This window comes from Sarcophilus harrisii, chromosome 2 (assembly GCF_902635505.1).
Source record: "Sarcophilus harrisii chromosome 2, mSarHar1.11, whole genome shotgun sequence".
Taxonomy (NCBI): domain Eukaryota; kingdom Metazoa; phylum Chordata; class Mammalia; order Dasyuromorphia; family Dasyuridae; genus Sarcophilus; species Sarcophilus harrisii.
This window is the reverse complement of record NC_045427.1, coordinates 523,207,326-523,279,414: the sequence shown is the minus strand read 5'-3', so window position 1 is coordinate 523,279,414 and position 72,089 is coordinate 523,207,326.

Genomic DNA, 72,089 nt, shown 5'->3' with positions numbered 1-72,089 from the left:
GTATTAGAACCTATGGATTATCATAAAGATATATTTGAAAGTATAGGAGAAAAAAATAAATCAAGAATATCTAAGCATTCAAAGGCCTTATTTCACAGAGCTGAAAACCCTTCTTTCATAAAGGAATTCCCAGTGCAAAGTAGTTTGTAGCTGGGGGTAAAAGGAGGAGAAGAAATGTCGAGCTGTTAATCTGTTTCCCTGTTAGAATGTGGATTGACATGTCATAAACGCAAGGATGTAAATGATTCTCAAGTTTATTCACTGATTGCCTAATATTATTTGACATCATCTAGGGATCTTTAAAGTTACTGACCTGAGCTTTCTCCGATCCCCAGGTCTCCTGATATATAAGCAGCCAAGGAAGAAATACTTGGACTTCAGTGCTAAGTGCCATTCTAAAATAAGCTATCTCAAATTTTATTTGAAGGGGATCTGGAAATAGAAAGCCAGCATAGTCAGCAGTCCAGCCCAGAGGTGAAACACTGATGACCTGGGACTCCTTTGCATGCTGTACAGGCTCTTTTCCTAACACCTCTTAGGGTAGGTGATGATTGGGCCTGTCTTGGCTGTGTTGGAATCAGCAAACAATTTCCAAGATAATTGCCACCTTCTGACAGCTTATGGTATAGGCTCCCAGCTCTATAAGGTTTTTGCAAAAGGACTTTATTTTCCCTCTAATCTGCCAATTTTTATATACTGCAAAAAATGGCCCACATTTCCTCTATTTGTGGTAAACTGCCAAGAAATGATAATTTTCTGTCAAACAGGGAGGGAGATCATTGCTAGGAAGTTCATGGGATTGTAAATCAAGGGGTAAATGGAACCTCCAAGATCATCAAACCCAATCCCTTCATTTGAAGGGAGAAAACTGAGACCTAGAGACCTGAAGCAGAAGAGCTCAGTTCGAACTTGAGTTCAAGACACCATGTTTATTGCTCACTGCATTTTACCTTTGCTTCCCTCTATAGATGAGGTGCTGACAGGGAAAGGGAAGAAGCAAACAAGCATCTATTAAGGATTAACTACATGCCAGACACTGTGCTAAATGCTGGAGATTCAAATACAAACAAAAGGAAATATAGCTCTTTCCTTTGAAAAACTTATATACTAACAGAGGAAGGGAAAACAGAAAAGGAGTGAAAGGTAGGGGGTAATAAAGATAAAAACCAGAGTCGTGGTTTTGAAATCCAAAGAAAGTACAGAATTTAGAGGGAAATTACAGCGCACTGGCCTGGGACCCTCTGCAAAATGGAAGTTGCATGAGGAATTCACTCATGGAACAAGAGGGGAAGGCCTTGCTAAGGAATATCGCATAGTGAGTGGAGTGGGGTTGGTAAGTTATTTCATAGCAAGGAAGCCAAGGAGCTAAGGAAAGTTCTAAGATGAGCCTGTAATTAAGGGGGCCCGGGTTTGAGGTCCTGAGAGTCAGAAACAGGGCCAGGAGAGGAATGAGGGCTTCATTCGAAGCTTAGACAAAGCCTCCAATTTTACCATTAAAGAAATGTCTCTGTATTTCTACCATGCTTAACATACATTGAATTACCATCTATGAGAGGATGTAGGAGGAGGGGGAAATTGAAACACAAGGTTTTGAAGGTTAAAGTTGAAGAATTATCCATGCAAATGTTTTGAAAAATTAAAAGCTTTAATAAAAAAAAAAAAAAGAAATGTCTCATTATTGAGACCTACCCTCTAGGAAGTCAACATATAAGTGAAAAATGTTTTAAAAATCAATCAGATTGGCTGTTTGGTGTCCAAGAAAATCCCTGGTGCTTTCACTGCATTTAGTTTTTAATTATTAAATTCAGTTAGATCAATGTGTGTGTGTGTGTGTGTGTGTGTGTGTGTGTGTCTCCTGTGTATAGATATATCCTGAAAACACTTAAACTATAGTTAGGTCAACCACAGTCCCCAGAAGCTGACTCTAGTGACAGATGGGCTTTGGCTTCTGCTCTACTTTGGGGTACTTTGTGTCTCTGTGTTCCAACACTACCCTAGTAGCTAAATTTTTCTATTGCCTATTTTTCCTACTATTACAGTTTATTTTACATCAGAAAATCATGGTTGTTTTGATTCTTTGGGCTTTCAGCAGCCTACCTGTCTCTATCCCAAATTCTTTTTCCTATTCTAAAATTAGGAAGTCAAGTCATGAAAAATCCTGACCCTTAGGTCAGTTAAGAGGTAATCTTTGTGATTCTGCTCTCCATCCTCTCTTTACCCAATCCCATCATTTTCCTAGGATTTGAACATCAGGGGCTAACTTATATGGGGTTGCCATTAGGACAATAGAGTATTGTATGCTCTGCACATAGTAGGCATGTGTAATTTCTTTAGGATAGTGAGTGAAAACAAAAGAATCATAGATTCAGACTTCCAATCTGGAAAGAATCTTAGACTTCCAATCTGTCTACCCTCTTTATTTTATACAAGAGGAATCTAAAAATCCTCTGACTCCAAATACTGCCCTCTTTCCATATACTATATTGCTTCTTTTTGGAACTTGTCCAAGTTGAGAAATATTCTTTATCAGTGAAGGTCACTTCATCTGTTCTTTCATGAGCTTGCTGTCCCCAATCCTTTCTGTTCATCTAAATCTTACCTAATTTCTAAGGAGCAGCTTGAGTCCCACCTTCTTTCTCCAAGAGCTTTCCCAATGACCCTAGACCACATAAGATCCCTTTTCTAAACAAATAGAGCAATCAGGGCCATTGCAATCCAGTTGGACTCTTGTTTGAGCCCAATTTTGTGCGGTCCTTTAATTGTTTTATGTGGATAAATCTCCTCCCTTCAACTAGGTTACAAGCTTCTCTAAGGACAAGATCTATGCTGTCTACTTCCCATAAATGTCCCAACAAAGTCAGCACATTGCGGGTGCATGATTAGGGCTCAATGAGTATCTGTTGACTGAGTTTGATATGAAAGGAGCTGACATGAAACATGAACCATCTTTTGCTCCTTTCCATTTTCATCTGAGAATCACAGGAGAAGTAAAACATATTTAAAATGAAGGCTTTGATAGCCAAAAATCAAAACAATGTAATATGTTGCGAGCCATGGAGTCTTTCATGATATTTTTGTGGACAAAGTGAAGAGATTTGAGTGGGATTTTAATAGTTAGGTGTGCTCAAAGCTGACATAATGATCATGCCTGAAACACTGATTAAATCAAACTTCAAGTAAAGGATCTAGTATGTCAGGTTGCAGAGCTCTTTTTATGGCCCATCCTATTTAATAATTTTATCAGTAAGTTGAAAGAAGTCATAGAAGACATGCTTATTACATATATATATGGCATCCACCCATTAATATATTGGAACTAGTTCTAATGGGCTTATGAGAGTCATTTGTTAAATTTTCATTATGAGTACTTATACCTTGGAAATTGACAAATGATACAAATCATGACTTTAAAAATTTTTTTTTGTTGATTTATAGACTTAAGAAAATGATAGAGAAGTGGTTAATACAGATTAAACTTGAGCGTTATCATGCATTTTTTTCAGATATCTGCTTAACATTTACCAAAATGTCACTGTATATTTCATGCCTTAAATGACAAAATCAACATCAAAAAAAGTTTACTTCCCTTCAATAAGTATTTTAAAAGACCTATTGTGTGTCATTCACTTTCCTACACATATATGTGTATATACATTTTTACATACATAGGTATATATCTATACCTATCTGTGTGGGTATGTGTATGTACAAATATACGTGTAGTATTTTGTTGATGGGAAGAGAAAAACACTAAAAATAGGCAGGACTGATAGGACTAAGCTAAAAATAAATTTAGATAAATTTAGAATCCACCACTTGGGTTCCACAAATCACCTAAAAAGTAGAGGATATGAGAAACTTAGCTCAGCCATTAAAGATTGAAATGGGGAAGGGGGGTTGGAGAAGAGCTTTTGGGTTTTTTGTTATTGTTGATTATGAGCTCAATGTGATTCAAGAGTGAAAAAAGATTACTCAGAAAGCTGATTCAATCTAGGACAGAGGTAATAGAAATCTAGCACCAAGAGCAAAGGTAATAACTTATTGAACTTTGTGGGAATTAGGCTACATCCAATGTATGGTGTTTACTTCTGGCCACCATATTTTTAAAGGAATACTGGCAAACAGTCTCTTTGAGGGGAAGACAACCAGGATGCTGAGAGGATTCAAAGCCACATTCTGTGAAGAGCTAAGTGAAGGAATTGGGAATGTTTAGTATGAAAACAAAAGGGAGACAAAGAGTTACCTCCAAATATTGAAAGCTATCACACTGAAAAAAAGAGTATAATTTTCTATTGTGTTCCAAAATCTAGAATTAACAGGTGAAAATCCTAAAGGGAACAAATTTCACCTAAACACTAGAAAAAACAAAAAAACAACTTTTAACAATTAGAGTTGTGAGGCAACAGAATGAACTGCCCATAAAGTAGTGAAATCCATGTGTAAAGCTGTAAAGGAATTGTGAAATTGTGAAATTGTGAAATTGTGTAAAGGAAATCCCGTGCTCAGATCCTACCTTTGACACTTATTTGCTGTATGACTGTGAAAGAGCCATGTCATCTTTCTAAGATTGTTTCTTCACTATAAAATAGGGATAATACCTGTACTATCTACTCCATACAAGCTTGCTGTAAGGATGAAATGAGATCGATTAACAAATATTTATTAGGTACCAATTATGTGCTGGCTATTGAAGATAGACATTTTAAGCATTATATAAATACAGCATGCTGTTAGAGATAACTGGTCTTAGAACCAGGAAAAAGGCTTTTCCCAACTATGTGGCTAGCAGACCTTGACCAGTTCCAGAATGTCTGCATAATTTGGCTATCTGTACAAGGTACATCCATTTCATATCATCATAACTCCTCAGCCTCCTCCAAGTGGATATATGGCTCTAAAAATGCCCATGTACCTGAGCCAGAGCCTATTACACAAATAAATAACAGGGAAGAGAAGGGAGAGTGAAATGATAACTGGAGACATCATGGATAGTTTCTCTTAGGAGGGAACACCTAAGTTTCTATTCTTAGTGCATGATATATAGGGTGGGAAAGTCTTATTGGTATCTCTCCAGACTAATTTACAACCTTAGGGCAGACCTGAGAGATACCTATTATTCTAAACAAATCTGCAAGGCAGTTCTGTGTTTACTAACATAGAAAAGAAGCCTTTCCCTATCAGGACCCTTCATCTGGAACTTTCCATCAGGCAGGAGCTTTTCCATCATTTCTCTTTTTGGGGAAAAAAATTCCTCATAGTTGCTAGAAAACAGACACTCCCCCTGGAGCTTATAGCAAAGTATCCCAGATTATTTCACAAAAAAGGATTGATAAAACAAACAAACAAACAAAAATAAATAAATAAATTTTAAAAGGAACTGAATAAGTATGCTCTAGGGAAATGAAAGAATTGTTATATTAACTCCACCTGAAAAGCCAGTACCCACCTGGAATCTTCCAAGGTGGTTTATTTGCAAATAAATGCCTGAAGCATCAGAGAAGTTCTCTCTCCTCAAATTAGGGAAATGGAATTTGCAGAATTGAAAGCAAAATCATTTGGAATTGCATTGATGGGCTTATCCTTGAATTATCATTGATCCCAAAGTGAAGGGTCCCATAAAATTAATAGGTCACAAAGAAATTACAACTGAAGACAAAGATGTGACTAAGAAGTCCCTACAAGGATTGTCAGCTATATATCACTGAATATTTGAGCTTGAACAGATCTCAAATATTACCCAATACCCTCCTTTGTTATTTTCCAAATTAAGTAACTAGACTGAGAAAGCTAAAGTGACTTTTCCAAAGTCATGAAGATAATGTGAGGTACAGCTAATGACTGCAACCCATGACTCACCTCAGTTTTCTGATCTGGAAAATGGGGAGGTTGGACTTAGTGACCTCGGAAATCTCTTTTAGTTTTGCCACTTGAATCCTTTGAACTCCCAATTCATATTCTAATAGCAAAAATATTAATGGTGGTTTGCCACTTTTCACTCCTTCCCTTTACATTAATTTAAATTCTGAAAAAGAAGAGGATCATCAAAGTATCTTTTTTTAAGTGGAAAGAACAGAACAAAAAGAAACACAAACAAGCAGAATAGCTCTGATTTTAGATTGAAGATAGGTCGACTTAAAAGCCATAGGTTGATCTTATTATTCAGAGTGTCCCAAAAGTGTTAGGTCAGTTTTTTAAAGCTTTAATAACTTAAATTCTAGATTTTTCAAAAAGAAAAGATAGCAGTATATGATATAAATCTGAAATTTTTATAGTTCTCTTTTTTTTGTCCTACCACATATATACAAATACTCATTCTATTTGATCTTTAAGTTCAGAACAAAAATGAAAATTAATTTTAAAAAATATATTAAGTTCTGGTGTACTTATTTCTTGCATTTATCTGCCAATAATACCTTGATGTGTTTCTCAATCTACTAATGGTCTTTAGTTACTGATTCCTAATTAAACTATTTCTCCAAATTATCCTTCATTAATGAAGCTTGAACTCTTGAATCTCTTGGAGTACAATAAATGGTGAGGTGTTAAGGGTTGTAGTATATGAGTGACAAAAGTGTCTTCCATTTTATGTAAATCTAAGTATTCTAACACTATGCTCTCTCTAGCAAGACCTACATATTTAAAACAAAGGACAAAACAAGACAGTACAAGTATGCCTTGAATAAATTTGCATCCAGCCAATATTATTGCTTCACAATAGTATCATTCATATCTTTGTAACCTGAGTGTTAAGGGCTCTACTCTTGGCAGTCAGACAAGATCCACCCTTGGAAACTTATCAGTAATAACATCTCTATTTGGCTAATGCTTTGCCTCTATCCAGACATACTTGAGAACAATTGGATTTGGCTCATTTTTACAGTATTAAAGACAGTTCATCTAAAAGTAACCAAGGCTTTCATTCAATTTTTAAATACAAAATATCTGGGATAGAATTGTGGGTTTTTTTTTTTAATTTAAATTGTATTTTATTTTTTCAAATATATGCAAAAGTAGTTTTAAACATTCACTTTTGCAAAACTTTGGGTTTTGCTCCCTCCCTTATCTCCCCTCTCCGTAAAACAGCAAACAATCTGATATAGGTTAAAATTGTGTAATTCTTCTAAACGTATTTCCATGCTCACCATGCTGTGCTAGAAAAATCAGTTTGCAAGAGAAAAAAAACACCATAAAACAACAACAACAACAAACAAACAACAAAGTAAATACCATAGTATTTCATGTAAATTCATGTAAATTCAGTTTCCATAGTTCTCTCTCTGGATGCGAATGACATCGAAGAAAGAAAGAGCTAACAGGTAGCCCAATACCCTTAGCAAAATGGATGAAAGAAATAGTTATCTCCTATTTTTTGGTAAATGCAATTTCCTGCTCCCTCCTCCCCTTCCCAGATTAATTATATTTAAGTCACAGCTAAAGATTTACAATACCAATTGGGAAAGTCTGATAGAAGTCCCAATAACAAGGGGCACCAAGGAACAAAGGTCTAGACTCTAAGAGCAAGTCCAAGTTCTTTATCTCCACCCATCTTCTGGAGTCTTAGATCCAGTCATCATCAGTTGACAAAATTTCTATTTCCACATCTTTCACAAATGTCCCCTTCCTCTTCACTCACATAGATGCCAACTTAGTTCAGTCTCTTATCACTTCTGGCCTGAGAGAAGGTGCTTATTACGTGCCAGTCATGAGTGCTAAACAAAACGACAATGCTTACTTTCAAAGGACTTACATTCTAATGGGGGAACAAAGATTAAAAGGGAGCTGGAAAGGGTAGGGAAGAAACTAGTTTGGAACCAGAGTAGATCTGAGATATAAACAGAAACTCACTAATGGAAAAAAAAAAAAAAATATTAGAATATACCAGAAATAGCTTCTTTTTAGTCTCCTTGCCAAAAAGCTACTCCTCCGTTCCATCCATCCTTCATCCTGCTGCTGTAATGATTTTTTCTAAAATATAGGTCTGAGCCTATCAATTCTCCCTCTCCCCACAAATCAGTAAAGTCCAGCATCTCTCTTCTCTTCCTTGTAGTCCTGATTAGCTTTGTCATCCTCATTCTCCTCCTCCCCCCCATCCCCCTTCTCTCCCTCCTTTCCCTCCTCTTCTTCCTTCTTTTTCTTCTTCTCTCCTTCCTTCTTCCCCTCCTTTTCCTCCTCCTCCTCCTTCTTCTTTTTCTTCTTCTCCTTCTCCTCCTCCCCTTCTTCCTCCTGTTGCTGTTGCTGCTTCTGCTTCTCCTTCTTTTCTTCCTTTTTCTCCTCCTTCTCTTCCTCCTTCTTTCTCTCTGTCTCTCTCTGTCTTGGTTTGTCTCTGTCTCTCTCATCCTCTAGGATCAATTATAAATTCTGCTGTTTGACATTTGTCTTTTTACAACCTGGCCCCTTCCTGACTTTCTAGTCTTCTTGCACATTACTCACTTTTCAACACACTTTTCAACCATATGATACCAGCCTACTCAATAATCTGTCCCATCTTCCTTCTCCATGTCCCTGCAATGACTGTCTTCCTGTGTCTACAATGCACTTCCATCTCACTTTGGAGTATCATAATCTCTACTTTCATTCAAGAGCTGGTTCAAGTACCATCTTCTTCATGAAATCTTTCCTGATACCTCCAACTGCTATGGCCCTCCCTCCCCCAAATTACTTTGTATTCACTTTCTATGTATTATATATATATACTTATATGTTTACATTTTGTCTCCCATATTTGTTTTGTGTGCTGGGATTATTTCACTTTTTTGAATCCCTCAAATTTAACACAGAGCCTAGCATACAGGAAACATTTAATAAATGCTTATTTATGAATTAATTGATCCTTGTCTGTTCCCTGAAGATCCCATCTTAACTTTGGAGCTATTGCCTTTGCCCCACTTCTGGAGGACAGGGACCACCACTGCCTAGTACCATGATCTTCCTGGAAAGCTTCCTTTTTTTTCTTCCTTCATGATTATTTTTTCTTTTAACTGCCTCTACTAGGTACTTTTCACCATGGATGTAACCCACAGAATTTTGGAAAGTCTCTTCCTATCATTCTCCCATATAGCTACACATTATAATCAAACCTATCCAAAATAGCAAAATTCCATTGTAACATCAGTTATCTATCACCCATCCATAACATTGTTCTCATAGAACTAATTGCTCCCCAACATGTTATTTTGCCTGTTTTCCTCATGGACACTAAATGGAGTCTACCATATAAAAATAAATGTAATTAAGCATTAAAATACATTGTATAGATAGTAAGTACTATAGAATGCGAGGAAAAGGGGAAATTATTTTTGTCTGGGATTACTAAGAAAGATTTCTAGGAGGAGGTAAAAATGGAAAAGGATCTTTAAGGATGGGTAGGGTTTAGAAAGAGAAGAAGAGATCATTTAACTTCTTGGGACATCCATTAGATCCCTCATTTGTACAATGAGAGAGTTGCAGTTAGATGATGCAATGGCTAGATCCAAATTCAAATCTGATCTCAGACACATACAAGTCATATGACACGGGGCAAATTGTTTAACTGTGGTCTGCTTCAATTTCCTCATTTATAAAATGGGGATAACGATATTTCCTACTTTTCAGGGTGTTATGAGGATAATAGTTATAAAACCTTAAATGCTGTTATAATTATTATGTGATTTCTAATTTTATTGAACAAAAACATAGTCATGAGAATGCATGTGGTTATGTGGCACATTCTGGGAATAAAGAAAAGGACCACTTACTGTGTATATCAGGTTACATCTTCTCTCCAAGCCTCAGTTTACTCATCTGTAAATTATAGACTATAAAATGAAGGAAGAAGACTAGATCTATGTTTCTTAACCAAAGGGACCAACAATGCCTATGGAGCCACAGAGTTATTGCAATGGGTCTTTGAATCCATATGCACCCCAAGAATTATCATTTGATTTTTATTTAGCAAGTACAACATCTACAGACGGAATTAATAGTGTGACTTAGAATGTAAACAATGCTATTTCAAATGTGTCTAATGCAATGTAGATATTGTGTTTCAAATGTATCTAGATGTATCTAGGTGGTACAGTGGATAAAGCATTGGGGTCTCAAGTCAGGGAGATTCATCTGTTTGAGTTCCAATCTGGTTTCCAGGGCAAGTCACTTAACCCTCTTTGCCTAAGTTTCCTCATTTGTCAAATAAACTAGAGAAAGAAGCAATGAACCATTCCCAATGTCTCAGTCAAGAAAACTCCAAATGGGATCACGAAGAATGAGGAAAGACTGAAAAGACTGCACAACAACTGTTAGATTCACTAGAAAAATGATTTAAAGCATCACTGAAATCAGAGAGACATTTTTGTTTCTTTCTCAATGAATTCTAGGAGTCCAGCTACTGTCAGAAAGGTCTCTGAAATTCTTTGGAAATTTTTGATATTTCCTTATACACAAAAAATGGATATCTAAGATCCTTTCCAGTTCCAACATTCCTTAAGTATACCACCATTGGACTGGTGGTAGCAAAGATTGATTGTCACAGAGTATTGGAAGATAGTCAAGTGGTTAAATTAGGTCTACATTATGAAGAGTCCTCTCAATGTTGGTAACAATGCTTCATATTTATATTATAATTTAGTATTTATAAAAGCTACTTCCCCTCAACTATCCTATGAGGGCAACACAGTGCCATGAAAAGAATACTGGATTTGGAACTAACAGACCCAAATTTGAATCCCAGTTTTTTTGCTTATTACCTTTGTAACCTTAGGGAAGTCATTTTTACCCTCTGTGGGGATCAGGATCTTCACATGCAAAATAAGTAATGTGGACTCAATGACTAGATCTCTTCCACTATAGAATCTATGATCCTATTATTCAATTGCTTCTAGTTCTTTTTGGTCATATCACTCAAATTTGAACCCTAGATCTTCTTATTATTACCTTCATGTTTGGGGGCAAGTCAGTTCCCTTCTCTGGGGATCAGGGTCTTCACAGGCAAAATGAATAAGTTCGACTCATTGAATATATCTCTTCCACTGTAGAATCTATGATTCTATTATTCTATGCTTCCAGTTCTTTTTAGTTGTGTCAGATATCATATAAGCCCCAGACAGCCTGGCTTTCCACAATTTGGATTATTGCCAGAGTACTAGTATTGGATGATTTTCATCTCTACTGTCTATTGACAATTCCCTCTTTTCCTCCTCTTCCTCCTCACTTTCTTCTTTTGCTCTCACCTTGGAATGATATAAACAAAGGGTTGTAAGAAATTGACAGCATTCGGGGACTGTTCTCTGACTGATAGAGCACCCCAACAAAAGGCTTTCTGTGCTTCTTTAACTTGCCACTGGGATATTCTCTATTCAAGTTCAGGATCACCCTCCCTTCCTGCTTCCTGCCCCTTCTCCTGAATTTGTCGATGTTACAAAAGCCATTATTCTGACATTTGGTTCCCTGAAACAATCAGCCCATTTAACTTCTGCTACTCTCTGGCTCTTTGCATTTTGCATATTTTTATATGTCTTTTTTTTTTTCTTATTAAATTCTTTGTACTGCATTTCTATCCAAGGGTCATTGGCATGTGCATAGAAATATAGGCCAGTTATCCTTGCACACTGTGAGACCTCATTCTCATTTATCTTTCCCCTGAGGATTTATATCTTTGATAGAAACAAAAGATACTCAATTCTCCATCCTGAAAAACCAGTGCCATTAATTTCCAAAGCTCTCTAGACCAGGCACATAGAATCCAGTCTACCTGTGCAGAAGGTAAAAAGAGATCCATGATTGCCAGCTATCATCTGGGGGAAGAGCCAAGTGGGATCTAGGCCTTGAAGGCAAGGAGATCTGTCTTCAGGTCTCCAAGAGAGATATTATGCTAAAATTATAGTTATCTTCTACCCCCTCAAATATCTCTTATCTAGGTATGCAAGTGTAGTTTCAAAATGAAAATCACTTCCCTGATCCTATCAAGGAGGAGGATACCCCCTAATTAATGCTCACCACCTTAAATTAACCTTTCCCACCAAATTCTGGTTACACACAAAAAAGATAAGAACTTTTTTATCAAAGAAAGCAGGCAATAGACAGCAGAATTCTACAGATTCAAACATACCCTAAAAACATATGAGTAAACGAATTCTTATGCTTGGAGAAAGAGTGGTTTTATTTATGGAGAGAATTTTTCCAATACTCTCCAGGGCTATAGATGTGATGGAGGTAAGATCTCCCATATGTCTGCAGCTCCAGGACTCCAGCCCACGATTTAAAATTCTACTCCTAACTTCTTCATCAACTTGGCTTTTTCAAGGACCTCTTGAAATGTGCATCCAACAAAAAGAGTCCTTTCATTTGTTGGAATCAATGTTCCCTCAATCAATCCAGAGTCACATTTCCCTTAAAGATTTACAGCTTGGGTCACAGAGCAGTCCCTAGGAATACTGTCCCAAACTTGTGTATAAACAGGGTTGCATATTTAAAGTTCTGTATAATACCTATTAATCTCTAATAGCATGGAGAGAGATTACAGATATTTTCATTTTAAGAAGAGTTGAAAGAGGGCAAAGCTTAAGACAAATTAATCTAAAGAATGGATTTCTATTGTACAAAACACATTCTATGAGATATTTAGGGCTTGTATCTGGGGAACCTTCCCACTCAAATCACAGCACATTGGTAAACACTGATTAAAATTACAAATAAGAACAGTAACGGCTACTGAGCCTGATTATAGCTCAGTTGATCTTATCTCTAAGAAAAGGGAATGGGTTAATAAGTGTCCAGCTTTTCTTTTGTAGTTGGTGACCAATCATGTTCAATGATTGTTCATGTTCATGACCTCATTTAGGATTTTCTTTGGCAAAGATGCTAGAATGGTTTGCTATTTCTTTTTCCTGCTCATTTTAGAGATAAGGAAACTGAGGTAAACAGGGTTAAGTGATTTGCTCAGGGTCACCCATCTAGTAAGTATTGAAGCCAGATTTGAACTCAGAAAGATGAGACTCCAGTCTGGCACTCTATTGACTGTACCACCAAGCTGCCCATAGCTTTTCTTTTAACAGCTTTAAAATTCTCCAGATCTCAAGTTTGTATAAACCATTTGCTTTTCTCTTCTCCCCCTCTATTTTCTTATTCTTCCTCTGTCCTTTGCTTCCCTCTTTACTGACCTTCCTCCTCCTTTTTTTCTTTTTCTCTTTTCCTTCTTTCTTCAAAATTCAATTCAACAGAAAGGAAGATCATAAATTGGAAGTATTAACATGGGAAAGGCCAGTGGTGGTGGCAGGAAGTTTTCTGATCCCATTCTTCAACCTTTTCAGCTTCATAATGAATTTATTTTCAATTTGGAAGGATGTTCTTTTTGAAATTCCTTTTGAAATTTTTTTTTTCTTTCTTCCCTTCTCTTTTCACTTTTTTCCTTTATGGCTTGTTGCTTGGTTTCTAATTGAGGAAGTAGTAGGGCAGACGATGGAACAGAAATCCCATTTTGCTCTTTTGCTAAATAATGGGACATTAAAAAAAAAAAAAAGATTTTGATCCACACAGAATGCTTTATCCATTTCATTGGCATCAGTTTGATTTCCGGAGAAATAGATTTTTGTCTTTCCACCCTGAATTTGGAAATATCCAAATATGCCCCAAGTTGCACATAAGGCTCCTACTTCACCCTATTTTCTGGAAAAGTCAAAAAATATTTCCTTTATGATGCCATCAATAAAAGTGTGTGTGTGTGTGTTGATAAATTTATTACTTCAGCAGAAAGAATTCTCAGTCTGAAATGACCTGAACTCAGTCTGAGTTCTCCTTCTTCCAACTTTATGGCCTTACAAAGTTCCTCTTAGAGAGCATAACAATGGGGGAAAAGGACCCACGGGTGTAAAAATGTTTGCAGCCCTTTTTATAGTGGCAAGGAACTGGAAACTGAGTGAATGACCATCAGTTGGGGAATGGCTGAATAAGTTATGGTATATGAAAGCTATGGAATATTATTGTTTTATAAGAAATGATGAACAGGCTGATTTTAGAAAGGCCTGAAGAGATTTACAGGAGCTCATGCCAAGTGAAGCAAGTAGAACCAAGAGAACATTGTATATGGCAACAAGAAGATTATATGATGATAAATTCTGATGGACATGGCTCTTTTCGACAGTGAAGTGATTCAGGCCAGTTCCAATGGTTTTGTAATGCAGAGAGCCATCCACATCCAGAGAGAAAACTATGGAAACTGAATGTGGATCAAAGCAGAGTATTTTCATCTTTTTTTGTAATGATGTTTTTTTTTTCTTTTTTGTGGTTTTTTTTCCCTTTTGATCTGATTTTTTTTGTGCAGCATGACGAATATGAAAATATATTTAGAAGAATTGCACAAGTTTAACCTATAATGGATTGTTTGCTGACTAGAGGAAGGGGGAGGGCAGAGAGGGAAAAAAAATTGGAACACAAGATTTTGCAAAGGTCAATGTTGCAAACTATCTTTGCATGTATTTGGGAAAATAAAAAGCTATTATTTTAAAAAATCACTCTTGGATCTTCAGTTTTCTCATCTCTAAACTGAAGGCCTGGGACTAGAAGATGATCTTTAAGATCTTCTCAAAATTCTGTGAGCCTATGCATTCCTATTCAAGTACACACTGAACTAAATGTCTGTTTTTTCTTTTGGAAAGGAAAAAAAAAATTGGGTCCACCCCTATACTTATTAACAATAAGATAAAGTTTAGGTTCTTGGCTATCCCTCAGCTTTAATCTTGTTCTTTTGTATGAAGAAGTGGTCTTTCTCCTTGCCAAGGGAAGCCTTTCTACATCACAAATGATCCCATTTCCATCATGTCTTCTCCAGGATATTGCCGTTTCCATCTTCTCAAGTCTCTCACTAATATTCAAACTATTTCTTTCTATTGCTTGCTTCCCTAATGCCTGCCAATTTCAATGAAAAGACCATCTACAATAGGTGCTTCCATTTTATTTCTTCTCACTGTCTTCTTAATTTTCTACAGCTAACCACCTCAATCAACCAAAACTGCTCCTTCCAAAATAATTCAAAATCTCTTAATGTCCAAATCTAATTCTATTTTCTCAATCTTTCTTTCTTGACTTCTTTGCACTCTTAATACAGTTGATCACCTTTTTCCTTCTTGATATTATCTTTTCTTAAGATTTATTTGACATTGCTATCTCCTGATTATTCTCCTACCTGACTATTTTTTCCCTGTCTTGTTTGCCAGATCTTCATTCAGGTCTTACCCACTAATAATGAATGTTGCTTAAGGTTCTATACTGGGCCTTCTTCTCTTCTCCTTCTCTACTATTTCCCTTGATTTTATCAGTTCCCATGGATTTAAATATAATCTCTAAGTATATGATTCTCAAATATATTTATCCAGGCCCAACTTTATTTCTTACCTTCAGCATCTCCAACTGTTTTTTGGACATTTCACACCAGATGTCTCATAGGCATCTTGAACTCATCATATCCAAAACATATCCTATTACTGTTGAGAATATTATCATCTAATTATGGAAATATGTATAGAAGAATTGCACATGTTTAATATATATCGAATTACTTGCCATCTGGGGAAGGGGTGGAGGGAAGGGAGGTAAAAAAAATTTGGAACACAAGGTTTTGCAAAGGTGAATGTTGAAAATTATTCATGCATATGTTTTGAAAATCAAAAGCTTTAATTTTTTTTAAAAGAGAGAATATTATCAGCCTTCCAGTTATTCAAATTCAAAAACTAGGTGTTATACTAAGCTCCTCACTCTCTTTAATCCTAATATCCAAGCAAATGTTAAGTCCTTGACATTTCTACTTTCATAATTTCTCTCCTATATAGTTGTTTTTCCCCTCTCATCACCTTGATGTAGCCCCTCAACATCTCATTACTAGAATATTATAAAACTCGGCTATTTGGTTTCCCTCCCTCAGTTTATCCCCATTTTAATCCATCCTTAATTAAACTATCAAATTGATTTTCCTAAAATGAAGATCTGGCCATGTCAGTCTTCTATTCAATAAACAGAAGCTCCCTGTTACCTCCAGGATCAAATAAAAAATATTCTATTTGGCTTTCAAAGTCCTTACCTATCTTTGCAATCTTCTTACACTGCGTTTCCTTCCCCATCCTTTACAATCCAGTGATACTGGCCTTGATGTTCCTCCCACAAGAGGCTCCATTTCCCCATTCTGAGCATTTTCACTGGTTCCCATGATACCTGAACTCTCACCCTTTGTCTCCTGGTTTCCCTGGCTTCATTCAAATTTCATCCTTCTGTAAAGAGCCTTTTTAAATCTTCCTTAATCTTAGTGAACTTCAGAAAGTATGTTGTGCCTTACTTATAATTTTATAATGTTCTCCTTTGTGTTATTGCTATTTGTAGTCCAAGTCTTATGCAATATGGCCTTCTTTTCAACTATAATCAGGTTTATGGAACTATTGAGGTAGTCATATATATATATATATATATATATATATCTCCTAGCCACCACTACTGTATCTATATAACAGATCAAGCCAAACAGCAAATGAATGTAAAGCGAAAAATATTTCTTTAAAATCAAAAGCAAGGTAAATATCAAGGAATTAAATCGGATAGCAGGTATGCTTGACATACATATATGGAAAGCTCTGATCCCCAGATGTCTCCTGAAGGTATTGGTCAGCTCTCAGTTTTCCCATATATCCCTAGCACAGAGGAAGGACATAGTTCACTCACAGAAGAGTGTTAGATTAGGTCTGTGGAAGGCTCAATTTAGTTACTTGTCTTTCCATTTCAGCACAGCAATAATTTGGAAGTATAGATTCTTTGTCACTACAGCTGAAGAGTATTGTTTATTTAGTAACATAGCCTTTTCTTGGGAAGAATAAGTGACAGATTGCAGGATGAATTTTGAGAGTATTCTTGTTTGGTAGCCCTTGGTCTGGGGAAAGACTAGCAAATTAGATGTTCTCCAAGATCCTGTGGTAATAAAGGGTGGGATCAGACTTCTATGCTCTCAGACACTAGGGAATAGGAAATTAAGCCAGCAAGGAGACATTTGGAAGAGTAAATATGTTGTACTCAGGACCTTAATTGAATTCCCATTTAGTACCTGGCCTCAAGAGGCTTGTAATTAAGTTGAGGGGGAAAGACTTACAAAAGGAATTAGAGAATATGCAAAACATTGTAAATCAAAGATGAAATTTGTGCAAGTAGGGACTAAGACAATCATCTAGCACTTTCCAACTGTACAGTGAAGATATATTGTAAATGTAAATGTTTTAGTATGGCTGAGCTCTTGACAGAACAACACCATAAAAAATATTGAGCATTTTTTTATTTGCATCATTTCACAATGGCCTTGTTAATTGAGCATGTTGTGATTTGCCTTTGGCCTGTGGGACAAGGAGGATAGTGGAAAAGAGCCTGAGAGAGCTCCTTCTCCATGAGAACAAATAATGTGAAGAAAAAGGAGGCTCCAATAGGTGCAGTAAAAATGAGAAGAGTGAAAGGAAGGAAAGATAAAAGTAAGTGGCATTTGAGTGCTAAAAAAGCCAGTGAGGGCAGAGAAAGGGCTCACTCTAGTAATGATTTCATTTCCAAGTGTGTCATCTTTCTGTCTGTGAGAGAACACTGGGGAAAGTTCACCTAGCTTTCAACTGATTATTCCTTTCCTCCTAGACATATTGAGGAAATCCTGGACTTCAAACAGCATGCTATTGCCTGGGGTCAAGAAGATCTGAGTCAAATCCAGTCTGAGACACTACTAGCTATGTGATCCAAATCATTGAATCTGTCTGCCTGAATTTCTTCAACCATAAATAGGGATAATAACAGCACCTACCTCTCAAAATTATTATGAGAATCAAATGAGATAATATTTGTAAAGTCCCTAACACAGTAGTAGGTACTTAATAAATGCTTGTTTTCCTCATCTCCTTTCCCTAATCTGATGAGGTTTTGGAGCCAGTGAAATAATTTTTTAGACAAGCTGGAACTATAAAGTCTTTGGAGTTTGTTTTTTTAATTTGTTTGTTTTAGTATGACATGGAAGTTCATTCATATATGAGGAAACTTCCTCAGTGAATTTAGATTAGCAGCTGCTCTGCAATTTTTAATTTTAGAGAGTTGCCTGGGGTGGGGGTTATTTGCCCAAGGTCACAAAATCAGTTTGTGTCACAGGCAAAACTTAAACCCAGGTGCTTCTGACTCTGAGGCATGCTCTTTATCCACTAGCTATAAACTACTCAAAACTACCAATTTCCAATTCCTTGTCTATAGAAAATGATCAATAAATTATCTATGGATAGATTTAGAATATTCTCAATGACTAAAGCTCCCTACTCAATAGATTATGGCTGTTTAGCCCAGGAATTCAGCTTTTTTCTTTTTAACATTGTTATGTGTACAACTTATCCTACATCTTAAAATAATGAAGTCATGGATTTAAAGTCTGTTTTGCCTGTACCATTGGGTGATTTTGGATGAGTCAATTGACTTCTTGGAAGTTGTTTCCTCATATGTCAAATGTAGTTTCTGGAAGAAATAATCCTTAAGATCACTACCAGTTCTGGATTCCTATGATCCTATATAAATCAATGTTTCCTTTACCTAGTTCTCAAACTCTGTATTTTACATTTCAAGGGATGTCACCCAATTTTAATATTCTGTGATTTGATTAATAATTTCTCATTAACTTCTATTCATCTCTTTATGCTTTTTGTAAACTGTGATTATAATTGACATTTCACCTTTGCAGACCAAAGAGTGTGAATTTCTTTGTCTCATGGAAGTTCTTCTTATCCTTTTCATTCCCTTAGATGTTTTTCTGAACTTATTTCAATTTTGTTATGCTTTCCCCTGTCCCTCTCTCAAATCCCAAGACATAGGAGAGTACCAAGACATGATGCAAGAAAGCTGAAACCTCAGTTTTCTACCCCAACCACTAGACCACACTCTCCTTCTATGACACAGAAAAGCCATCTAACCTCTTGCCCTCTCAATTCCTTATCTTTTCTCCCTAAGGGCTCTGGTAGGGCAGACAAGCTGTCATCATCTCAAAGGCATCTGAGTTCAGTGGCCCCAATACTGGATCTTCTTTGAAAACTCATAAATCCTAAGAAAGTCTTATGTAATTTGTCACCACTTAAAATGCCCATGGTGACATTCCCATAGCAGAATTGGCTTAGCAGAAACGCATTTCCCCAAATGTTCTAGCCACAGATGGTCCTATAGGAGATTGGAGGCTTTAAATTGTAGAGTCATTTAATCACAAGCCTGTCAGCCAGCTGCTCCTGAGTTTGGGATTTCCCACCATGCTTCTATCTAACTGTAGACCTCAGTCTACAAAATATCATTGGACATATTCATTCCTGGTCATTGGTGACTTGAGGCCCTAGTACAGGTAAAAGAGGATCTGTTTCTTTTTGTGAAAAGTTACATAAGATTATAAAACCAGATGTCATTTCACAAGGCTAACATTTGTACTATCAAGAACAAACTGCTGCATCCCAGAATACATCCTGCTTTTTCTAAGAGAGACAGCATGGTAATGAAATGAAATTTGTATCTAGAGGACCTGGGTATGAATCCCAGTCCTGCTGTTTACTATCATGATGACCTTGGACAAGTCGATTAATTTTTCTAATCTGTAAACTGTTGGGGTTAGACTAGATAATCTCAGGTATCTTTTCCAACTGCAAATTGTATGACCCTGGGAAGGAATATTATAGCCAGCAGAAGGAAATACTTCGAGGGACTCCTTAAGGATTCTTTACTACTGAAGACTGACCACTGTTGGGGATGTGGGAGGGGGTTTGATCACTAGGAAAGATAGTGTTTTCAGCATTTCCTAAATTTTAGTGGCCTGAGACAAAGCTCCAGTCCCTATCCTGATTAAAGGGGCAGTTCCAAGAAACTTGGTTTGTAAATATTTACCCTACAGTTTTGGGAGATAGAAAAAGCTATATTATTTTCTTTCTTTCTTTTTTTTCTCTTCCTCCCTCCCTCCTTCCCTCCCTCCCTCCCTGTCTTCCTTCCTTCCTCTCTTCCTTCCTTCCTTCCTTCCTTCCTTCCTTCCTTCCTTCCTTCCTTCCTTCCTTTTTCTCCTTCTTTCTTTCTCTTGCTTCAAGCATTATATCTGTTTCAGTTCCAGGCTCAAGACAGCACTAGATCAAGATCCTTGTGTATATGAAATTGAAAATGAGATTTTCATATCCTTAAAGGAGCCACTATACCAAATTAATCTTAGGCAAAAGCTATTCGTTTCCTTCTGTTTTTGTTTAATCATCCTCTCTGAATCTTCTGCATGGCCTTACCCAATCTCACGTGCTTTGGGTAGCCAGTTCTTAAGTCTGCTTTCCAAAGACAAGTACCCTCATATTTATAGTCTTCTACCCTTGATACTCAATATAGTAGTTAAATTTAACATGTAGGTGTTTACTACATGCTACGACCTAAGTATACAAAGACAAATGTGAAATAGTATCTGCTCTGATCTAAGTATCTGACATTCTGCTGAGAAATACATATGTAAAGATAAGTAAAATGCAGGATAGAGAATGAAGCAGGAAAAGGGGGAGACATCAGACAAATTGCTCTAGAAATATCTTAAGAAGAGAACATTAATAGCTGGGAGGAATTGGGAACAATTTCACAGAGGAAGTAACCTTTTAGTGTAGTCTTAATTAAAGGAAAAGAGAGATTTTAAGAGACCAGAAAAAATACTGAGGATCATCAATGAGGTTGTAAAGAGGTAGGACGATAGCATGTTGAGTTCATGGAAATTTAGTAGTTCAGTTTTACTGGAAGAGAAAATAGCTAAAGGGAATGTAGGGCAGTCAAGTATAGCAATGGTTAGAATACCAGGTTAGGTCTGGAGTGAGGAAGATCTGAGTTCAAAATCAGCCTCCGACATTTACTAGTCGTGTGACCCCAGGAAAATCACTTAACCCTATGTGCCTCCTCATCTGTAAAATGAACTGGAGAAGGGCATGGCAAACAACTTCAGTATCTTTGCCAAGAAAACCCCAAATGGGGTCATAAAGAGACATGAATGAAACTACTGACCAATAACCACAAAGCAAATGTAGTGAGGGCTGTCCCTCACATGTAACATGGAAGTATATTTGTGTGGTTTGAAGGGAGGCAAAATACACATCTTTAGCCTATTCTCCCTCCATCCTTCTCCAAGAGAGATTTAAATTCTTTCCAGGAAGGGAAACAGGAGGTTGGAGCCCAAAGTATGGCCATTCTGTTCTCTTCAAAAAGAGGTATGTTAGAATTATAGTCATCTATTCCCTTTAATATTCTTTGTCTAGAGGATGTGATTTTTCAGGATCAATTTCCAATCACTATTTATTAATTAAGGGAGGGGGGAAATAAGACCCTAATCTCTACATCTTGTCCCCACTAAATACCAGTCCCACAATGAATGCAAAGAAAGTAGCAAAGAAACCTACTTATTCAAGTCAATAGCAAAGCAGAAATCAAAGAAAGTATACACAGAAGAATTTATATCAGATAACACAAAGTGAAGGAGCTCTTCCATTGGGAGCAAAGTACTCAGCTGAATCAAGGGAGAGAATTCTAGATCTCATTTGCAAGGAAGTTCCCCAAAGTCTCCAGTGTAGTAAACAGGAAATAAGGACATTGAACTGTTGCTCTCACATTGGCTTTTTCCCAGTCTTTTCCTTAAGTAACCTGAAGTGGGGTCGGCAGCTTCCATTGTCCTTCTTTAAAATGGAACCCCAAATTCCTATAGAGTGACTACAGAGTCTGAAGAAGCTTTTTCTTTTCACATAATAGTATTTTATTTTTTCCAATTACATGTAAAGATAGTTTTCACATTCATCTTAAAAATTCATTATATGTATATATATTTTTATTAAAGCTTTTTAATTTTTAAAACATATGCATGGATAATTTTTCAACATGAATCCTTGCAAAATCTTGTGTTCCAATTTTTCCCTCCTTCCCCCCATCCCTTCCTTTAGTTGGCAAATAATCCAACATATACATGGTAAAAATATATGTTAAATCCAATATAGATATACATATTTATGCAATTATCTTGCTGCACAAGAAAAATCAAATCAAAAAGAAAAAAAGAGAAAGAAAATAAAATGCAAGCAAACACCAACAAAAAGAGTAAAAATACTATGTTGTGATCCACACTCAATTCTCATAGTCCTCTCTATGGGTATAGATAGTTCTCTTCATCACAAGATCATTGGAACTGTCCTGGATCATCGCATTGTTGAAAAGAGCCACATCCATCAGAATTGATCATCTTTTCATTCATTTTTGTAACATTTTGATCTCCAAATTTTCCCCCTCCCCTCTCCCCAAGACAGCAAGCAATCTGATATGCATCATACAATCATGTTAAATGTATTTCCATATTAGAGATGTTGTGAAAGAAGTAAAACTAATGTGCTTTGATCTGTATTCTATCTCCATAGTACTTTCTCTGGATGTGGATGACATTTTCTATCCCAAGTCTATGGGAATTGTCTTGAATTTGTTTGTTTCCTTGGAAGGTGCACGGGAAGAATAGACATGGGGGAAGATGATGAGGTATGCTTTAGATGTGTTGATTTTGTAGTGTCAATGGGATATCTAAGGAGGAATATTTAATAGGCATTTAGTAATTCAGTACTGGATTTGAATAGAGAGATTAGGATTGGATAGATAAATACATATAAATGTTTTGTTTTTCTAGTCTTCTTAATGGCTAAAAGAAGAAAGGGAAACCAGAGAGAAAATATAGATCTGAAAATGAAATGGAATTTTTTTTTAAAAAAGATGAACTTTTGCCAATATAGTTACCCTTTTATCTATGGGGTATGGTGCCCCTGTGATCTAGGAAATTTGAATAAATTTTTTTGGCCCTCCCTTCTTATCAGAGAAGAATTTTGAATTTTTTCCTTTTTTATGGGGTGTTCACAATATCTTCTTATAAAATTTGGATTAAGCATTTGTTCATAGATCACATCCATCCATCCATATATCCATACATTCATTCATACATACATGTCAGTGTTAAGTAAAAAATATTTTTCCTGTGTCATCTGCTGGCTTTTGCAAATCATCTGCAGTTTCTGCAAAACTCCCCAAAAATTCTCATTTGCTTTCTTATGCTGGCCCACAATATATTGAAGCCATCATGGGGAAAGTTGTCTTGTGGAAGAGAAAACTGTATTGTAATATTGAATTGGATGAAAAGACTACAGAGCTTGCCTATAAATAATACATAAACCTTAGACATATTCTATAGATGAACTAAGCCCAAAATTGAATAGGGAGAATGGACTGAATTATGTTTGGAAAATTATGAAATATTTTAAACCACAAGCTTCCCAAAACAAAGATAGATATTTTAAGATAAATATTTTTCTGGGATACCATATACCTAAAAACCATTGTCCTATAAGTGAGTTCCTTTGGGGGCCTTCATTTTGGGGTTAAGCCCAGCCCAGTCATGCTTCCTTTCCCTCCCAGTGGTGTTTCTGACTCCAAGAACTTTGCCACCAATTTTCAGCCTGAGAACTGTTTTTCTTCCTCCCTTTTTTTCTTTTTAAAAAATTTTTATATTTTTATTTTTCCAGTTACATGTAAAACAATTTTTTACATTTGTTTTTAAAACGTTGAGTTCCAGATTCTCTCCCTTCCCACCTCTACCCTTTTCAAGAAGACACATGTGAAGTTATGTAAAACATTTCCATAAAAGACAAGTTGTGAAAGAAAACATAGATTCTCCCCACTTCCCCTGAGGGGAAGGGTCTTCTGAGAGGATTCAGAATAACCCTTGCAAAAAGATCAATACAGAGTTAATTAATGATTACTTAAAGGATTGTCTTGCAGCAGTGAGGGCTGATTTGCTACATGAAGTCATAGAAAACTGATTCAACCAGTTACTACCTTGGCATTTTCCATCATCCCCTTAATGGAGTTTTTCTTGATCACTCTCAGTTGGAGAACATTTTTGTTTTCTATGACTTCACATAGTTTTTTTGTATCCTTTATTGTAAAGGTATCAAATTCCTAGCCCATAAAACTTTCAAGTGCCATCTCAACCATATTACAGTATAATTGGGAAATGTTTAATAAAATAAATAAAAATATAGTGCAATAGAGATACTATATTAATTTGTGGTTTTCCAAGTTAATGTGTGGCCCACAGTGATTCATTTCTAATTGAACACCACTAATGTATTATATCATATTCTTTATTATTGTTTTTGTATGTTTTAAAATATATTATATTAAATAATATTTAAATATATTAAAATATAATATATTAAATATGCTTTATAATTTATTATTAAATATGTTTAAATATATACATGTAATATTTAGTATGTTTATAATATGTTAAATATATTATGTTTTTAAATATATTGACTAAACTGTATAGTATTTTCCTGCTAGATTGTAAGCTTCATGAGGGCAGGTATTTCCTATTAATTATCACCAAATCTGTCCCTATTTTGTGCATAGCAGGTACTTAATAAATGGTTGATTGATGAGAGAGATTGAACTGAATTGTTGTCTTTGCAATTACTTTTTGGCTGCTACTAGTAGATAGGTAAGAGCATTGAGAATAGATTTGCCATTTTACTGATTTTGTTCAGACTATTGCAGGTCAGCTCCTTCTCTGCCTTAAAGAGTTGCATTGAGCACTAAGAGCTCAAATGATTTGTCCAAGGTTGCACAATTTATGGCAGAGGTAAAACTTGAACTTGGATCTTTCAGGCTCCAAGGCTAACTCTACTAGCATAATTAAATGTCTTCAGTGTTTGAGAGAAGTTCTAAATAGCAGGAATAGACCAGGCCTTTGAACCAGACTTAGAAAACTGAACTGGGGAGCTCTTGAGTCAGGAGTGCCATTCCACCCTAAACTCAGAAACTACCTACAGTGACAGTGCTAATGAGGACTTGGTAGAAAATAGGCAGCTAGGGGATGTAGTAAGTAGAGCATCCAGCTTGGAATCAGGAAGGTCTGAGTTCAAATCCCCCCTCAAGCACATTAGCTGTGTGCAAACTCTATAAAATGGGGATAATAATAGCAGGTTGTAGATATGAGGATCTAATGTGATAATAATTGTAAAGCTCAGTCCAGTGCCTGGTTATTATTATTATTATTATAATCACTTCATAAGGTAATGGGGGCCTTTCCTTGATGGTATCAGTGTCCATCTATACTTTTGACCACCTTCCAGGAAGGGAGCATAATTTTGTAGACTGGAATCATAGGAATTTGAGTAAACTGTCTTCAGATCTTGGTGTCTGGTAAGCAGCACCATGAAACCCAGTCAGGAAAGTTAGACCTTGGGTTAGAAGTTCCCTGCCAGAAAAAATATTTAGAATATAGTGCCCTTAAAATACCCTCAGTAGTGGCATACCTCTGAGCCAATCAGGAAATGCCACTGGCCTCCTGGCTGCACAGAAGTACCTATTTTGGCTTGGGGTGCGTCTTCATGTGGAAAATGTTCACTTTTAAAAATTCCTCTTATGTTTTTCCAAAAATTTGTGAACCTGCTTACTAGGTGAAATGTCTGACTTAGGTTCTTAGGCCGTTTTCCCTCTTTGATCTCTCTTCTTCCCCTAATATTTATCATCTGGAATGTAAATTGAAGAATTTAATTCTCTTCAAGAATATTTCATTGAATACTGGCATTGAATACTGACACCGTTTAGGATCACAGAATTTGAGAGCTTATGGCTGGAGGGAGGAGTAACATGAGCTTGCTGGGTGTGGAGTCAGAGAATTTGTGTACAAACCCCAGCTCCTCTGCCTCTGTGCAGGCATTTTTATAGACCTCCATTTCTTCATCATTCTTCATTCAGTGTATAGAGCATAGGGCTTGGAATCAGGAAAATTCATCCTCCTAAATTCAAATCTAGACTCAAATACTAATAGTGTAACTCCAAAGTCATTTAATCTTATTTGCCTCAGTCACTTCAACTGGAAAAAGAAATGGCAAACCACTCTACTCTCTTTGCCAAGAAGATCCCAAATGGGGTCCTGAAGAGTTGGATATCACTGAAAAATGACTGAGCCACAACAGCAAAAGGAGATGGACTAAGTGAATTCTAAAATCTCTTCTGATTCTTAATCCAGGGGGTCTAAAAATGAAGCTGGGGAGCATTTTCTTAGAGGAGAAAGTACCTTTGATGGGTTAATCCATATGGACACTTGGGCAAAAATGACATAAAGCAAACAAATATTTGTTCCTTTAATATTATTCCTTAAGGCAAAATGGACAGAATAATAATAGAAGGATTATCGTTGTCATGTCTGATTCTTCATGACCCTGTGGCACACCAATACTGTCCATGGGGGTTTCTTGGCAAAGATATTGGAATGGTTTACCATTTCCTCTTCTGATACATTAAAGCAAACAGGATTGCCCAGGGTCACACAACTAGTGTCTGAGTCTGGATTTTAATCCAGTCTTCCTAATTCTAGACACCCCCCACCCCGACTATCCCCTGAGCCACCTAACTGCCTTTACATAGAACTATAGGAACTGAATTGAAATATTTCCTCAATAGACATAGGGCCCACACCTGTAAATTCATTGATACAGAGAACTCCCAGGTGAGAAAACTCCCTCTTCCATTGCAGGTCACCACCTTCTCTTCAATTTAAGAGTCATAAAGATTTCCATTAGAGCAGAAAGTGACCTACCCAGAGTTATACAACCAGCATGTATGGAGAGGACCTGAACCAGGGTTTTCCTAGCTTTGAGACTGAATCTCTGTTCTCTACCCATGATGCCCCTCATCTACTCAATTCAATATTTGATAAGTTGAATTAGTCTGCATAAAATTACATTCCAAGGAAATACTAGAAGGGATCTAAGACTCTGTGGAGAATCTCAAGCACTGCAGCTTATAAAATACTTCTCCCTTAGGGTTTATTCTCTATAATTTCCAAGGCAGCTGAGGTAAGAATTATGCTCATACGAAGGGAGGAGCTAATCTTACCCTAACCTTGTCAGAGGCCTCACTTGGCTGCTCATTACAAGTCTCACTTCCTACCACAAATAGGGAATTTTTCTCTAAGTCAGATGGAGCCTTTCTCACATTTCACTAATTTGCACTTTCTTGCCCTTCTCATTTATGCTTAGAAATTAATATCCCCATAAATTAATATACTCTCCGATAGCACCCAGAGCAGGGCTGTGACAGCTATTTTTAATCTGTGAGGTGGTTATTTGAGAAAACAAGATGTGACCATGAGGAGATTTTTCTGGATTTGGCAAATAAGCCAAAAATACATAGGGTCTTGCTACCACTGAAAACCCTCATAGATGTGTCCATTATTCCATCCCAGGGTCTATGAACTGCCTTTTGTAGGTAACTAAATGACAAAGTGAAGAGAGTGCTAGATTTGAAGTCAGTAAGACCTGAGCAAAGAAGCTTGATGGTACAGTGGATAGAGGTCTAGGCCAAGAGTCAGAAAGACTCATCTTCATGGGTTCAAATCTAGCTCCAGATATTTCCTAGCTGTGCTATCCTGGCCAAGTCACTTAACCCTGCTTGCCTCAGTTTTCTCATCTATAAAATGGACTGGAGAAGAAAATGGCAAAGAACTTGAAATTTTTTCTAAGAAAACCCCAAATGAGGTCACAGAGAGTTTGAGATGATAAACAAGACCCAACTTCAAATCTTGCCTTAGCTCCATGATTAGGGGAAAGTGACTTTCTCAGCCTTTGTTTCCTCATCTATAAAATTAGGATAAGAATAGCACATGCCCTACAGAGTAATTGTTAATTTCAAATGAAATATTGTATATAATGCACTTTGCAATCCTTAAAGCATTATATAAATGTGAGTTATAATTTGTATTATTCCTCTCTAGTAACTGGACCAATATAGTAAGAACATTGCTGATGAACTCAACAAGGAATTAGAATAGAATTTAGAATAGTGTCTTTTTAGATTTAATTTTATTTATATTATTGCTACATTTTAAGTTCTGAACTGTCTCTCTTTCTCTCCCTCCTCACTCCACACTAGAGAAGGCCACTATTTAACAAACACACATCATGAATACTCACACACATATGTGCATGTGTGTGTGTGTGTATATATATATGTATGTATATATGTAAAAACATACTTTGCCTACTTCTATCTATTAGTTCTTTCTCTGGAAGTGGATAGCACCTTCCATAGGTCCTTTGTAGAAGATTTGAATATCTTCAATACTCAGAATAACTCAGTTGTTTACAATTGTTCTTCAAACAATATTGATGTTACTTAAGCAACAGAATGTTCTGCTCATTTCATTCTTCATTATTTAATGCAAGTTTTTCCATGCTTTTCTAAAGTCAACCTGCTCATAACTTCTTTTTTTCCCTTGAGGCAATTGGGGTTAAATGACTTGCCCAGGATCACACATCCAGGAAGTGTAAAGTGTCTGAGATCAGATTTGAGATCAGGTCCTCCTGACTTCAGGGCTGGTGCTCTATCCACTGCACCACTCAGCTGCCCCATAATTTCTTATAGTACAGTAGTGTTCACCATGATTGTATAACACAACTTGTTTAGCCATTCCCCAGTTGATGGGCATCCCCTCAATTTCCAATGTCTTAAAAAAAGATTCTTAAAATTGAAAGGATAAAACTAAGAATAGTTTTATCTCAAACTCTTCATTTTATAAACAAAGAAACTAAGATCAAGACATTAGATAATTCAATCAAGGCAATACAGTTAAGAAGTTGCAACCAGAACTAGTTTCTGATCCCTTGTGCTAAGTGTTTTCTATTATACCATACTGCTCGCTAGCAAGCATCCCGCCCCATTTTGCATCTACTAATACAGCTAGAAAATTTTTAGCCGTTTATGTCACACTGATGATATACTCAAGTGCTACTTCATATTATCTCCAAATAAACTGTATTTTGTTTGAACATGATGTTCTCAAATACCTTGCAAGACCACTAGAAGATTACTAGATTGTAAGTAAACTCTATTGTAAGCAGTCAGCCAGTGACTCACGGATAGAGCACTGTGCCTGGAGCTTGGACATTTCCTAGCTATGTGAATCTGAAGAAGACATTTGACCCCTGATTGCCTACCAAAATGGATCCACTGAAACCACCAGAGAAGGAAATGGCAAACTACTCCAGTATCTTTGCCAAGAAAACTCCAAACGTGGTAAGAAAGGGTGAGACACAACAGAACAACAAAAAGAAGAAGGATTATGATTTATTCTTTGTAACACATGCAATATATGCCTCATTTTTCAAGAGAAAAATCTGTTATATGAAATGGAATGGAATTTATATACATGCTGCTTTTCTCTTCAAACTTACATCCAAAGAAACTATACTAAGGTACACTTTAATATTCTATAGTAACAGTAGCAGCTATTTGTTTTGAGGTTTTGTTCTTTGAAATTGTGGATGAGGTGCCAGGAGGAGGATGACCACCCCAACACAACTAGCTTTTTCTTTTTTTTTTTTAATTGATTATCTTTTTTCTTTATGTATTTTCCATTCTAGTTAAGTCCCAGATCTATAGGACCACATGCAGCTTGATGGCATTGTACTTAGCAATGTAGTTAGAGAGGATTCAGGAAATGAATAATTTCAGAAAGTGGTAGCATTGATGTTTCCTGTCTCATCAATCATTCAGTGACTAATAACTGAGCTCTTACTCTGCCGTAGGCACTGTGGGGGTTGCAAAGAAGTTCTACAATCCCTGATCTCAGACTTACAATTGTGAAAATAAACTAACAAATAGCCCTCTTTTCAGTTCTTTATGGGGTGAGGAGAGAAGGGAGTAAGCTGTGAACAGGGACTGTCCTCTACATAAAATTTCCAAGTTAGTGTTGTGTTTACAACACTAGTTGTGAACTAGAAACACGAGTATTTCTAACACTAAAAGAGAAGAGGAGAGGGGATGTCGGGAAGAAGGAGTTTGACTTGAGGCCCAGAAGAGAACAAGGACAAAATCATCAGTCAAGGTAGAAGAAAGTCAAGAATAAAAAGGAAACATGGTATGCAGAGGAAGAATAATCCTAAACCTGGGCTTGCATTTGAATAATAATAGCTACTATTTATATAGCACTTACTTTGTGTTGGGCATTGTGCAAGGTTTTTTTTTTTTTTTACAAATTTTCAAACAACTCTGGGAGTTAGAAGCTATTATTATGTCTATTTTACAGATGAGGAAACTGAGGCAAACATAGGGTAAGTGACACAACTAGGAAGTCTCTGAGCCCAAACTGAAATATCTTCCTGATTCTAAGTCCAGCACTCGGTGCACCACAGGACCACCTTGCTGTTCTAGTCTAATCTAGTCTATTGCTCTATTATCCATGAAAAGCTATCCAAGAACAATTCTACAGAGACCTGCTTTGCAGGCAAAAGAATTCCCAAAATGATCAGAACTGGATGTTTTGAGGTAAAACTCTGAGAAGCCAAGAGTAGTCGATATGTTCTCCCCTAAGAGACAGGCAGACAAGCATGGGGTACCATTAGAACCCCATGCTTATTTCCTCTCTGGTATTTACATCAAGAAAAACTACAAGAACAGCCACTTCTCCAAAGGTATCTCCTTTTGTGGGGAAGCAAATCTGGGTTAAGTGATCTAGGAGGTATCTGAGACTATATTTGAACCTAAGCCCCCCTGACTTCAGGAAAGATGGTTTATCTACTGCACCACCTAGCAGCCCCTATTATAGTTGTTTCACATACAGATGCTTAATAAATATTTGTTGAATTGAGAAGTATCATCTTCCTCCCATGTGTGAAACCTGAGCCAACTTTGAGCCTTCCTTCTCCCTTCTATCCAATAAAGCTTTTTCGGAGTTCCCCAGTTTTTCCTTCTTACTGCCCTTTGGATCCATCCCCTCCTTATTGTCTTCAGAACCTTTCCCTTAGTTCAGGTCCCTCTTCCTTCTTTCTCCCCTTCTAATTTATCCTACACATTGCAGACAGGTTATTCATCCTAAATCTCCACTTTGCACATAAATATTTTGTTGAATGAATGAACTATAAAAAGATAATCAACAACACATGGCTGTATTTGCTAAGTGCCAGATGCACAGTACAGACAATTCAAAGATGGGGGCAATCTATTTCAGATGGGGTGTTTGAAAAAGGCATCAAGAAGAAGAGATCTTGAAGGACAGGCAGGATTAAGAGAAGGGTGATAAAGATATTCTAATTAGGTCTCATGAATAGTATGAATAAAGGAACAAAATTGGAAAAAACTCAGGCTACTTTTGGCAGTCAATAAATCACTTTTCTGGAGCAAAAGGTCAAGGTAAGGAAGTAAGACAGAAGGTTGGAGAATAAGTTCAGGCTATATAGTAGAGGGCCTTGAATGCCAGGCTAATATATAGATAATTGTGAATCATTGAAGGCTCTTGAACAGGGAAATAGCATGATTAAAATGGTGCATTAGGAAGATGACACTGTTAGTGGGAGGCAGAATACATTTCCCTTCCTTTTTTAGCTCTTTTCCAATGCTAAAGCAAGTCTTATCCATCTTTAGGAAGATCCTACATCATGATGTAGGTTTGTATACGTGCAAGGGTTTATACATTTACCCTTTTCCCAGAACAAATGGTTCAGTTGTTTTAGTTGTCATTATAACTTAATTTGCCATTTTAAAATAGGTGTCTTTTTTTAAAAGAATTGTGTTCACTCTCAACTTTTAAAAAAGAACTATTTCTATCCAAGTTTAAGTTGAAACTTTTCAGAATCTGGTAAATCATCCCATCCTAATCCAAAATAGAAAATGCAAACTAAGTTCTTGAGAATTGTCAGACACTGCTTGGACAACTGCATGAAGCGATACCTCCTTGTAAATAAATCACTCACTGGCTCCTCCACCTTGGAATATTTATAAGGAAACAGACCACAGACCGTGGGAAAGAAGAGCCATATGTCTAGCCTGCAAAGTATACTGGGAATAATGCTGTGATGTGTAAGGAAAGTTTGATTCTCTGGTATCTCCAGGGTGGGAATCAAGAGTGGGGGTGGAGGGAAGAACTTGTTGACTACCAGGAAGGAGAAAAAAAAAAATCCTGGAATTTTATTTTGTTTTGGAGCACTTTTTATTATAGTCTGTGATGTGAGTCCACAATTCTGTCTAGAAAGATTTAAAATATATTTCCTTAACCCTCCTTGCTGAGTTCCTACCTCCTGAGTTTTGTCCCCAGTTTGGCACTTTCTGAAGCACAATCCTGCAGAGATGCTTTAGAGGAATGAAGTTATGTTGGCTCCCCCTGAATGTTAAATTATAGTCATGAAAGACCACTGTGTACAGAACCATAAGGCTTGCTGGGGATGCTTCTCATTTATTGGTTATAATATTGGTAAAGCACTTTGGATGAAAGGCGATAGGGGGTACAAACGTGATACAGCATAGAAATGTGAAGTATCATTGTACACTTATCTAGAGTGCTGAGACAGACAATGGAAACAGACTCCTGTGTTTGATTAACATGATGTAACCTTAGGCAAGGCTCTCTCCTGCACTTTCTCCTGATCTCTCTCTCTCTCTCTCTCTCTCTCTCTCTCTCTCTCTCTCTCTCATTTCTTCTCTCCCTCCCTCCTTTGCTCTCTCCTTCCTTTCCTCCCCTCTTTTCACTCCTCTTCTCTCTGTCTCTCTCTCTCTTTATTTCTCTCTGTGTGTTTGTCTGTCCATTTGTCTCTGTCTCTCTATGTGTTTGAACCTGTCTTTCTCCATCTCTCTCTCTCCCTCTTTCCCTCTCCTTCCCTCCTTCTTTCTTCTCCCTTTTTCTCCCTCTTCTTGCCCCTTTCCCTCCCTTATCCTGTCCCCCTTCTCCTTCCCTCAACCTCTTTCCCTCCCCCTTTCCCTTCTTCATCCCCCTCTCCCTCCTCTCATTTGTGCAATTCTCTAGGGAGGATCATACACCTCTTGGGGACAGCCCAGATAGCCTCCTTTCCTGCAAGCACAGTGGTTTTATGATATAGTAGAAAGCTCTAGTTGAGGAACCAAGAGAGCTGGTTTCAAGTCCATCACATCCTCTGAGAAGTCATTTAAATCCCTTTGAGTCTTACCTGTAAAATCAAAACAATGAGAGGCAGCAAAGTATAGGGCAAAGATTACAATTCTTGAAGTCAGAAAAACGGGTCAATATCCCACTTTTGCTCAGGGATTTACTGAGATTCTTGAAAGCTATGCTGATAGAGCACAATTTCTAATAGGTCCTTATCTCTTAGAGACGCTGTAGTAGGGTTCAAATATTCCCTCAGATCTTGCTAGCCATGTGATTTTGGACAAATCTCAATTTTTTCATCTGAAAATGGATTATTCCATTTGTATAATATTTGTATTACCCCACAGGGTTGCTATAAGGAAAGCACTTAGTAAACCTTAAAAGTATAATAAGTGAATTATTATTGCAAACAATAATAAAAATCCATTGAGAGGCAATATGGTGGTGGAGAGATGTCTAACCTTGGTGTCAGGAAGCTCTAGGTATATATCTCTCTTTTGACACATACTATGTGACCATGGGCAATTCACCTTAATTTCTCAGTGCCCTCGGCAATTCTCTAAGATGAAATTTGCAGAAAAAGTTCTGACCTGTGCTTGTAAGAGAAAGTTTCTTCATTACAAGTTTCCTATATCAATGAAAAATGTGTTCCATCCAAAAGATTAGTAGTAATTACAATCCACTAAATTTCATTATGGCACCAAAGTGAATTCAATTCAACAAGTTTTACTAAGTGTCTCAGGTGCCAGGCACTGTGCTAGTTGCTACAGATGTAAAGAAAAAAAATTAAACTGTCCTTTTACATTCTGTTGGGAGGGTGGAAAAGAGGAAGGGATTAAGTTGTCATTGGAACACTATTTCTGACCCCGTCCTGTGATTGATGCCAGAGGTACCATAGTATAAAAAATACAGATGTGGGGGCAGTTACGGGGCACAGCAGATAGAGCACAGCCCTGGAGTCAGAAGGACCTTAGCTGTGTGACACTTAATCCTGACTGCCTTTAAAAAATAAGGAAGGGAGAAAGGGAAGGAGGGAAAGAAAAAAAGAAGGGAGGGAGGAGGGAAATAGGGTAGAAGGGGAAAAAGGAAGGAAGAAGGATAGGAAGGAAGGGAGGGAGGAAGGAAGGAAGGAAGGAAGGAAGGAAGGAAGGAAGGAAGGAAGGAAGGAAAGAAGGAAGGAAGGAAGGAGGAGGGGAAGGAAGGAAGGAAGGGAGGAAAGAAGGAAGGAAGGAAGAAAGGAAAGAGAAGGAAGGAAGGAAGGAAGGAAGGAAGGAAGGAAGGGAGGAAAGAAGGGAGGCAGGGAGGGAGGGAGGAAGGAGGAAGAAAGGAAAGGAGGAAGGAAGGAAGGGAGGAAGGAGGAAGGGAAGGGAGGAAGGAAAGAAAGAAGGAAGGGAGGGAGGAAGGAAGGAAGGAAGGAAGGAAGGAAGGAAGGAAGGAAGGAAGGAAGGAAAGAAGGAAGGAAGGGAGGAAGGGAGGAAGGAAGGGAGAGAGGAAGAAAGAGGGAGAGAGGAAGAAAGAGGGAGGAAGGAAGGAAGAGGGAGGAAGGAAGGAAAAAAGGAAGGAAGGAAGGAAGGAAGGAAGACTTCCCCTTGACCTAATAAAGAATACAAACCTGGATTTGAAGTCTAGAATCCCAGTTCACATCCCTCTGAATACTTTCTACTATATGATCATAGGCAAGCCTAACCTTTCCAAGTTTCAATTTGCTGTAAAATGGGGATAATACTACCTGCCTTTCCTACCTGATACTATTGTTATGGAGAGAGTGTGTTGTAAACACCACATATATGAAAGTTGTTATTGTCAATCTGGAAAAACTTCATGTACAGGATGTACAGTATACAAAAATGGTTTAACTATATTCAGGAAGGCTCATTACTACGTTATCTTTGAGATGCTAAATTTTTTAATTTCATCAACTCAAAGTATATCTACTAAGTCTCAGAGATCTGCCTCAGTGGAGGGGATGACATTTACAAAAGCCCAGTTCTTAAAATTTTGAAGTCAGCATGACAACGATGGCATCAGTGTACCTTACAAGGTACAAGGCAGCAATGATATGCCTTAAAAGGTATAATGTGCTACCTGAATGAGATGCAGGTTATGACTTCTTCTGCCATACGTATGAATCATGCCTGATGAGCACAGCAGGGTAAGAAACTATTTGATGGCCATAAGTTTGCTGCAATAGACAAAGAACCTTATAACTCATTCTGGTTTGTCAAAAGCTTGACTTATATGTTGGCATCTCCTCTGCCAGTTAGTCCTGGGAATTTTTGTAATTGGTCTCCAAGACAAGAACTTTCTGGTCTTCTTCCAGAGCTATAACTAAGGCGGGGCAACTAGAGATTCATCCCACTCTACCAAATTTAGAGGATGATAATAGCATATCTTTAACAGAGTAGAAACAGCACAGCCCAACACCTAGCTAGCAGGATTGATTAAATAGTAAGTTACAAAATGGACAAGGTGCATGAGGTCCTCCCCTGTCTGACCTTTACTTCAATAGTAGCAGCTTTCTGCCAGTGTCCCAGGGTCTCTGTAGTCACCCCCCTCCACGGGCGCGCGCACACACACACACACACACACACACACACACACACAAAAGAAAAGGTATTTTATTGTGTTTACCCAATCTCCAAAAACAAAGATTCCTAGAGCTCCGATCCCAGTCAGTAAAAGTGGAAAGCCATTATCATGGGCCATTCTTAATGCACTAAGACTATCTCCCAACATTCCTATGAAGGTCAAATCTAGTTGGATAAATATCAAGAACAGCCCTTGAATGGAGAAATGAAATAAAGAAATATCACAAAATGGCAACATAAATGTTCCCCAAAGTGCATTTGTGGGAAAAGGATGGGAGTAATGCGGCTGTACAGCCTTAATGTCTTGATGATACAGTCTAGGCAATGTGCACTTACTATATACACTGTGCCAAACACCAGGACACAAAAATAGCAAAAAGCAAGACAGTTCCTGCCCTCAGGGAGCTTATGGTTTTCAAAAGACAACACATACAAGGGAACTGAAAAGGTCAGGAGAGAGAAAGGAAGTAGGAGGATGGGAGGGGATGGGATGATGGCAAAGTCCAGAACATGGCCAGAAGGGCAAGGAAGTGTGGCCATCCTGAGCCACTGTCCGAGGTGGAGGCCGCCAAGAGGAATCCAGCAGCAAGAGAAACATCCTAGCACGGCAGAGGGGTGGTCCAGAATGGAAAGCATCAGAATCAGAGACGCAAAAGCACAGCCAATCTCTGCATCAGCTCCAGCTCTGACCCCATTCACTCTTAGAGGAGCAGCTGGCTCTCTTATAATTCAGGAAGCAGAATTCAATTGTGAACAGTCAAGAAAGCCGTGGGTTTGAGGTCAGGTTTTATCTTCAAATGATGGTTCCATCATATACTTACTACTATGTCACTATGGTCAAATTAATTTCTCTGGACCTCAGTTTCCTCATCTGTAAAATGAGGAGCTTGGAGGAGATAACTTCTAAGAGACCTTCTAGCTCTAAATCTAGACTCCTGATCTTCGAGGCCACTTGAGGCTCCTGATTCTTAAGCTGATGATGCTGTACTTCCCTCCCCAAAGCCAGGATCTAAACATCTCCTCACTTTGATCTATTATAGGGAATGGACGGCACTTCCACCAAAGCACATGAACCAGTTCTGTTTCTGCCCCACCAAAATTTCCCCAACACAGAGGAAACTTCCAAAGCTCCATCAGGGAACCAAAAGCTGGCTGAGTCCATATTTGCCCCGGAAGTACCAGTCTCTGCTGCCTTATCACAGTCACTGGCCACATTCCAAATTTTCTTCCTTGGAGGAGGTGAGACCTGAAAAGCTAAACAGCCTAGAATTCTTGTTTGGAAAAAAAAAAAAAAAAAAAAAAACCTCTCATTCTCCTTTTTCCATAGTTTTCCTCCCCAGAGTTCCCCTGACTGACCCTTCCCCTCCCCTCTCAGACTAGCCCCATTTTATTGGTCTGATGACTTTGTATGGAGAATTTTGGCAGATAATTAAAGAACCTTAGACTCTTTGAGCTAGAAGGAATGTAGAATAATCTAGTCTGATTTTTATGTTGCCTCGGTCCTGTCAGCACATTTGACAATACTAATAATGATGGGGATGGGACAGCTAAATGGCACAGTGAATACAGCTATGGATTTGGAATTAGGAACACAAACTCATCTTTTTGAATTCAATCTGACCTTAGACAGTAACTGTGTGACCCTGGCAAGTCACTTAGTCTTGTTTGCCTCAGTTTCCTTATCTGTAAAATGAACTGGAAAAAGAAAGGGCAAACTACTCCCCTAACTGCCAAGAAAATCACAACTGGGGTCACAAAGTGTGACATTTGAACATTTGAACAACAAGGATAGAGAGAGGGACTGGGCTTGTATTTTTATTTGATATAGGAGACTCTCCAATGAGAAAATTAGAGACTGCAATTTATAGACTGAGTGAGTTGCCTAGAGAATTGAGAGATCAAATAATCTTCCCAGAATCACCCAGCCAGTATGGGTCAGAGGCAGGACTTGAATATACATCTTCCTGGTTTTGAGGCCTCTATTGATTATACTTTGCTGTCTGCCTTTATGTCACTAAGAATAATACAGCTAGGTCCTTTTTGGTGAGGATAACAAATCCCTTGAAGGGATCACATGTGTTTATATTCTCACTGTTTGAATTTATAATTACATAGAACAATGATATCAAACCAAAGACTGAACTGTATATAAACATGCTTGTGTGTGCGTATTAACTTAGTAAACCACATATTGATATTATCTATATTTTATTGTATTTTTATTTATTTCATTAAATATAATTTCAATTACATTTCAATCTGGTTTGGGTCTTAATAGAAAGTATTGTGATGTGGTCCAAGCTATATGTTTAACACCTCTAATATAGAATATGATTATTGTTTCCAGTCCAATGGAAATATACAGTATGAATTCAAAAAATGTGACCATTTCCTTTTAGTTGCAAATTACTTCACATACTTTAATTTATTTCATTGCTTAGGATAACCCTGAGAAGTTAGTACTATAAATAGTATCCCTATTTCACAGATGTGGAAAATGAGACTGAAAGAGGTGAACTTTGACTTACTCATATAGTAAAGACCATAGAGTTAATTCTTGGACTAGCTTGAACTAAAATCTACGAAAGCTCCTAATTAAAGTCTAGTATTTTTCCCCACATCACAAGGGCACCATTGGATTATGAATCCAATAGATACTGATTCTACACAGAAAAATTTGCAATTAGATTCAATTAAATAATTATTCTTCTCCTCTCTCCTCATTGCTACACTGGGATCTATGACATGTTAAAAGAAGCAAGAAATAAGGCTTCTAATGCATTTGGTGAACTTATGGGAGGACATGGACAAACATCATACAGGGTGAGAAGTCAGAAAGGGGCTCCAGTTTTCATCAGTGGCAAGATTACCTAAGGCAGATCTTTTGAAATATCAAAGTATTAAAGAGGACACATTCTAGGACCTGAACTTATAGCTCAATGCCAGAGTCATTCTTCTCTATCCTTGTAGCCAAAGACAAACCTAGAAGTTAGACAGGAAGACTGTGGGGTGAAGGAAAGAAAGAGAAGGCAGAATAAAAAAGGCAATGAAAGGTTAAGTTTTATATTGCACAACAACAGACTAATTGTTCTAATAAATAGTTTTAATAAGCACGACTACCCATGTGTTCCTTGACCTTAGAACGAGGCAGTCCTTTATTTCCTCCCCCACTCTCCACTCCCATCTTCCCTAGCATAACCCACATAATGTGACCTCATTTCTTCAATTTTTCTCTTTCTTTTTGCCTCTTACATATGTGATTGGGTCTCCTTTCCCAAAGAATACTTTTTAAGTGAAGTTTTGATATTAATGAGGAAAAAACAAAGAAATATAAATATTATCCATTGAATTTGGTGAAAATGAGAAGGGGAAGGGGGAATTTTAGTGGATTATGAAGAGACTGATATTTTGGAGTTAACTATTTTCAAGCAGATAAACCCAGGCCCACATAGTTTTGGTGATAAAGTGTCTGCAGCCATCCATGCAGGGAGGTCTTTCTGACCCTGTTTATGGAATTCTCCCCAAGATCAGAAAAATAAAGAGACAAAACTTCGATTCAGAGTTCTGTGCTGAAATCTTTCCAGATGGGTGCCAAGATGTCGGTTGCATAGGGAACTTCCCCGAGAGTCTCCCAAAATGTGGACAGATTGAAGAGACATTTTAAAAGAAATATATAATCTCTTTTCAAAGTCACTGTAAATCTTTCATAGAGAAAGTACTGGGGAAAATGGTCGACTTCCACTTGATATGCAAAGTGCAGGCCAATTCCTGTATAATTCTTGTTTTAATGCCTATAATTTGTTCTGATGGTAGTTCGACCCAAAGTCAGGAAGCCCGAGTTCAAATCTTACTGGCCATGTGACACTGGGCTTCTTTTGGCTTCTTGGTGCCTCAGTTTTTTCATTTATAAAATAAGGGGATTGAATTCAATAGTTCTTAAGGTTCCATCCATCCTAAATCTGTGATTCTACAATTGTATGGATATCCCAGGTTTGCAATTGTTTCAATGAACATGATTTAAATCAGATTATAGCCAAACCCATGTAATATCAAGCATATTATGATAGGATTCTGCAGTGGAGAGACATGGATTCCTTGAAGGCTAAGTTCAAAGAGCATTTTCAAAAGCTATCCTTCAAGAGCAAATTCTTACTGCCAAATATGAAAGATGTGGAGGAAAAGTTAAGCAACATACTGTTCCTTTGTTGTCCAATAACACTCCTTGCTAAGTTTAAAGAGGCTTATCACTAGGGTGATTTGCTTTTTCCCATGTAGAAATGTTTCTCCCTATAGTCTCAAAGATTGCCTATTAAACCACGGAAGAATCATGATCCATATCAGATGGAGGGGAAACCTGTGCAATCATAGATCACTGAAATAATCACATCATATCCCAAGGTATTTCTAGATCAGAGGTTCTTAATTAGGAGTCAATGAGGATAGTAGGAAGATTTCATGGAGTCTGGACCTTAGATGGGAAAAAATCACCTCTTTATATGAATATTATTTGTTTCATTTGCTAATATTCTATTTTATATATTTAAAAATTATTTTTAAAAGTCCCAGACTTTACATTTTGTCTCTGACACAAAAAGGTTTAATGATACTTGTTCTGGATCATAATTTCTGCAAGGGAGAAACTTTGTCTTATTCTTTCTCTTTTATTCCTTACATCATCCATCATAGGGCTAGATCAATTGTAGCAGATATGAAGTAAATATTTACTATTTCTAACATTCTATGAGGTCATGTGGTCATAGAAGAGACTTTAATTATCACTGAGTCCAACACTTCTATTTTATATGGAGGTCATTGATCCCTAATAGATATGATGGGCTTATCAAGAGGAGTTGAGACTTTTTGTAGGACTTTTGACTGTATCTTTTGAAGGAAGGTATGAGTACACACCTTGTTGCCTCCTGTGAGATGGGTTTCACTGATAACAAAGTTTGGACAAAGATAAATAGGTCAGTTCATAGTCTTGGGAGGAGAGACTCTTGTTGAAGGAGCCACCCCTTTGTGATGGCCTACAAAAGAGAGTTGAAAAACCTGTTATCCCTTTCCCCCTTTCCCCTTTTTCTCTTTTTTCCCAGAGAAATCCCAAGAACAAAAATAGCAATGGGGAAAGCCATGCATTCAGAGCTAGCTGGCCAATGTAGCTCAAGAGGAGAGTTATTGGACTCTAGTGACCACGAACCTCCACTCTGGAGATGGCAGCTTCTTAAGTTAAGAGACTATAGCAGTTGGCCAAGTGTGAGAGTATCAGGAGTTCCTAGAAAGGTACGTGACAAAAATAAATATGAGGAAAATGTCTAATCTCTGAGTTTCTGGATACCCTTTGGACTTCTTTTTCCTTTTCCCTTCCTTAATTCAGGGCCTAGACCACAGACTGAAAAATAAATTTTCCTTGATTAAGAGATAAGACAATATTTGTTCGAAATCTCAAATTAAAGAGACGCTTATTCTATCTTTTATTTACACTGGTGAGGAATTTCTTGAGCAGCTGTGCCTCTTAGAGAAGAGCTTCATGGGCACATGATATTAGATGGGTACCTGGTATTAGAAGTAGCAGCAACAAGGGAGAGCCATGGAGCAAGTTGTGTATGTGAATGTAATGGAATACTATTGGGGGGGGGGGGGTCCTAAGAAATGATGAGCAGGCAGATTTCAGAAAAACCTGGAAAGACTTACATGAACTGATACCGAGTGAAGTGAGCAGAACCAGGAGCACATTATACACAGTAACAGTGGCAGTGTGTGATGATCAACTATGCTTGACTCAGCTCTTCTCAGCAATTCAATGATCCAAAAGATTTGTGATAGAAAATACTATTTGCATACAGAAAAAGAATGATAGTTTAAATGCTGATTGAAGCATGCTGTTTTTATTTGTTTTGTAGTTTTCCCCTTTTCTTATGCTTCTTCTTCTCTCACAACATGACCAATATAGAAGTATGTTTGACATCTACATCCAAAGAAAGAAATGAAAAATGAAAATATGTGTAGAATGATTTTACACACACACACACACACACACACACACACACACATATACACACATATTTATGTCTAAGAGGATCTATCTCTAGGGCAGCAGGTTGGGGGGAAGGAAATTTACATGATAACTTTATTACATATTTAAAAGAAAAAGCAAGTTGTACATAATAGATTTGTAGTTTTCCTGAAATCATCTTTTTTATTATTCTATGTTATGGAAATGCTTGTTGTATTCCATAACTTGAAAATAAAATAAATACAAATTTTAGAAATAAATAAATAAATAGATGAATAAAGGTATTTAGAACCAGGTACTCTAGGGAATCATATGCATTTTACTTTATGCAATTTAAAACATTACTCTGAGCAGGGATCCATAGACTTTTCCAGACTGTCAAAGAAAGTCAGGACCCCAAAATGTTTTTTTAAAAAAACACCTCTATCCTATGTGATCTATTAGGACAGAAACTCAAAAAATTTGACTCATTTTTTTTTACAGAAGCTAGGACTATTTCTCCATTCACAATGAGGGATTGAACTCATGTTATCATTGCTATTCCCTCATCCTACAGCATAAAATAGAATAACCCATTTTCTACAGAGCAAATTCTCATGGTGCCACTGGTCTGGGTTTTTAGTGGGTGGACTTCTGAAAGGGGTGAGGCTTCCTGAGATTGTTTGTGCCCTCGACACTATCACATAAGGGGACAGGCTAAGTACAGAGTGAAGTTGTTGGCTGTTGTCATGCTTCTTCAACCTACCAGAAAGATACACACTGCCACAGTCTCCCTGGCAAGTGCCCCTATGAGTGGTCTCAGTCTGGCCATTTGTTCCTGTTCACCCACTGGAAACAATAGAAAGCTCAGGGAAACTTCTGCTGGATTTTTGTACCCACCTGGCATTGGACTGGACCGATGTGGTAACTTCCATGGCCAGAATACATAATGGGTGAGATGATAGAATATCATTTCATGCATTAACCATGTTACTGAAGCGGCTGCCAAGAGCTTCATTACCCATGCAGTACACCTGGGCTTTTGTCATGCTTTATTCGCAGGCCATCTGGATTAACACTTTGATTGAGCACTGGCAGTTTCTATTGTGTTTGGCTCCAGAGCAAGTATTGCTTGGTGTGCTGTGTTTTATTTAGCATGTTAGCATGTGTGAGATGCTCCCTATTCTTATGGCGTTAGCAGATCTGCAGGGCTCACCATATAATCTGGGTTTATTTCTTTCAAGTGTCCTATGAGGGCGGTGAGGACCAAATCTATTGCTGAACTCAATCTCCTCAAGCATGAGGTTAGAAGCTCAAGCAGCCCAAGGGGAACATTACTCCAAGATAGCTTCCAAGTTATGGACAATACTTAAATCGACTTGTACACTGCCAAACTCAGGCCACAATATGAAAGGCTTGATATGTCAAAGGTCTTAGCGTGTAGAAGAGCATCATTGTCTTTGGAAAATATAACGACCAAAGGCTACTGAAAAGATGATCTTTTAATTTCTAAAGGTAAGAAGAGAAACGAATAAATCATTATGAAGAGTCAAGAAGGAAAGAAAAAATAGTACCCAATTTATTTATTTATTTTTTTTTTGTGAATGGGCCAATGAATAAGAGACAGCACAGTATAATGAGAAAAGGGCAAGATCCTGTGAGTCTAAAAAGCCTGGTTTCAAATACTGCTTCAGATACAGATATGCAGTGTGATGGCTCAAATCATTTGCCAACAAGCAACACTGAGTTAGACAAGGGAGTTTCCACAATGCGAATTGCTAACTCTCAATGAAATAACAAATCTTGCCCAAAATAATGATGATAATGTATTAAAGGTACATTAATATCCTCAATGGAGAAAGGATGTGTAACTTTTAGTTTATCCAGCTGTGTTAAGAAAATGGCACCCCATCACCTGAATATCTAAGACTTCAATATGTGATCAAATGTGATTAATTAGGGGAAAAAAGAAATTGAAAAGGATAGATTTTATTGAAGCATGTGGATGTGAATAATTTCTATTTTAATTAAAGATTAAACAGTTTAACAAGAAATAAACATAGATTTTTACTAAATAATATTGGCTTCCTTGCCATTCCTTGATATCTTTGATCCTAGCTTTCCCCCATACCAAGAACTCTCTGTCCTCATCACTACTTCCTTTCTTCTCTGGATTCCTTCTACAAGAAGCCTTTCCCAATCTTCCTTATTTTTAATGTCTTCCCTTTGAGACCACTCCATTTTATACATATATATATATATATATATACACATACACACACACACACACACACACACACACACACAGAGACATACAGACATACATATATGTGTATATATTATTTGTAATACATATTATATATTCTTTGCATATTTTCTTCCCCATTAGACTATGGACTCCTAAAAATTGGGATTCTTTGTTTTGTTTGTTTTTGCCTTGGGGCAATAGGATGGAGAGAGTTGCCTTTTTTCATGTCTCTAGTGCTTAGTATAGTGCTTGGCAAATAGTAGGCACTTAATAAATTCTAACTGACTAATATTCAATTTTGAACAAAGCAATGGCATACATTTTATTTATACAAGTATGAGGCTTTTGATTATTATTACAGTAGTGTTTTTTCTCATCTTTTCATTCAGAGAAACCTAGAATATTAAAGATAAAAATAATCATAGAAATCTTTGAGTTTAACTCCATTGTTTTTATAAATATAAAAGCTGAGGTCCAAAGTGGTAAATGAATGAGGCATAAAGTCATGCAGCATATTAGTAGCAGGGGCAAAACTAAATAGAATTTGGGCCTCCTGGGTCTTGGTCTAATATTCTTCTTACACACAAGGCCAGTGAAGTCTAATTGTGTAAAACTACATATTTTCCTTCTAATAAAATCATGAGCCAAGTTAGTTGTACTTCTGAATATCAAGAAGTGAACCATCCTTGACCGGCATGAGCAAATTTAGCAGTTGTGAAGGAGAAAATCATAATCCCATTTCCTTGCCCTGTTCTTAGTCACTACCCATTATCAAGGTGCTGAAATTCAAATTTGTTCATTTCAATTGTGTCCAACTCCCCATGACTCCTTTTGGGGTTTTCTTGGCAAAAATACTGGAATGGTCTGCCATTTCCTTCTCCAGCTCATATTGCAGAAGAGGAAACAGTGACAAACAGGATGAGGTGACTTGTAGGAGGATCACACAAGTAATAAGTGTCTGAGGCCAGATTTTAAATCAAAAAGATAAATCTTCCTGACTCCAGAACCAGGTCTATCTGCTGTTGCCACGTAGGTGCCTTGATTGTTTATTTTCTGCAAGGTTGTGAGGGACAAAATGAGAGTGTATATATCTGAGCTCTTTAATGAATAAGTTCTTTAATCATTTTCAAAGGAATATGAGTACCTGACTGTTGGATGAAGGCAATGATACCACACTGGAAACACATTAGAAGAGACTTGGCGAATCAATCATTCCCCTTGAGTCCAAGTGTCAAAGAAATAAATCATCCAGCAAATTGAGGAGTATAAGTTCAAGTTTGAGAATTGGAGGCAATTGTGGAAGGAAACTGAGCCCAGTGCTTGTGCCAGGGAAAGCAAATTGGAGGGGATTTTTTTCTCCTTTCCTTCCCCATGGTCATATCATTAGAATTATCGGGCCAATAGAAGATGTTGTGTCCACTATGGAGCAGAAACACACACTCTGCACAGATGTGGATAAAGAGACAATCACCTGCGAGAGGAAGGAACTTCAAAAACTTTGCTACTCTGATCAAGACAATGATTCATCACAATTCCAAATGACTCATGATAAAAAATACTATCCATTTCCAGAGAGAGAACTGATAAACTCTGAGTGCAGGCTGAAGCACTTTTTTTATGCTTTTTTTGGCAACATGGCTAATGTGGAAATACATTTTGCATGACTTCATATGTACAATGGGTATCATATTACTTGTCTTCTCAATGGGTAGGGTAGGGAAAGAATTTGAAACTGAAAACTTTTTAATGAATTTTTTTAAGATGCCTCATGGTAGAGAAAGCAAATAGCTTTGAACTCAAGAAAGAAGTAAACTCTAGGAGCCCAGCTGAGCCAGGAGAAATATGGCACTGGAAGGAAACCACATTAGAACTCTAAACAGAGAAAGTATTTCCAGTTCCTACAGTGTCAGGATTTCTGAGTTACTTTGCAACACCTATACATGTGTCTCAATATCATTATACTCTTAAATTTGGGTTCAATATTCCTATAGATATTATATTTGTGGGAGAGAAAACTCTAGGCTTAAAGAAATATGGGGATTTTCCCTCCGAATATATCATTTTAACAAATGTCTTTGCTAAAAGCTAATTGTATACTGGTTAGTTATTCATACAACACATTTGACTTTTAAGTTATAGTAGTAAGACCAACTACTTACAGGGTTTATCCCTACAACCTGAAACAGCAATGACTCTGTGGATTTACCCTGAAGTGTGAGTTAATGTTACTCAAGAAAATATCAAAAGTGTCAGAGTAATATCAGAGGAGACAAAACTATATAATTTATACACTATTACTGTAGAAAAATAAAACAAATCCAGAGGTAAATATAAAAGGGGAGACAGAGCAAAGACATTGCAATTTGTTAATTTCATACAATCATAGATTTATTTCAGGACACCATCTAATGGCATTAGTGGCTCTCAAAGTATGGTCTAGAGAATCCTGGGGATCTCTGAAATCCTTTTAGAGGGTCTACAAATTCAAAAATAGTTTTTATTCCCAATATGGCAAATGTCTATAAATATAAATAAAAATGCTTTGGAGAGATCCTCAACAATTTTTAATAGGATAAAGATACTGAAAACAAAAGTTTGAGAACCACTGATTCTAATCCATTAGCTCTAATTTTATAGATAAGAAAACAGATCTAGAAAAGTAAAAGGACATGCCCAAGGTCATATAACTAGTAAATGGATTCAAACCCATGACTACTGATTCCAAATCCAATTATGTCATTCATGCTCTGTTAGGAATTTTTTTAGGTATGATTTAGCTCCTTATTTTGCATGTTCTTCTGATGATCCTTTTTTGTTTAAGATTAATCAGGCATCATAAAAAGTTAGTTCTTAAAATAAGGAACCTAGACTTTAGGAGACTGAATGAGAGCCTCTTTGGCTCTGTCTTTCCTTCTACCCCACTTCTGATAAGAGACAGATTAACAAGAGGCAGGAGAAATGTACTTGATTGAGGGCATCTGAAGCATGGCGTCTCCCACTATCCAAAAAGTTCCACATGGTGCAGTTGTCAAGGCCAAAGGGCTATGATTATTCCAGCTGTTGGGTGGCAAGCAAGGGTGAGGAGAGAGGGATGCTTTAAATGTGGAGCCAGGGTTATCGCGCTGGTGTGCAGGGGTGAGTCTGGCCTGGACCATCTCAATCACATTCTCTCTGGGCCTGTCATGTTGTCAGAAAGAGGTTGCCCATTTGGAGAGCAATTTGGAACTAGGCCCAAAGGACTATGAGATTGTGCATATTCTTTGATCCAGCAGTGTCACTACATACTGTCATAAAAAGGGGGACAGGACCCACATGTGCAAAAGTGTTTGTGGCAGCCCTTTTTGTAATGGCTAGAAACTAGAAACTGAGTAGATGCTCATTTGTTGGAGAACAGCTGAGTAAGTTATGGTATATGAATGTTATGAATGTTATTATTCTATAAGAAATGATCAGCAGGATGAATTCAGAGAGACCTCAAGAGACTTATATGAACTGATGCTGAGTGAAGTAAGTAGAACCAGAAGATCATTGTACACAGCAACAGCAATATTATATGAGGATCAATTCTGATGGAAGTGGCTCTTTTCAACAGTGAGGTGATTCAAGCCAATTCCAATAACTTGTGATGGAGAGAGCCATCTGCATCCAGAGGGAGGACTGTGGAGACTAAATGTGGATCACAACATAGTATTTTCACCCTTTTTGTTGTTGTTTGCTTGCTTTCTGTTTTCTTTTCCATTTTTAAATTTTTTTTCCTTCTTGATCTGATTTTTGTTGTGCAGCATGAAAAATGTGGAAACATGTATGGATGAACTGCACATGTTTAACATATATTGGATTACTTGTTGTATGGGGGAGAGAGTGAGAAAAATTTGTAACACAAAGTTTTGCAAGGGTGAATGTTGAAAACTATCTTTGCATGTATTGTGAAAATAAAAGGCTATTAAAAAAAAAGAAAGAAAGAAAGAGGTTGCCACCAGCACTTGTTACCCAGTAGTAACATAACAGAAAGGGGGAAGGGAAAGCTTTACCTGCCTGGCCAACTCACTCAACCACCATTAGTGCTCTGGGCTTTGTTTTCTTATTGGCAAAATTGGGGAGGGAAGAAAAGGGGAAAGCCAGCTCTAATATTGTATATTTAAATAAGATAACCCGCTTCTGGCTCTACCCTGAATGCTGACATATCCTATTATAAATTCTAATTCTAAATTCTGGGATAGATTGAATCAGGCTCAGTGTGACTTTGATCAATGTTCCCCTTGTGACTGAACAGTAACTAGTAAGGGTCAATGAGGGCTTTGCTTCAGGACACCAACACGCCTTTTTGGGGAGAGTTCATTTCCCCATAGAAAATGCTATCTCTGGGTCCCTAGGGTTAAATCTCTAGTGTTAAGCTGCTTGAATCTCTGGTGTCCCTCCCCTTCTGAGTCCCATTGTCCACTTCATTAAGGGCTCACCTTTTCCCCAACTATGAGATAGGTGAGACTGGATTTTCTCTGACTGAATTTACCCCTAATGTGAATATAGTTCTATTTTGCCTTTGGGGTCGGTCTTACTCTGGACCACACTCATTTCCTCTCTGGCTGTTTCCTCACAGGGTTCACATCTGAGCAGATATATAATCAGTAAACCTATCAGGTCCACAGCACCCTGCATGTTGTGGAGCTGCATAGCAGAAGCTATGTCTGATACCAAGGGGCTTCTAATAGAGTTGAGCAAATGGGGCTGACATGAAGGTAGAAGAGAACGATACAGGGCAGGATGTCATTGGATCCTGAATCTAATGGTCATAACATTTGCAAGTTGCTGTTTTCTTTGATTTAAAGAAATCTCTCTCTGTCCCTGTGTCTCTGTGTCTGTCTCTATGGTTTCTTTGGAGGCATGATACCAGCATCAGGAAGACTTGAGTTCAAATTCAAACTCATATTTACTATATCTGGGCAAGTCACTTAATCCTGTTTGCTTTAGTTTCCTCAGTATCAAGTCGGGATAATAATAGTACTATCTCAATGGGTTGTTGTAAGGATTAAATAAAATTATATTCACAAAGGTGCTACATAAATGCTTAGTACAGAGCCTGACACGTAGTAGGTGCTACATAAATGCTTATTCCCCTCTCCTCTGCTCCTTCCATTTCCTCCAAATCCCAACAGTGGCAAGGGTCAATCTATTTCCTGTCTCAGTGTGGCTACATGCAAGGACAACTGTCTTCTACACTAGCTCTCCCCCAAGTGTTTTTGTCACAGATGAAAAAATTGTCTAGCTGAAGCTGTATCCCACTGATGATAAGGAATCTCTTCTCCACAAGCCTCCATGGAAATACATTTGAGAGTATTGGTCAGTGTTAACCTTCCTTGTTCTTCTGTGTGACTTTTCTTTGACCCAATGTAAAGATTTCCCCTAAGGCAATGATCACTGATTAAGCAACATTAAGTCCAGGCAGGGTACCACTTTACAAGATGAAGCCATAAGGACAAAGAATTAAACATTACAACTCAAGAAATCTACATTCTGTCCTAATCTTCTCAGGAGGTTTAAAAAAAAAAAAAAAAAAAGGAAGCTAAGAGTTAATCATTTCTTCCCTAAGATGAAGATCTACTACTATCTTTAGTAAGATGACAGAGCCAGTAGTGCTGAGAGTTTCCTCCAGCAAGAGCTAGTTCCTTTCTACAACACTTGATCTTTTCACTATTTGAATCTCATCTCTATTGCTGAGAGGTGGATATAAAATGTTGGAGCTGGAAAGAATCTCAGAAATTATGTAAACCCTATTATTTTATCTTTTTTTTTTTATTATTTAATAGCCTTTTATTTACAGGATATATACATGGGTAACTTTAGAACATTAACAATTGCCAAACCTCTTGTTCCAATTTTTCACCTCTTACCCTCCCCCCACCCCCTCCCCTAGATGGCAGGATAACCAGTAGATGTTAAATATATTAAAATATAAATTAGATGCACAATAAGTATACCTGACCAAAACGTTATTTTGCTGTGGAAAAAGAATCAGACTCTGAAATATTGTACAATTAGCTTGTGAAGGAAATCAAAAATGCAGCTGGGCATAAATATAGGGATTGGGAATTCAATGTAATGGTTTTTAGTCATCTCCCAGAGTTCTTTTTCTGGGCATAGCTAGTTCAGTTCATTACTGCTCCATTAGAAATGATTTGGTTGATCTCGTTGCTGAGGATGGCCTGGTCCATCAGAACTGGTCATCATATAGTATTGTTGTTGAAGTATATAATGATCTCCTGGTCCTGCTCATTTCACTCAGCATCAGTTCGTGTAAGTCTCTCCAGGCCTTTCTGAAATTATCCTGTTGGTCATTTCTTACAGAACAGTAATATTCCATAATTTTCATATACCACTATTTACCCAACCATTCTCCAACTGATGGACATCCATTCAGTTTCCAGTTTCTAGCCACTACAAAAAGGGCTGCCGCAAACATTCGTGCACATACAGGTCCCTTTCCCTTCTTTATAATCTCTTTGGGATATAATCCCAGTAGTAACACTGCTGGATCAAAGGGTATGCACAGTTTGATAACTTTTTGAGCATAGTTCCAAACTACTCTCCAAAATGGTTGGATTCGTTCACAACTCCACCAACAATGCATCAATGTCCCAGTTTTCCCGCATCCCCTCCAACAATCATCATTATTTTTTCCTGTCATCTTAGCCAATCTGACAGGTGTGTAGTGGTATCTTAGAGTTGTCTTAATTTGCATTTCTCTGATTAATAATGACTTGGAGCATCTTTTCATATGACTAGAAATAGTTTCAATTTCTTCATCTGAGAATTGTCTGTTCATATCCTTTGACCATTTTTCAATTGGAGAATGGCTTGATTTTTTATAAATTAGAGTTAATTCTCTATATATTTTGGAAATGAGGCCTTTATCAGAACCTTTGACTGTAAAAATATTTTCCCAGTTTATTGCTTCCCTTCTAATCTTGTCTGCATTAGTTTTGTTTGTACAAAAACTTTTCAGTTTGGTATAATCGAAATTTTCTATTTTGTGATCAGTAATGATCTCTAGTTCTGCTTTGGTCATAAAGACCTTCCCCTTCCACAGGTCTGAGAGGTAAACTATCCTATGTTCCTCTAATTTATTAATAATTTCATTCTTTATGCCTAGGTCATGAACCCATTTTGACCTTATCTTGGTGTACGGCGTTAAGTATGGATCAATGCCTAGTTTCTGCCATATTAGTTTCCAATTTTCCCAGCAATTTTTATCAAACAGTAAGTTCTTATCCCAAAAGCTGGGATCTTTGGGTTTGTCAAAGACTAGGTTGCTATATTTGTTGACTGTTTTATCCCTTGAACCCTATTATTTTATCAATGAGAAAACTAAGGTTTAGCTGGGGAAGTAACTTACTCAAAATCACACAGTGACAGTAGTAGAATCAAGATTCCAATGTAGGGTTTCTGATTCCAAGGCCATTTTATTTTTTATCACTATATTTTCATTAGACTAGGAGTTCCTTAAAGGGAAAGACAACTTCAATTTTGTCTTTGTAGCCCCACCTCCTATCACTGTGCCTGGCACATAGTAGGTGCTTAATAAATGCTTTTGGATTAATTGCCTGATCATGATTTGTCATATCTTTTTTGTCTTTACAACAACTCTATCATAAGGCAAATATTATTATGTAATGCCAAAGTTCCCTTTTAATGGGGTGACCAGTTCCTCCAATTATCCTATTTTGTAATTCTGCCTTAGATTATGATGGTCCCTTCTTAATGGTTGAGATAAAGGTTTTATAGACATTCCTTAATGTTTGACAAGATAAAGGTTTATCCATTTCAGATGTCATTAGAATATCAGTAACCTCCTTCTATGAGGTTATCCCCACCTAGGTCCCTCCATTGTTGTTATTCCATAAAAGGTTCATTGCCCATACTTGAGGCTAGACTCATTGAGATGATAATCTAGTCTAGCCCTGGGATCCATTGGTCCCAGTATTTCTCTCCATTTAATAAATTATTGAATTGGTCTCTAATCTCTGTCTTGCTCAGTTTCTTTGGCATTACCATTATCCCCATTTGACAGCTTCCTTCTGTCTCCCATCTAACAGTTTCCTCATCTTGGAAACTGGAGGTATTAAGTGACTTGACTAGGTTATATGTGTGTGTATATATATATAATGAGTTACAGAATAGATTGTAAACTCCTTGAAGACAAATACTTCTTTTTAATTTGATCTTTATATCTCCAGCATCTGGCATGGAGCTTTGCACAAATGGGTGTTTCATAAACCTCTGTTTAAATTGAGCTAGAACAAAATCCCAATTCTCCCTTGTCCCCGTTTCCTGGGAAGTCCATTTGCTTGGATGCAAATGCACTTTTCTTCATCAAACTAGGTATGACTGGATTTCTAGAGCTAGCATCTAATCTGCAGCTAGATACTTATTCCTTAAATTCATTAGACCTTAAGGAAGACAAGCAAGGAAGGGTGTGGCTCTTTTTGGCATCCTCAGCTCCAATGCAGATGGGAAGATATTCAGGCTGTAACATCTGCCACTCAGTTACCAGGGCTGGTTTAGTTTATCTGATTTTCTAGACAAATAAGTCCCATTTTTCTGCCTCCTTTCCTTTTCTTTCCTTTTTTCACATCTTAAAAATTAAGCATTTTGAAGAGGACAGATGTCTTTGGTGGAGAAGTACCCTTCTCTAGCCAAAGGTACATAAGATATGCTGGACCATTACCAGTCATCTTGACTCTTGTGCATCTTCTGATGACTCTGGAAGAGAGAATAAGCCTGTCAATTTTTTGCAGCTCTGACTCACTTAAACCCAATTCACTCACAAGTCAAGACATCATGCTCATGATATCATTGTTCCTGTTCAAGAAAGAAGGTTAAACAACAACAAACTCCCTGTTGTGTGGGGGGGAAAAAAGAAGGAATCAATCCGCCCATCAATAATAATCTAGTGGAAACTTAATAAATGCTTCTTGGCTAATGGATGAATTGATTCATTCTTCTCTATTTCCCACACAATAAGGAGGAAAGGATGATGGCCAGAAGGAGCAGATGTACATGGTGATGAGGCACAAAGACGAAAATGAAATAGGCCCTATTTTCAAGGTGCTTCCAATTCAATGGGGGAGGAAACAGGTACAAGAATAAACAAAATAGGGGCAGCTAGGTGGTGCAGTGGATTGAGCACCACCCCTGAAGTCAAGAGGACCTGAGTTCAAATTTGCCCTCAGACACTTAACACTACCTAGATGTGTGATCCTGGCAAGTCACTTAACCCCAATTGCCTCAGCAAAATAAATAAATAAATACAAAATAAATGCAATGTAATTTTAGGTAAATGGCACTAGCTTGGAGATCGGCAAAGACCATAATACAGGCCAAAACATGTAATCTGAGCTTTTAAAAGAAACTAAAGATTTTAAGCATTTCAGGCTAGAAAAGAAATTGGTAACAAGGCCCAAATAATCATAATTGACACTTGAATTAAGATCTGCAAAGGGTTTTAGGCACATTATCTGCTTTGAACCTTACAAAAACAACTCTATAAGGCTAATTCTATAGGAACTGTTCAAGTGGTAAGAGTATTAGAGGTATGATTTAAGCCCGTTTGCTCCCAACTCCAAATCAGACTTGGCCCTTGCATGACACAGATGTTGAAAATGGTAGGCAGACTAATTTTCAATGCTATTGGGATCAACACCCTCCCCCCAAGCTTAGAAAAGTCTTTAAACATACACACATGCTTGGCACTCAAAATCCTAACACATCTCAAAAAATGTTGCCAACCGTCTGTATGATATGTATAGAGAACTGACCAGAGTAAAATTATAATCTAAATCAGCCTCTTATCCCCTCTTTTCCATTTACAGCTCTCCCATGCTCAGTCCTTCAACAATCTCAAATGTCCAATGTTTTCATTCTGCCTGCAGCTCACCATCAAAGCTATTCTTCCAGAGGAATACTAGGTGATATAGTAGATAAAATGCTGGACTTCTCATCAGAAACACTCAAGTTTGAATCCTCCCATTCACAAGCCTTATGGGCAAGGCATTTAACTTCTTTCTGCCTCAGTTTCCCCAGCTGTAAAACAGGGATAATAAATAACACCTACCTCCCAAGGTTGTTGTGAGGCTCAAAGGAGATAGCACATGCAAAGTGATTCACAAACCTTAAAGCACTATTATTGTACTAGCTATTGTTATTATTGTCATATAAGCTTACCTACTCTGCATCTCATTTCCTTAAGGTCCTAATCTCAACTAGATGGCAATGGTACTATTGGATTAAGTAATGTCACTTGTGCTTGATCAGAGATTCTTAACCTGGAGTCCATGGGGTCCACAGATATGGACAGACTTCAGGGGAAAATGATAAACTTGGGTTGGAAAAGAAACTATCTTTATTTTCAATCATCATTTTTGGGTAGTTCTGTGTACTTTATTTTATGGATTTAAAAATCTGGTTCTGAGTAGGGGTCTGTAGGCTTCAACTGAGTGCCTGAGGGGTCCAAGACACACACAAAAAAAGGTTAAGAACTTTTGTGTTAATAAAAATAATGCTTTTATAGTAGTTGTGACAAGATATGTCTAATGTTCTAACAGTAGTTGTGACAAGATATGTCTCTCCTAATGGTGAGAAACTGGTGGGTAGGTGAGTAGGGGTAACTGTGTGTCCATAAATGTGAGTATGCACCTGCACACATGGAGGAGGGTTAGTGGGAGCTCCTGAATCATCCCACAGAGCTGCCCACAGCCGTTGGAATGCCGCGTGAATTGGAGTTAGAGAAGAGGCGTTAGGTATGGTTCTGAATTGGCAGAGATAAGGACACCTATTGACACCCACCTGCTCATACCCTCTAGATGTTTTGTATGATTTCCAGCTTTCCCCCATGATTTCAGATTTGTGTACACAGTCACTCTAAGAAATGCCAAAAGTGAGTAATGTCAGCTGCTTGCTTACAGCCCCCTTCTTTCAGTCCATCATACCTTTCTTTCCTTATATAGGCTCTGGCTTTCTTTGGTCATGGAAAGCAGGACAGGGAGAAGGCATATGAGTTACTGTTGGATGTCTTCAGAGTGAAGTATATAATTTGGTATTCTCACGTCATGGATGCAACAGCTGTCCAGATGCAGACAATTTTGAGTTTGGTGTGGCTGGAATTTCTAAGATCCCTAAGAAGAGCTTGTTATTTTAGACCTAACCATGCCAGAACATTTTGGTACCAGTGCCAAAACTGTATAAAAATAAGTTGAGAAGTTTTGAAGTTTTGTTTTGTTTTTTAAAAATAGAATCTTTAATACTACACAAATAATTGAGCTGTGTGGACTTTGGAATTTGTGCTTGAGGGTATTTTGTATGGATAGCATTCCATTTGAGAGTAACCTAGAGATATCTTTGGGAGGATATTGAGAGATTCTTTATACTCTAGATAGAATCATCTGTCTGGTTCACTCTGTCTTCAAATGCACAGAGCATACACCTCTGCTACTTGGGATGATTAGAAACCTACCGGGCTTTACAAATAGGTGAGATAGGGACCTTTGTGGTCTGATTTCAGGGACTCTGGGAAAGCCTATCCTAAGACTTCTGTCTTCTCAAATTTCCCTTGCCCACTTAATTTCCTTTAGTAGGAGAGAAAGTCTTTAGCTTCATGGAATACAGAAACATTTGTCATTTCCTTTTCTGCTACCCACATGATACAACTCATCTAAGACTTGATAGGGTCACTGAAGTTCTGACCTGTCCAGGTCACATAGCCAGTAAACATAAGTGGGATTTGGATCCAATTTTCTTGTCACCAAGCCCAGCACTATTGCCTACAGCAAATTGCCTCTTAATTTCACTATACATTTAATATACATTAATTAATTAATACATTAATATAAAATTTAATATACATTAAAATACATACAACATATATTAAAACTCAAAGATCCCTAATAAAAGTAATGCCAGAAATTTCAACTCTTCCACACTATGATGTAAGGACTGAGAATAGGGGCAAATAGAAGAACAGGAAGATAGACCAATAGGAAAGAATGTGGCATGTGTCAGCATTGTAAGGACTGGAAATATCCAAAGAATTGGGACATAAAAAGTTGTAAAACCCTTCTCTTAACTCATTAGTTGAAGAGTAATTCTACTTGGAAGAATAGAAGGGAAAGATGGAAGTAAAAGGAGAAGTGGACATTCAAAACAGGAGAGTGACCGAGATACTATTTCACATCTCTCAGACTGGCAAAGATGAGAGGAAAATGATAAATGTTGGAGGAGATGTGGGAAAACTGGGACATTAATGCATTGCTGGTAGAGTAGTGAATTAATCCAATCATTTTGGAGAGCAGTTTGGAACTATACCCAAAAGGCTATCAAAATGTGCATAACCTTTGAACCAGCAATGTCTCTACTGGCCCTATATCCACATGTGCAAACATATTTTTAGCATAATGGCAAGGAACTGGAAACTGAGTGGATGCCCATCAATTGGGGAAAGGCTGAATAAGTTTGATATCTGAATGTTATGTAACATAATTGCTCTATGAGAAACCAACCATCAGCAGGATGATTCCAAAAAGGCCTGGAGAGACTTACATGAACTTATACTAGGTGAAGTGAGTAGAATCAAGAGAACGTTGTATACAGCAACAACAAAATTATGTGGTGATCAACTCTGTTATATTTGGTTCTTTTCAACAATGAGTTGATTCAAAGCAATTCCAACAGACTTGTGATGGAAAGTGCCATTTGCATCCAGAGATAAAACTGTGGAGACTGAATGTGGATCAAAGCATATTATTTTCACCTTTTTTGTTGTTGTTTGTTTTCTTGGGTTTTTTCCCATTCTTGTGTGTGTGTTTTTTTCCTCCTTTTTGATCTGATTTTTCTTGTTCAGGATGGCAAATATTGAAATATGTTTAGAATTGCATGTATTTAATCTATGTTGGATTGCTTGCTGTCTTGGGGAAGGGTAGGGAGAGAGGGGAAAAAATTTTGGAATACAAGGTTTTGCAAAAGTGAACGTTAAAAACTATCTTTGCATGTATTTGGAAAAATAAAATAGTATTTAAAAAAACAACAAGAGAGTGAAATCAAAATGGCCAAAACAAGAATGAGTCTTCCCCTCCTACACTCACTCATCCCCCTCCATCTCAAACACAGTCATGGGACCCTTATCACCACCTCCCCACCTGCAGGCTCAGGCTGAAGGCTTTTTTTCTTCAATGTAGCAGCTCAAATTCCTAGCAACTGCTTAACTGCTTTAAGTCCAGGTGGGGAGCCCTGACAAGTGCTTTTTTATATGACTTCCGGCTTTGGGGCTTCAGAGAGTAAATAGGCAGGGAGGGAATTAAGTATAGAGAAAAAACCCAAAAAAGACAGAATCTCTGTGGATTTAATCTAACTACAATCCAAATGAAAGCCATCAGCTTTTCCATCAGTGTTTTCTGTTTTTTCATGCTGGCTGGGGGCTGTGGCAAAGGCTGGCTGCTAATGCTTCAGGATGCTTCCTCTATTTCCATCTTCCTCTTCCACCCCCAGTAAATCTCCACCTGTTCTGCATTAGAAGAAAGAAGCATTTCATCTTCCACCTGTTGCCTAAGTGAAGTCTATGTGCTCCAGAGGGGAAACGGGGAACAGGCACTCCCCTCATCTCTCCACCCTGGGTGAAAAGTATGTCTCATATAAAAAGTGGCATTTACAAATGCAACTTGTTTTTCATAGGACAGGCCAGTCTTCTCTGCCTTCTTCATGCTATTGCTTGCCCTCCTAGCTCAAGAGAAGAGGAATGATGATAGCTTGAAAAGGGCCAGGAAATGTGATTGTCACCAAAACTGGACAAGAGCCAAAGTGGTGACAATATAAGAGTACCCCATTTTATACCCCTAGTGCATTCCCAGGCCTCCTTCTACCCATGAGGCCTTCATCTGTAAGCACCTGCAAAATCTTTCATAGAAATGGGTTTTATCCAGACCAGAAACAGGATTTCAAACTCTTCCGGGCCTAAAATCAGCCTAAGTTGATTCAGAGTGGTTGGTGAATGTAAGAATAGACTTATGCACAAATTTATTTTGGCTGGATACATGTTGCCCATGCTCTATACAATCTTAAGTCCATGTTCTCTCTCTGTATTTCTGTCTCTGTCTCTCCATCTCTCTCTCCTTCTCTCTCTCTCTCTCTCTCTCTCTCTCTCTCTCTCTCTCTCTCTCTCTCTCTCTCTCTCTCTTCCCTTCCCTCCTTCCCTCCCTCCACAGAGTTGATTGTGAAGGATAAGACAGGAAACACAAAAAAACAGACATAAAACCTCTAAGAGCGCAGCAGCCTAGAGTAGCTTCGGCTTTAATAGCCCCACTCAGTTCTATAGGTCCTAAAAATTTGATTATTATAATACGGTATAATCATTTATGTTCATAATGGTGTATGCCTGAATGAAAAAAAAAATAGTCAAGTAATGTCTATTTAAAATGATAGCTAAATGGATAATTTTTTTATAGAGAGATTCACATAAAAATTCTAAATCTTTGTTAAGAAAAAATAGTTTGTTGCTCCTCTGCCCTTTGGAAATCTCAGCTAGATAGAATGCTTCATTTTCCAATGTTTCCATTTACTATTTTTGTGACTTTAAGCAAATTGCTTAATCCTTCAAGGACTCAGTTCCCCCTTCTGTAAGATGAATGTTTGGTGAGAGGTGACTCCTAAGGTCTCTTCCAGTTCTAAATCCAGTCTTATGCTCCTCAAATTTTCAAATAGTTGGACTGGACCAGCATCCTTAGATATATGGAGACTCAATTTTCCTGAGCTGCACCAGGTTAGTGAGACAATTCCCACAAAGGTAACATTTTAGTTCCTTCTGTCATCCTCTAGGCTTATCTCGCTGAACCACCCCAATCCAATTATCATACTTCAGAACTGCATCCAGAAGTTCAAGAGCCAAGGTTATAGGAACAGAGAGGTATGTCTTTATACTTATTCCCCCTTCTCCTGGGCAAGACTGGACTGGACCCTTTTATAATTGATACAATAAAGTTCATATAGCCAAATATGGGAGACACACCCATAATTTCCAATCTAGAGGGTTAGCCCCTAGATCATTCTTTTGTACGAGAGGAAGACAATTAGGAGTTCTGTGCTTTTTATTTTGTTTCTCTTCAGCCCTCTTGGGCTCAGCAAAACAAGCCAAGCACCACTCCTCACCCCAGCCAGTCTAGACCAAGGCTGTGACTATAGAGAAAGCTTTGAAACTGCTGGTTAAATAAGAAGTTGATTTCCCATATGGAAACTTCCTGTCTCTTGTGGATTTTATGGAGCCTTCTAAATCTGTTTCTCATACGTATACATACATATTTTAATGTGCCTCCCCACCCTCCCAAAAATACCATAATAAGGACCTAGTATGCTTTACCCAAAATGAACTTGGTAATGTTACATCCCATTTTTATTCAAGCAGTTTGTTCTCCTTTAGGGGATATGACTCAGGATCCTAGACTGACTTCTCTTGCCCTTCCTGGGGAGGAAAATCTCCAGCAACCAACAAAGGCTACAGATGACTCAAACTCACTCCAAATCAAACCTAAATTTTCCCAGGAAAATACACATTTTTTTTTTCAGTTGTTGTTCCAGCATTTTTTAGTCATGTCTGACTCTTCATGACATCATTTGGGGTTTTATTGGCAAAAGTAATGAAAGAGGTTGTCCATCTCCTTCTCCAGTTCACCTTACAGATGAGAAAACCAAGGCACATAGGGTAAAGTGGTTTATTCAGGGTCACACAGTAATAAGTGTCTGAGGCCAGATTTGAACTTAGGAAGATGGAATCTTCTTGATTCCAGGACTAGTACTCCATTCACTGCACCACCGATTTGCCCCAAACAGTTCTTAAATCCCATCAAATGTAAGCATTTTTCATGTATCTTTCCTGGCGTCATAGGAACATAGATCCAGAGCTAAAAGAGACCTTGAGTCCAATTGCTTGATTTTATGAAAAGAAAACTGAGGGCCAGAGAAGGTAAATGACTTACCCAAGTTCATATAGGTAATCGACAATAAACATTTATTAAACACCCATTCTGGGCCAGGCAGGATGCTAAGTGCTAGAAATACAAAAAGAGGCTAACAATAATCCCTTTCCTCAAAAAGCTTACAATCTAAGCAGGCTGTGGCAGATTTGAATCCAAATCCCATGACTCCAAAGTTGGTGCTTTTCTTACTGTACCATGTAGTATCTTTGATCACCCAAAATGTGCCATTCATTTAATCAATCAAATAATTATTTATCAGGGCTTTACTCTTTGCCCAGCCATATATGATGTGCTGGGAGGGACACAAAACACAAACCGGGGTTTCTGTACTCCAGGAGTTCACAGTTTAGATAGGGAGACAAGACTCATCAATATAAAAAGAATGGCATCTCAAGGCAATACACAACGGCTTCTCAAGGAGACAGACCATGGTGTTTTTCAGCATTGCTTCCATGGTGGCTGACTAGCACAGTGTCTTTACTAGGTTCCTGTTGAAAGTCCATTTGTACTAATGCAGGCAAGATTAGAAGGGAAACAATAAACTGGGAAAACATCTTTACAGTCAAAGGTTCTGATAAAGGCTTCATTTCCAAAATATATAGAGAATTGACTCTAATTTATAATAAATCAAGCCATTCTCCAATTGATAAATGGTCAAAGGATATGAACAGACAATTTTCAGATGAAGAAATTGAAACTATTACCACTCATATGAAAGTGTTCCAAATCACTATTGATCAGAGAAATGCAAATTAAGACAACTCTAAGATACCACTACACACCTGTCAGATTGGCTAAGATGACAGGAAAAAATAATGATGATGGAGGGGATGCGGGAAAACTGGGACATTGATGCATTGTTGGTGGAGTTGTGAACGAATCCAACCATTTTGGAGAGTAGTTTGGCTATGCTCAAAAAGTTATCAAACTGTGCATACCCTTTGATCCAGCAGTGTTACTACTGGGCTTATATCCCAAAGAGATCATAAAGAAGGGAAAGGGACCTGTATGTGCCAAAATGTTTGTGGCAGCCCTGTTTGTGGTGGCCAGAAGCTGGAAAATGAATGGATGCCAAATGGCATCCATTGGAGAATGGTTGAGTAAATTGTGGTACTGTAAGAAACGACCAGCAGGATAAATACAGAGAGGATTGGCGAGACTTACATGAACTGATGCTGAGTGAAATGAGCAGAACCAGGAGATCTTTATATACATCAACAACGATACTGTATAAGGATGTGTTCTGATGGAAGTGGATTTCTTTGACAAAGAGAAGATCTAACTCAGTTTCAATTGATCAATGATGGATAGAAGCAGCTACACCCAAAGAAAGAACACTAGGAAATGAATGTAAACTGCTTGCATTTTTGTTCTTCTTCCCAGGTTATTTATACCTTCTAAATCCAATTCTCCCTGAGCAACAAGAGAACTGTTCGGTTCTGCACACATATATCTAAGATCTACTGTAACCTCTTTAACATGTATAGGACTGCTTGCCATCTGGGAGAGGGGAAAAATCGGAACAGAAGTGAGTGCAAGGGATAATGTAAAAAATTACCCTGGCATGGGTTCTGTCAATAAAAAGTTATTTTAAAAAATAATTAAATAAAATAAAATTTTCCAGGAAAAAAAAAGTCCATTTATGAAGACTAGCCTTTGTCTCGTAATTGGCATTTGTTGCAGTGGCCAAAGGTGACATAGGAAAATGTAAAGGAGCTCTTCTTGCTTCCGCCTACACTGAGGCCTCAGTGAAGTAAATCATAGGATCTTAAATTCTGAATTTGAAGCAACCTTTCAGACCATCTTGTTCAATTCCCTGAGCTTTCAGATGATAAATTCTATGAAGCTCTTCGGTGGCACACTGAGATCCAGTGACTTAAATCACACAGTTAATCAACATCAGAGGTGGAAGTAATCAAACCTGCGTCTCTCAAACTGCAAATCTACTATTTTACCTGTTAAATCAAGCTGCCTCTCTACCTTACAAATGGAGGAGAGAAGGCTGGACCTGGGACTTTATTGATATAAGTAATTTTTAGATGCCTAAGCTATATAGGTTGGCACCTTCTCTGAACCTTAGAATATTAGTATTTTGCCTAGAACAGAGGTGTCAAATTCACAGCTTAGTGGCCACAAGTGGTCAGTACAGCTGGATGTGGATTAAAATGAAATTGGAGGAAAAAAAATTTAAATAAAAATTCAATACAACACAGATCATGCTACTTTGTAGCTTTCTAAGTCATTATGGAACATTTAGGTGGTGGGATAGATTGAGCAACCAGGCCTCGAATCAGAAATATCTGAGTTCAAATTTGGTCTCAAATACTTAATAGCTGTGTGACCCTGTGTAAATCACTTAAGCCTGATTTGCTTCAGCTCTTCATTTGTAAAATGAGCTGGAGAATGAAATGGCAAAGCATTCTAGTATCTTTGCCAAGAAAACTCCATTGACAAGTCTATGAGATCATCAAGAGTCAGATATGACTAAACATCAATAAGTTAATATTCAGTCAGCAGGAGTCTGTTTTTATTTGAGTTTGACACAACTGGCCTAGAATATCCAGAGATTAAGTGACTTGCTCAGCATCATATAGATAATATGTGTCAGTGGGTTTCCTGGCTCTGAAGCCAGATCTTGATCCATTGGACATATTGTGTCTATATATGCCTTGCACCAAATGGGCATTTAATAAATATTTGTTCAAATCACCAAGCATTTCTTAGTCATACTGAGTTGGAAATATCTGAGAGCTGGTAAATTGTCCAGTTGGCAAATAAATGGGAGAGGTGTAAGATTATTGAGGAGAAGCTTAAATGACAGGATCACAAGTTTTTACTTTATTTGATAATTTCTTCACATATTTTACACAGATAATTTCTCCTGCTTTCACTATGGTTTACAGATAACCTCTAAAGGAAGAAATAAATGCTTTGAGAGGTGGAAATAGAAATGTAATATCCAGATTAACTATAACAGACTTGGCTCTTCTCAGTAATACAATGGTCCAAGACAATTTCAAAAAGCTCATAACATGGAAAATATCATCCATATCCAAAGAAAGAACTGACAGAGTCTGAATGCACATGAAAACATACTGTTTTCATTTTTAAAAATTTTTTTCCTTTTGTTCTGTTTCTTCTTTCACAACATGACTAGGGTGAAAATATGTTTAACATGATGCACATGTATAATCTATATTAGATTGCTTGATGTCTTGGAAAAGAAGGAAGAGAGAGAGGGAGAAAAATTAGGAACTCAAAATCTTATAAAACTGAATGTTGAAAATTGTTTTTACTTGTAATTGGAAAAAATAAAATACTATTTACATTTTTAAACAAAGAAATATAATATCCAGAATGATGGGGGCAATCATTCCAATGTTCTTTGCCCTGGTCAAATCCCATCTGGGGTATTGTGTTCTTTGCTCTATGTCAGAGAGGACCACTTCAATCTGGAAAAAAGGCTAGGATCATAGATCCACAAGTGATCTAGGGATAGATTTTGTAAGGTCTCTAAATTTGGATGGGAAGAAAATTAATCTTTTTTTTTCAATAGCTTTTGGTTTCTTTTGTAATTCCACATGTTTTGTTTCATGTTTAATAGGAGTATGGTGCATCTTTAGAGTACTTCAGATGGCATCTCTCAAAATGGAGAAGGTAGGGAGCTTACTTGCAATTGAGTCACTATGGCTTGGAATGGAAATACCTTGAAGAGATTGTTGGACATGTGTAGGCATTCTATAACTAGTTCAGATTGGCTGAGAAGAGGGTTTCTGATCAGCTGTGGAAGCATTCAAAAAAGTCCACTCCAGCTCTTTACCTCATTTACTCCTTGGAGGATTTGTTAATCCTTCATTTATTGCATCCAAAGAGAAACAGTACTTTAGAGAAGCCATAGATTGTCTGAGGCCCTGTTCTTGACTTCTACATTTGTTCTTTCATGTTCTAAGCAAAAAGAGTGAAGCCTCCAAAAATTAGGAAGTTTCAAAAGATTGGGAGGGTTCCTCAGCATCCCAGTGTTCCGAAATCCCTTGATTATCAGTATACCAATGATACAAGGAGCAAAGAGTGACTTTCAAGAGTGATATTCAATGTTTGTGGCAGCCCTCTTTGTAGTGGCCAGAAACTGGAAACTGGATGGATGCCCATCAATTGGAGAATGGCTGAAAAAACTATGGTATATAAATGTTATATAATATTATTGTTCGGTAAGAAATGACCAACAGGATGATTTCAGAAAGGCCTGGAGAGACTTACATGAACTGATGCTGAGTAAAATGAGCAGGACCAGGAGATCATTATATACTTCAACAATACTATATGATGATCAATTCTGATGGATGTGATCATCTTCAACAATGAGATGAACCAAATCAGTTCCATTTGTTCAATAATGAATAGAACCAGCTACACTCAGTGAAAGCACTCTGGGAAATGAGTGTGAATCACTACATAGCATTTCCAATCCCTCTATTTTTTCTGTCTGCAGTTTTGATTTCCTTCACAGGTTAAGTGTACATTATTTCAAGGTCTGATTCTTCTTGTGCAGCAAAATAACTGTATGGATGTGTATACATATATTGTATTTAACATATACTTTAACATATTTAACGTATATTGGTCTACCTGCCATCTGGGGAAGGCGGTGGAGGGAAGGAGGGGAAAAAATTGGAACAAAAGGTTTTGCAATTGTCAATACTGAAAAATTACCCATGCATATATCTTAAAATAAAAAGCTATATAAACACACACACACTCTTAAAAAAAAAAAAAAAAAGAGTGATAGTCAAGATCCAGGCCAGACATAGCTGAGTTATGGACTCATCCAGACATCATACTGAATCTGAATATGAACTTGATACCACAAAGTTATATGGGAACTAAGCTAAGATTTGAGCTTATTATCCCCAGAAACCAAAGTGATTTATACAAGAATTTATCCTTGAGGTATTAGGGAGAGAAGAATTTATTCTTTGTTTATTCTTGCTTATTTTTATTTATTCTTGCCATATTGTTGCTAATTGCTCTATTTTTAAAGAAAATACAATTTTGTAGAAAGTAATTGATAATAAACACTTGAGTTACTAGCACTAATATACAGTAATGAAAGGAATACAACTGATCATAGTTAGGACCTTGAGATCTGCCTGATTCAAGGATAATGGGCCAGAGCATAATAGATACTTAATGTTTTTAAATCAAGTCAGGTTAAGTCAAGAAGCATTTACTAAGTGCCTACATTGTATCAGGCATTATGACAAGCACTAGAGATCTAAAGAAAAGCAAAACAGGCCTTACTCTCAAGGAACTCACAATTTAATGGAGAGAGAACCTGCAAACAACTATGTATAAAATTTTATATAGCTACATAAAATATAGATATATAGTTTAACTTGAAGTTAATCTCAAGGAAAGGATTAGCATTAGAGATGGAGAAAGTCTTCTTGAAGACATTGGGATTTTAGCAGAGACTTAAGGGGAAGCTGGGACATCTAGGTGTAGTAGATAGAAAACTGGGCTTGGAATCAGAATTCATATCTGACCTCAGAAACTTACTGACTGTGTGGCTCCAGGGAAGTCACTTAACTCTATTTGCCTCAGTTTCCTCATTTGTCAAATGAGCTGGAGAAGGGAATGGCAACCCTCTCCAGTATTTTTGCCATGAAATTTCCAAATGTCAATCATGACTGAACAACAAAACACCTATAAAGGAAGTCATGAAAGCTATGAGGAAAAGATGGAGAGAGAATTCCAGGCAATGGGGAACAGCTAGAGAAAATGCATGGTGATGTGAGCTGATCCTCTGAGGACAGTGTCACAGAATCATAAAATACATGGAAAAGAATGAAGTATATATAAGAAAGCTGAAAACATAGAAAGAAGTTAGGTTTGTCTTTAAAAGCCAAACAGAACATTTCATATTTTATTCCGGAGGCAATAGCGAGCCACTGTAGTTATTGAATTGGGGAACAGGTGGAATGAGGAGGAGAGAAAAGACTAATAGTGTCAAAGAGAAATCAAGAAGATAGAGGATTTCCAAAAGACCATTAGATATGGCAATTAAGAAATTATTGTTATCTTTGGAGAGAACAGTTTCAATTGAATGATGAGGTCAGAAGCCAGGTTGTGAAGAGCTGAGAAAAGGATGAAGAGAAGCAGTGGAAGCTAAGTTATAGATGGCTATCTCAAGGAGTTTAACCATAAAAGGGAGGAGAGAAATGGGACAATAGATAGTGGGAATCAGACACATCAAGTGAGGGTTTTTTTGAGGATGGGAAAGACATGAGAATATTTATAGTAGCAGAGAAGCAGTCAATAGAACAGGAGAAAATGAGAATTAGTAAGAGAATGGGATGATAAAGGGGGCAATCTGCTGGGATAGAAAGGGATGGAAAGAGGGGCAGCTAGGTGGCAGAGTGGATAGAGCACCAGCCCTGAAGTCAGGAGGACCCGAATTCAAATCTGATCTCAGACACTTAACACTTCCTAGCTGGGTGACCTTGGGCAAGTCACTTAACCCCAATTGCCTCAGCAAAAAAAAAAAAAAAAAAAAAAGGGGGTGGGGGGAGGAGAGGGATGGAAAGAAATCACATTTTAAAACATTGTTTTAAGAAGTCTATAGGTTTTACCAGACTTCCAAAGGGTTTATGACATAGAAAGGTTATGAACCACTGATTTAGGATGACTTAGTCATTATCTTCAGATTTTAAAAGTTTATCATATGGAGAAGAAACTGGATATGTTCTATTTGACTGCAAATGACAAAAGCCAAGAGCAATGAGTAAAATTTGCTAAGAGGCAGGTTTTAGCTTGATAGAAACTTGTTAATCATTAAAGTTATGACCAAGTATGGATAACCTTAAGAAATAGTCTATTCTTTATCCCTAGAGGTCTTTAAGCAGAGACTTAGATGAAAACTTATCAAGGATATTAAGAAGAACAAATTCTTGTTCAGACTTGATGTCTAATGTACTGTCCAATTATGTGATTCTGTGGCTCTATGTATTTGTAAGAACTTGGAGGAAGGAGAGAGAGTAGTTTTGCTGGGAGTAGTCAGGGACAGTTTCATGACAAAGCAGGCCTTGAATTTCTGTGTTCCCATAAACTGGTCCCCATTACCTGGGTGGGGCTGATTAGATCAGGAAACAGACACATTCTTTCACTGATAAGGCCAGGCTTGAGCCAGTTATTAATTTATTTCCTCAGGTCTGCTAGGACCAGTAGCAAAGGAACCCAGATTAGAGGTCTAAGGATAGACTCCCATCTCTGATTTTGCAACAATATTCAACACACACAAATCTCTCTCTGCCCCAAATCCAATCCCACCACAGACAACAATCAACCCATGGAAAAATGCTACATATCTTAACCTTAAGCTTAATGGCGGTAGCCAGAGCTGAGTGGTATGCCATAGAGAACAATCCAAACTGTGTTCCTGAAACAGGAGCCAGTTCCAAAATATGCAGAACACTTCTGCCCATTTACTAGGGGAGCTCATCTACTGATAGACAAAAGCTGTCAGCACTCCCCAAGTACAGGGGATGGGGGTTGGAAGCACTGGCTTCACAAATTCTCTAAGGAAGGAGAATAATCTCTGCTCAAAAGGTACAAGGCAGAAAGTCAAAATAGAAAATAACTTTTGTAACAGCCGGTTCTACTAACAACTTAGACTCTATTTTTATCAAGAATCTCTGAGTATACTAAGCTCTGGGCATACAGTGTCTTCTATGTTATCCTCTAATTGGGAATTCATAAAGCACAAAACTGAGAAAACAGATTTGGCATTTACATAGTACCTCTGAATTTGTCAAATTCCTACTTCAAAACAACATTCTGAGGAAGATATAATTATTTTACAGAAGAGGAGACTGAAGCTAAGAAAGGCTTCATACTATAAGGACCAGGTACTTTAATTTTGTCAATTGATACAAGAATTTTAATAATTTTTTTCATCATTTTACTATAATTATCCTTTGTGCAAATTTGACTTAAATAAAAATAATTATAAGAAGATATAAAATATTGTTTTGAAATAAGAATATTCATTATTCAATAAATGTTTTTTGATTATCTTTAGACTGCACAAATGCATCATGTCAACAGATACAGCTTGATCCTTTGAGGAATTCTGAAATTTTTCTCCATATGTGGCTTCTCCTTCCAGAAATGAAATCTAAATCTTTGGGACTCCAAGTCTAGTTGTCTTCCTACTGTGTCATGTAATCTTTTAGTTTTCTCAGTTTAAAAAAGTTTATTTGATGTTTTTTTTTGTTTCCTTATCCCAATCATTTCTCAGTCAATAAACATTTAAGTGCCTACTCTGGGCTGGGCATTATGATAAGAACCAGGTATTACAAAGAAGAACAAAAAATAATCTTTGTTCTTCAGAAGTTTATGATATAATGGAAAAGACAAATAACTATAATTATAATAACTATATAATATTATGTAAAAGATATGATATATATCACATTGTGTAACTATATAAGATATAACTTGATGAAAGCCAGAAGAACTAGGAAGCAGAGATGAGGAGGGAGTGCATCCCAGACATGGGGATAAGCAGAGAAAATATCCAGAGGCAGGAGATGGAATATGTTATGCAAAGTATAGCTAGGAGGCCAGTCATTGGATTGAAGACTGTGAAGGGGGAGAGGGGGAAAGATATAAGACTCTCTTCTCTTCTAGCCAGTTATCCCTTCCTTATAACAAGGAGAGGAAAAAATGGTAAACAAAACCAATTAATTAATGTTTCAATCTTATCTCACAGTATTCCAAATCTATAATGCCCACTTCTCCAACAAAAGGATCAAACATTTCCTTCTCTCTTTACCAAGGCCAGACTTTGTCATTATAGTTAGGCAATGTTTAATTTCATTTTATTGTTATTTTCATGCCTATCAGTATAGTTGTCATATGGGATGTTCTCTTGATTCTGTTTGCTTTACTCTCTATCCAGAGATCTCATGTTTCTCTGAATTTATAATACATTCCAATTTTATAGTATGATAATATTTTATTTCCAACTTCCCATCAAAGCAAAGGCTCATTTTTTGTTATGAAAATTTTACTGGCATTGCTAAATGAGACATGGAATATACTTTAATGTGTCTGAAGAATTAAAAATGAGCATCACAGAGAGGGCAAAGGAATAATATGTAGTGTCTGGGAATAGGTTGTAATATACAGCCAATAACAATTTCAAAGAACCAGAATAAGATATCTTCAAGGAAGAGAAGATGAATGGCTACTCTTGTAGCAAGAACAATAGATGACAGTTGGTCAGCCACGGTGTTCCACTGGTACCCTCAAAATGGGTCTAAATTTTTAAAGGAAATAATGAAAAAAGTAGAAAGGAAGAAATCCACACTTCCAGACCTTAGATTACATTATAAAATAGTAATCATCAAAACTGGTATTAATTGAAAAACATAAAAGTAGACCATGGAGACTAAAGAGGCAAGATCAAACTCAATAACCCAGTGCCTAAAAAGCCCAAGAGCATAAACTCCTTGGGGAAGGACTTACTATTCATCAAGAAGTGCTGAGAAAGATTGGAAAGCAGCTTAACAAAAAACTAGTTTAGACCAGCATCTTTTGCCATATACCACAATACATTCCAAATATCCTCTACTTAAATATAGACCATATTTTTTTAATTAGAAAAACATGGAAGGAGTTATCTCTCATAGCTATAGCTAGGAGAATTCTTAACTTAAAAAAAAAAAGTATAGAGGAGATCACCAAAGATAAAAAGAAAGGTAAAAGATAGATAATCCTTGCCCACAAGGAGATTATAGTCCAATAGAAATGAACTATGCACAAACTATATACAGGATAAATTGGAGACAATCCACAGAGAAAAGATGCTAGAAGAAGGGGAATCGAAAAGCAATCCTTTAGAAAGTGAAATTTTAATTGGAACTTGAAGGAAGCCAGGGAAGCTAGAAGGCAGAGATGAGAAAGGAAAGAATTCCAGATATGAGGGAAAGCCAGTGAAAATGCCCAGAAGTTAGAGGATGAAGTGACCAAAGGCTCTTTAAAGGAGTGAAAGTATGGAGTGTTTGGGCTCATTATATATAAATTGAGGAGGGATCATATAATTATAGCTATAGAGCTGAAAGAGATTTCTCTGTCATGTAGTACAACCCATTCATTTTGTACAGATGAGGAAACAGGATCAGCAAGGTTAAGTGACTTGTCCAAAGTCATGCAGTTACAAGTATCAGATATTGGAACTGATGCCCTCTCATTCTAAATTCATCAGTCTATTGTATGATGCTGCAAATGCCTATGTTACTAAATAGAACTTAACAACCATTAGCTCACATGCTCCAAGAACATATTACAGTTAAATCCTGCATTTGAATGGATTTGTTGTTATTCTTGAGTTTTTTCAATCCTGCTAAACTCTTTGTGACCTCACTTGGGGTTTTCTTGGCAAAGATACTGATGTGGTTTGCCATTTCATTTATTCAGTTCCTGTAACAGATTAGAAAACTGAGACACATTGGATTAAATGACTTGCCTAGGGTCATACAACTTCTAAATATCTGAGGCTAGATTTGAATTCAAGAAGACAAGTCCAGGTCGGACACTCTATCCACTGCATGAGCTAGCTGCCAGTAGACGTTCATTAAGCACTCATTATTTGCCAGGCATTGTGCTAAGTACTTTAGAAATATTATCTCATTTGATCTTCATAGATATCCTGAGATAAGCTCTATTAACAAATAATAAATGTCAATAGAATTTATTAAGCACCTACTATGTACCACACATTAAACTAAGTACAAGGCAACAAGAGAACTGTTTGGTTCTGCACACATATATTGTATCTAGGATATACTGCAACTTATGCAACATATATAAGACTGCTTGCCATCTAGGGGAGGGGGTGGAGGGAGAGAGGGGAAAAATCGGAACAGAAATGAGTGCAAGGGATAATGTTGTAAAAATTATCCTGGCATGGGTTCTGTCAATAAAAAGTTATAATAATAATAATAATAATAATAATAATAAAAACTAAGTACAAGAAATAATTTCTTATGCTATCCCACACTTATGGGGAAGAGGGGAGAAGAAGAGGATATTACATTCTTATTATGTTTTATCTCCCAACTGGTGGAGGTATATCTCCAATTCCCCTTTGTCTCTTGACTCATCTCCCCACATTCAAGAGACTTCCCCTGTTATATTCAGGAGCCTGCTGGGGTCTCTGAAAATTCATAACATACTTTTAAGTTTAATCTAAATTACTAATATTTTCTCCACTATTTCCTTAAGTCTAAACCTTCAACAAAATAATAAATTAAGCCTTAATTTGTAGCTTTGCTAATGTCAAAGGCATAAATACTTGTATTGAAAGTTTTATAACCAGATCAAGTTGGCTCCAGAAAGAACTCTTCTGGTTATTCATCTTCTCAACAAAACATGTTGTCAGAGGAGAGTACAGGATTTAATTCATGGACTATTCATTTAGTTCTTCCTCCTTCCCTTCTATCTCTTTAAGATCTCCTTAACTCATTATCCTTTTTTTAATCCCTTAATAGTATATCTTTTTTTCTTTCTTTTGCTCCTTAATCTAATTTCTTTTTTTTTAATGATACTAGAAATATGAATATTTTATTGCTTAGTTTTCTTGGTAATTGTAATTATCTTCCTTATGTCACTTGTATTTGAGATTTTTTTTTTAACATGTCAGATGTCCTGCTTAACTCTGGTTATTTTGGTAACAAAAGTCTTTCCCTTTGTTGAAGGTCCATTTTTTTCCATTAATGATTAATTAGACCCAATTTTTGCAGGATATATTATTTGAAGTTTCATCTTGAGATCCTTTGCTATTTTGAATGCTCCATTGCATCTTTCCCCCACTATTTTTTGTGAAATAATATTGGGTACTTTGAATGGGTATTCTTTCATAGGTGAAAGCTTATCTCTTTCCTTTTTGTACAATTTGTTGTTTGACATGAAAATTCTAAAATTTTCCCACTACATGATTTAATGGTTTGTCTTTCTGGTGATCTAAGGATTCAAACAATGATTACTCTGCCATCTATATTCAGAAGCTCTGAAGAGTTTTCTTGTATTTTACCCTTAGCATGGTATTCAAATTTTTAATATTTATCATTTTCCCCCTGAAAAACATGATCTTTAATTTATTTCTGTACATTATGCCTTCAAAACCAGTTGCTTTGTGTAATATTAGAATCAGATTTCTTTTTTAAAGTTGCTGTCTCAATTCCCTCTTGCCAAATTTTGGTAATTTCTGTATTTTTAAAATTACAAATATGTCATTCTTCTCAGAGCTTCAATTACT